This window comes from Humulus lupulus, chromosome 1 (assembly GCF_963169125.1).
Source record: "Humulus lupulus chromosome 1, drHumLupu1.1, whole genome shotgun sequence".
Classification (NCBI taxonomy): Eukaryota; Viridiplantae; Streptophyta; class Magnoliopsida; order Rosales; family Cannabaceae; genus Humulus; species Humulus lupulus.
The window spans coordinates 286,334,262-286,406,350 of NC_084793.1; the positions used below are offsets into that span (position 1 = coordinate 286,334,262).

General features: G+C 33.5%; 2 protein-coding genes across 3 annotated transcripts; one reads left to right on the forward strand and one right to left on the reverse strand.

The window, feature by feature from the left end:
- The first annotated feature begins 14,156 nt into the window (after positions 1-14,156).
- Positions 14,157-17,190, forward strand: LOC133808238 (uncharacterized). 2 transcript variants are annotated; one of them, XM_062245858.1, is made up of 3 exons: positions 14,157-14,638; positions 15,882-16,146; positions 16,275-17,190. In XM_062245858.1, the coding sequence occupies exons 2-3, from the start codon at positions 16,066-16,068 to the stop codon at positions 16,905-16,907; spliced, it is 714 nt and encodes a 237-aa protein (XP_062101842.1). In that variant the 5' UTR covers positions 14,157-14,638; positions 15,882-16,065; the 3' UTR covers positions 16,908-17,190. The 2 variants fall into 2 exon arrangements, with proteins under 2 accessions (XP_062101842.1, XP_062101843.1); XM_062245859.1 differs by lacking the exon at positions 14,157-14,638 and having other exon boundaries at positions 15,614-16,146.
- Positions 17,191-18,558: 1,368 nt separating this feature from the next.
- On the reverse strand, positions 18,559-21,696 carry LOC133808265 (BTB/POZ domain-containing protein SR1IP1). Its single transcript, XM_062245860.1, has 5 exons — positions 21,292-21,696; positions 21,051-21,120; positions 20,212-20,817; positions 19,580-20,119; positions 18,559-19,372 (listed from the first exon to the last, which is right to left on the reverse strand). Exons 1-5 carry the CDS (start codon positions 21,423-21,425, stop codon positions 18,827-18,829), a joined length of 1,896 nt encoding a protein of 631 aa, XP_062101844.1. The 5' UTR covers positions 21,426-21,696; the 3' UTR covers positions 18,559-18,826.
- Positions 21,697-72,089: the final 50,393 nt, after the last annotated feature.

Sequence of the window (72,089 nt, forward strand, 5' to 3'; positions counted from 1 at the left end):
TTAGATCTAATCTTTTCAGCTCTGCGTTCATTACGCTTATGTCGCTCTTGACTCATAGGTCAATTCCATACGACCAGCGCTCATTACTACTGCCGAACTTGACTAATGAGTCACAGCTTAACAGTCAATATTAACACCATTTCTGATTCTGACTATGGATTCAGTTCCACTCACAAGTAAGCAATGCAACCATGCATATATCATATGTCAAATATCCAAATACAGGGCATTCAACATGCTTACTCAACATTCACTAGCATAATTATGATCATGCACATTTACAGAGACTCAAGCTCTGATCAATCTCATATTCATCATTCATGTCATGCCCTAATCACATGTATCTTATGCATCACATGCATCACATACTGGGTGCAATTTTCTTACCTTTGGTCCAAGCACAGATTACCAATAAACAAGCCACAAGCACGATCATGTTTTCCAAGCCCCTAATGATAACCTAGTCACAACCATAATATAAATACTCATCAAAATGAATAAATAAATACTTCCAGACCCAACCCAAGCCTCTGGGACGTCGAATCCTACTTAACTGGGTAGTATAATTGATCCCAGGCCCTTAGAGCTAAGTTCCCATGACTAAAAACCAATTCTGGGCAAAATTTCCCTTAAGCGTCGTGGCCCCCAAACCCTAAGCCGCGGCCCGCCTCCAAACGGAGGGCGAGCCTCTTCTCTGTTTGCACCTTACACTGCGGTCCTCCAACCTTGTGTCACATCCCTACTTGCAAATCAGCCAGCCTCCTCCTTCTTCAAGCCTGGGTCGCGGCCCAACCAAGAACCCAACCAAAATCCTCATTTTCTTCATTTTAAAACCTTCCAAAAACATATCCAAACATCTCCAAATCCCAAAATCAAAGTTCCCAAACATCCCAATTATCCAATACCACGAAACCCAAGTTTCAATTCATTCAAAAACTCATCGAAACACAAAATCCAATCCAAGCTTAAAAACTTTAAAAACTTAGAACTCAAAACTTGGATTACCTCTGATTAAGTTGTTTCCCAGCTAAATCCTCCGACTAATAAGCTTCTAATCTTCCCTAGAATCACTATGCCTCAATCCTTGCGTGAATACAAGTCCTAAAACTCAAGTTTCCTTCGAAAATGTGATCGGGTGTCGAAAAGGGAACGGGAGGGAGAGAGAGAACGTTCTGAACATTCTTTTATAATTCCAACAAGTTACTTCAACCTTAAGTAACCTCAAGCAAATCCTAATGCTTGGGGTCCCGAAAACGCCCTCGGGGGTAAAATAGTCAAAATTCCCAGAATTTCCCCCTGATCTCACTAACTCCCAATTTATCAACAAATATTTATTCCCATTACCCAATATCTAGGTGACTTTCCCACTAGCTTGCCTCCTAGGATCGTCTCATGCTAAGTAACCCTAGCATAATCAAATAATAATGAAGCACCACACATATACCACATATATGCCAAATATGCCCAAAATGGGCCAAAATATGAAACTTGCCCATTAATCAGAAATGGGCCCACGTGCATATTTAATACACCTAAACATGCATATCAAGTTATATTATAATGTTATTCACATAATGATACACACACACATATATATATATCATATAATCATATAATTCCATAATTTGTCATTCTGGCCCCCTAATCAAGGCCCTAAGCTTTATTAGGAAATTTGGGTCGTTACACTCTAACTTTTGGAAAGAGGCAATATATGATGAGATGGATTCAATTATGTTCAACCACACTTGGGAGATTTTTGGTCTAACACAAGGATCAAAGCCAATAGGTTGCAAGTGGGTATTTCGAAGAAAATACAACACTAATGGGAAGGGTTTAGATAAAATGGGGACATAGAGTATTTTGATATCTATGCACTGGTAGAAAGGACAATATCTATAATATTTTTGTTTGTCTTATCATCAATAAACAACCTATATGTTTATCAAATTGAAGTCAAAACTACATTCCTAAATGGTAACCTCGACGAGGAGGTGTACATGGAACAACCGGAAGGGTTTGTTCTAGGGGAAATGAACATAAAGTGTGTAAGCTTGTCAAACCATTATATGGTGTAAAACAAGCACCTAAACAATGGCATGAGAAGTTTGATGAAGCCATTGTTTCAGATGGGTTTAGACACAATAGTGGAGACAACTGCTTATACTCTAAGACTTGTGGTGACTATGTCATTCTAGTGTGTCTATATGTTGATAATATATTGATATTAAGTAATGACATGAAAGGCATAGTAGAAACGAAGAGGTTTCTATCATCTAATTTCAAGATGAAGGACCTTGGAGAGGTTGATACCTTTCTAGGTATCAAAGTTAGAAGAAATATGGATGGGTATGCCTTAGGTCAAGCTCATCATGTTGAGAAAATGTTTGACAAGTTTGGTCATCTTAATATTAAAGATGCAAACACACTATTTCGACTCAATTCTAAAGCTTGAAAAGAATGAAGGGAGAACAATGGCTCAACTAGAGTATGCAAGTGCAATTGGGAATTTGATGTATGCCGCTCATTGTACTAGAGTGGACATTGCATTTGCGGTTAGTAAACTAAGTAGGTTTTCTAGCAAAACAAGTATCTTACATTGGAAGGTCGTGGAAAGAGTATTTGGATACCTTAAAAGGACCAAAGAGTTATGCCTCCAATATTCTAAGTTTCTTAAGATACTTGAGGGATATTCTGACACAAGTGGATATCCGGTGTAGGAGATTATCTCTCCACAATCGGTTGGGTGTTCACCCTTGGTGGGGGTGTTATTTCTCAGGGATCTAAGAAACAAACATGTATATGTCACTGAACCATGGAGTCTGGTTTTGTAGATCTAGTGGCAACCAATAAAGAGGCCGAGTGGATAAGATATCTCATGTTGGAGATACCAAAAACCATGGTTGATGTATCAACGATTTTGATACATTGTGATAATCAAGCCACTTTGATTAGAGCTTACAACAAGATATATACTGGGAAGTCTAGACATATAAGTCTAAAACATGACTATGTGAGGGAATTTATTGATAAGAGTATTATATCAATTTCATAAGTGAAATCTTGTGAGAACTTAGCGAATCTGTTTACTAAACCTCTTGGGAGAGATTTGGTAAGTTCCACAAATAGAGGGATGGGGCTAAAACACCTTGACCAATAGATTCCCCAATGATGGAAACCCAACTCAAAACTTGTATGCATCAATTGTAGAGTTTAATGGATAAGAACAAGTCATTGATAATGGAATAGTTTCAACCTCAACAACTTAAAGGTCCCATCAAGGATGAGTTAATATTGGTTGCTACCGGACATGAGGGTTACACCATGAGGCTTTTAATGAAATTTAGTTGAAGATCAACAAGCATCTCTAAAGGTAGCAAAGATGTTGTAAGAATTTCACCTATGTGAACCTAGAGATGGTGCCGCCTCTCAAGAGAGTAGGAATTTTCTCTCTCGATGGTTCATGAATGGATCAAGTACATGGCCATAACAGTGCTAAGCATGAAAAGTGGAAAATACATGAGTAATCAAATAGAGACGTGTGAGGCATTTCCTATTTTTATCACTAGGAATGTTGGGTTCGATATTTTAAGAATACGTACCTTAGCATTTTGATAGAAGCTTTGTAGTGTTTTCACTAAGATAAAGTTCAAACCCTAAAGGTACTTTATTTTATGCACTAAAATCGTTTGGCTAGAGGATTTAAGATGTATTTAACCAAGTGGGGGGAATGTTATTATTAGTTAAATACATGGTAAAATCGGTTAGGCACGAATAGGTGAAAAAACCATAACGATTTCACGAAATTCAACATGTGAGAGTTGAATTTTGATGTAGGCATTTATAAATCATATTTTTGGGTAAAAAGTATTTCTTTGGAGTATATGAGAGTACCCAAAAAGTTTGGGAGCATTTGGGGATATTTTGAGACAATTTTTAGAGCACCAAGTTGGTGGCATCAACGACGCGTCGCTCATTTGTGAAATAAGCACCTAGGTGACGTGTCACCTGGTACTAGACGACGCATTGACTGGGTCGTATGTACGAAACCGTAAACTGACATGTTTTGGCTCCAAAATTAAAATTAAAATGCTTTAATTCTATTGGTTGAGTCTAATGAGGTTCCTATACTGTTTAAATGGTTCATTTGAGCTTATTGGTGGCTTGATCACTCAGCTCTCTCTAAAAAAAACTCTCGCTCTCTCTCTCTCTCTCTCTCTCTCTCTCTCTCTCTTTCTCTCTCTCTCTAGCTTTCAAGATTACTAGTTTTCTCCAAGATCTTCATCAAGAAATCTTGACTTGTATGAAGATTCATGACTTGTGAATCTCAATCTCATTCCATTGTTGTAGCTACGAACAATTCCAAGGGGAAGGCTAGGAATAGGGATTTTTGGACAATAAATCTTCATTTTTGTCAAGCCTTGTAACATTTGTGGTTCACATAAAATCATAGTCTTGTGATTTTATGTATGAAGGTTCTTCTTCAAGAAAGGTTTTCTCTACACTTGCTTATTGGTGTTTATGTACTTTATAATTATCTTCCATTAGAGTTTAGATTACTTATGATTATTACTTTAAGTTGTAATATAAAACCAAGGTTATAAGCCTCTAACCCCCAACATAAAGTAGTTGGACAGGGTAAGAAAGTTTGCAAGCTTAATATGTCAATTTATGGACCTAAGAAAGCTTCACATTCTTGGAACCTAAGGTTTAGTGAGATCATTAAAACCTATGGTTTTGAGCAAAATGTCAATGAGCCTTGCGTTTACCAACTAAAGGAAAATGACACGGTGGTATTCATAATCCTTTATGTAGATGGTATCCTGCTCATTAGAAACAATGTCAAGAAATTGTCAAATATAAAGAATTGGTGGGGAACTCAATTCCAGATGAAGGATTTGGGTGAAGCGAGTTATATTCTTGTATCCAGAACATTCGGGATAGAAAGAACAAACTCGTGGCTCTATCTCAAACAGTCTACGTAGATAAGGTGCTTGAGCATTTCTCTTTGACAAATTACAAGAAAGGATGTTTTCCATTCCGACATAAAATTCATCTTTCAAATAAGCAATCTCCACAGACTCCTGAAGAGGAATATGAGATGAGACAAATTCCTTATGCATTCGTAGTTGGATGTCTAATGTATGCAATGTTGTGCACTAGATCGAACTTCTGCCATGCAATGGGGGTTGTGAGCAGGTACAAGTCAAACCCTAGAAGGGAACATTGGGTATTTGTCAAACACATTCTGAAATATCTTTGACGAACTAGAGACTATATGCTAGTCTATTCGGGTGCATCTTTGAACCCGTTAGGCTACACCAATTTCAATTTTCAGACTGATGTCGATGATAGGAAATCTACTTCTGGAATGGTGTTTACTCTTGGGGGTGGAGCTGTAACATGGAGAAGCATTAAGCAATCCGCGATTGCAGATTCTACCATGGAGGCTGAGCACATAGCTATGTCTAAGGCAGCTAAGGAAATACTCTAGCTGATATTGATCATGGTGTTATTCCAAAAATGGATAAAACCCTCATTTTGTATTGTGACAATAATTGGGCGATGGCCAATTCGAAAGAGACTCAAAGCCACAAGAGGGGTAAGCATATAAAGAGGAAATGCCACATTATCATCTAGGAATATGTGGCAAGGGGCGATATAAAGGTAATGAAGATAGCACAGAAGACAATCTAGCGGATCTTTTTATAAAGACATTGGCAAAGAGCACATTTGTGAAGTATATAGAGGGAGTGGTTTTAAGAGACATGTCTCATTTGTTTTAAAAGTGCAAGTGTGAGTTTGTTGAGTTGTATACCCTAGTAAAACCATATTTCTTATGTAACACATTTTATTATCAATAAAAAATAGAAATCATTTTGTTTATCAATGCATTTCTCACGTGTTTTATTACATGTTTTTTTATTTAATACAAACGTCTATAAAATCCTGAACGTGTATAACTAGTTACAATTATAGTGACTAGGTCACTATGGATTATAATTGTAATTACATGTTCAAAAGAATTAATCCTAAGATTCAATCAGTTCACATGATTTTCATTGATTTAATTATCTACGATATGTTCTATTTGCACAATGGTGTGGTGTCTTATCCAAGACATTGACCAAGTAGATAAGATCGGATGTATCTAGTTACATCGGACTAGGACCGATATTGATTATTGATAGATAAATAAATATCGTTATTATCAAATATAATCAGTGTCACAATGTTGACCATAGATCAAGTCAATCTCAATTATGAGTGATAATATTTCTATTAATTATATTATCTTAATCTTTTGACTTGTTCGTTAAAAGCTTATCCAGCAACATAGCTTATACTTACATCTTGGAGATTTAGTGGTGTAATTGAATGAGAGTATTTATAATAGATATGAAATCTATAGCTTCCGTCATAGAAGTGAAAAGATGATTTCCTTAATAACTTAGTTCAGATGGTTATATAATTGAGCACTTATTCTGTAATTACGTTTACGAAATTATCTTTTATAAGGAACTTAGTGTAAGTTAAGGATAAAATACTAATGAGGGGTAAAACAGTAAAATTCACCCGACTCATTAGTAGGTCATCGATAGAGGATTGACTAATGTTAATGTTTATAACAATGGATAACGTATTTACATTAGTGGAAATACGTTCTATGAATTCAAGAGTCCAATTCCGAGTCTATAATGGAGTCGCGAGGAATTAATAAGTTGTGAGATAATTTAGTCTATAAATAAACTCACGAGAAGTTATTATAGCTTGTATTCATGGATCCATGGTCCCCACTTCGTCTTTGATTGATTTTCATTTTTTTTATGTGAACTCGTGTTTGCTATACACTAAGAGTTCATTTACTAATTATTTTAAGATCTTTGTATTTGTGTAGACTTCAAGAGTAGTGTTTCACACTATTACTTCAATAAGTTTCCACTCATAATCTCTAGATGGGAGAGTGAAGCCTATTGAAGCTAAAGCATTTAGGATGAAAGAAGCATTGAGTTGGATAAAGAGACATTCATGGCAATCAATGGTTGTAGAGACTAACTGCTTGAATGTCGTTCAGGTCATTCGAAGTGCAACTGCTATGGTGCCTTCTTTTGGTTTAATAATTAAAGACTGTAAAAGGATGTTAAGTAGCTTATGTAATATTGATGTCTTTTTTATTAAGCAACATGCCAATAAAGTTGTTCATTATCTTGTTCTCAAGTTGATTATGTTATTAGGGTTGACGTTGCCTCTGATTTAATGCCTCTATTGTTGGAGGATATTTCTAGTTAATGAAGCTCACGATTTATTTCCAAAAAAAGAGAGTAGTATTTCCATATTAGGAAATTTGTTAGTTTTATGAGGACTGGTGTTTTTGGAGAAATAGCACGATAATTTTGGAAAAATTTAATATACGAGATCGAATATGGGATTTTGCACAATGTTCATTAGACCATTTCCATTGGATGGTATAAATTTTGTGCTAAATTTAGCCCAAAATATCAGCTAATTATATTATATTAGGATCAATTTTTGTAATTAAATGCAAATTTACTCAAAAAGTTAATAAAGTAATTAATTTTTATTAAAAATGTATAAAAAAATTATTTAAATAAATAAATAAAACGTTAAAAAAAACTTTTAATTAATGAATGGTATTAATTAGTGGCACAAAGGTGAATAAAAAAAAGTAAAATTTATTAATTAGTGACAAAAAAGTAAATAAAAAAGATAAAATTTACTGTATATTTTGCAATACCAATAGAGTCACATGTTTTAAAAATATGATATTGCTATTATAGCACTCCATTATAATTGTTATTAAGAGAAGAGAATATATTCATTTGGTACCTTATGTTTTTGCAAAGTATCATTTTGGTACCATCTGTTTTCAATAATGCTCATATGATACCCTGTATTTTAAAATCGTACATATTTGGTACCCTAAACTCAGATTTGATAGATAAAATTTTGTCAATATGATCAAACTGTCATCAGTTATATGTAATTATGTAATTAAATTTAAATTTGTACCTTACATAATTGACAACAGTTTGATTAAATTGATAAAATTTTATCTATCAAATCTGAGTTTAGGGTACCAAATATGTACGGTTTTAAAATACAGGATATCATATAAGCATTATTGAAAACAGAGAGTACTAAAATGATACTTTGCAAAAACATAGGATACCAAATGAGTATATTCCCTTAAGAGAAACTACTTTACATTTTCTTTTTTAATGCAAGAGATAGATGAGCTGTGAATAATATAGTGTTCATCGTTCGCTAAGACAAAATTAGTACGTAGAGAGTAATACATCACATTAGAACAATTTAAAAAAGTGATTTTTTTTTTTTGATAAATTGGTGATGGCGATTGTGTATTTATTTTTAAGACTAGTAATAAGTTAATTTAGTTCCATCATATAAATTGAAAACGTTGTGTCTTATCTTTTTGTTTTATTTTCTTTTCCGTTTTTTCAATTTGCAACACATTTTCTTATGTAACATTTACTCAACTTATTACAAAAATATTTTATCCATCAATTTATTAATTAATTAAATATTTAAGTAATCCTTACATAGAGAATAAGAAGGACGGATTACAAATAAAAGCACTAACAAAACTTGCTACTAAAAATAACTGGCAACTACAAAGAAAATAAATAAATTAAATTGATCCACTATATAAATTAAAGTGACTTTTGAGACTAATTAATTTCCTTAATTATATACTAACGTCATCTTCTATCTTTTTCAGTATACATATAGGTGAATTATGCATGCTAATTATTAAATAAATATAAACATAGCTTTATTTGATTTTGACAAAGTTAATAATATTTCTATTATAAGAGTGCCTCGTTGTCTCTTATACTACTAGTTGGTAATAAACATACCTATTAGAATCTAGGTACACAGGACAAGATCAGACCGAACGTAGTTCATCTCAAAGTGCTTGTATCAGAAGTCTTGATCCCTTTATATATACTTATATACATAATTTATATATATATGTATATAAAACCTGAATACATACACCACTCAAAGATCTCGATTCCTCAAGAACCGAATATAAAACAAGGATACAATGAATATAAATCAACACGCTTTTTCGTTTCTTGTTTTCATGTTATTGTTTTTCTTTGTTTAATAAAATTATAATAATTACTTTTTTTTTTTGGGAAAGAGAAGTTCTTGTTTTTGGATATTGTAAGTTTTTTTTTTTAAATTTTAGCCCGTGCCACAAAGTGTGCTTTGTAGGGACAGAGAAAACCATGTTAGACTTCATAGTCCACATATAATATACTGTCTTATTAAAAAAGTAGAATATATAATGTTATCACCGAAATTTTATAAACGATAAATAAATAAATATCCGAAGGTGCCATCTGATGGAGGGGCAAGCACCACGTGTCCCACCACTTACTATAGATCTCACATTAATTAATCTTATTATTAATTTATTAATCTCACAGCTCAAAAATGAGAAAACTACAGATTAGCTATCTAACATTTGGTTAAATTAATAAAGATTCCACCATTGATCATCATTACCATGCTTATTAATAAAAGAGAGAGAGATTAGTACTGGTTAATGGCTGACACAGAGTTTTGTTTTTATAATTAATAATAAGCTCGAAATAATTAAAGAAAAATTAAAACCAATAATAGTAGGCGCAGTCAGATGGTCGTGCCTCTTTGATAGTCTCAAGAGTTAAACCCTACATTAAAAATTAAGAAAATCATCATGTCATACATATACTACATATAATATATATAGCACATCTCATACAAGAATAATCTTTATTAATTCTATGTAATCCTTAAATCTCTAAATGATAGAAAGAAAAATGTTATCAACATGTGGTTTGGCCATATTAATGGTTCCTCTTTGTTACAACTTTATGAGGATGTTGGCATTTGGCATGGGAAAGGAGGAAGTATCACGAGTAGCTCTCTTCGATCGAATCTTTGTATTATTAAAAGTAAAACACAAATAAAGTAGTTTTGGATTATTGTTTTTGCCTGCATAATTAATTAAGTCAACACGTACGAATTTCTAATTTCATTAATTCTTACTTTTTACATTTTCTTATTTCTCTACTCTACTACCAGTTATATTATTTTTGTATGAAAAAGTTTCAAGGGAAATTAATAATAAGTGCACTTTTTCTTATCCAAATTAATCTTACCTATTATTCCTCCCAAAAATTACTATTTGTTCTCTTATAATAGGCTAAAGAGTTTTCACTTCTACTTTACACAATACAAAACTAATTAAAAACTGATTAAGAAGAGTTTTTTTTACTATTTTATAAATAAAATCCTAGACCGAACTTGAATATTAATTATTTCCAGCAAAGTATTAAATTGCGTAGGGTTGTTTTTTTCAGTACGTACTTACCGTAATATATGGCATTAATTATTAGGAGAGTACGTATAATACTATATATTACAAGATTATATATATAGTAACATGTATATTAGTTGGCCCTAATAAATTTTATTCTGTTCAGACACGTTGATTACTTATCACCTTAATCGTTCATTCCAAGTAATAATTATCTTATATAAAACACTGAGGTTAAATAATAATTAACAGTTTTATCTTAAAATAAATAATTTTGAACATATTCCCACTAACTATCGTTTAGATTTAATTTTACACATTCGAAGATCTATTACGAAAATTTCAGGATCAAAACATGTGTAGATGCAATTAAAAAAAGACTAATACGATCTCAATCAATATGAATAATATATCGTGACGAAATTTTGCAAGAGGTAGGTGACGTTGCCAAGTATATATATATAGTATACACACATTATTATTAATATACATATTTATATATTAGTTAGATCACACCGACATTATGGAAGCAAATCAGATTCCCACTCTGATTCATGTATTCAAATCCTGAAACACTTGTTCAGACTCAGAGCTATCTATAGCTAAACAAAAAAATTGGATTACAATTACCGATTTCTCTATCATATATAGAATAATAACTTGAATTTTAAATATTCTTTGTGGGGATTCAATGCCTTAATTTTTTTTTTTTAAAAATGTGTTTATGATGACAATCGCTAATGCCTGTATAATTATTTCATCAAATTCCACACATATTTTGACACCTACCGTTGGGTAGATCATTAAAAATATATTAGTCTGTGTCACTCAAAAACTTACATTATTATCTCTCTATATACAAGATTAATTTCCACCTCTGTTGTTATATATAATAATCATTTTTTTTTTTAAATTGTGTGTTGAGATAAGCTTGGGAATCGAGGTGGGACCAAAAAACAGCGCAAGGCCATGGCTCAGGCTTTTCAGCAAACTCGATATCGGACCCACCGCCCCATACGACTGCATCTCCCCACACCGGCAACGCGTGCTTCTATGTCCATTTCTCCCGCTCTATTCTCTCTCTCTCCAATCAATCAAAGTTAATGGCTTTCAATAAAGTAGAGAAATACCTCGACGTAGAAAAGTCTTCTTACTAGCTATGATCATCATCCTCAGCAAGTCCACCAAGTTAATTACACTTCTACCCCTTCTATTCAGATTCAATTATTCAATGTTTCATTAAATGCAAAAATAATCAAGACTTTGTTAAAAAAAAAGTCAGCCAAAATACGAAACTGAAAATTCTGAAAAACGTAGTACTTGGTCAAATAATATCAAAATTATTAAAATTAAGTAGTTTCTAAGTTCATAAAGTATATATTCTCAATTTTTGGAGCACTATTATATGAAGAATATTTCACAAGAGTTTCTCGTATATATGTAATATTGAATCATCAACATTTATAATTTATGGACCGATTTATGTGGTAGTATGGCATGACTTAAAAAATTATAATGATTTGTTTCCAAATAAATTATTTATTTAAGGTTACTTAATATTGGACCATTTCGTTCTCCAAAGTTGGTGCTATCTAATTGACCTCAAATTAGCATATATAGGAAGTGAAAATATCACAAGTCTCACATATCACATCAACGTTTAATAAGATGTCATTATAGTTTGCTAAGAATGTGTTTTACTTGAGACAATTTTTTTATTCTATGATTTTGAACCAAAACGTTGCTTTCTTATATAATTAATGGAAGACTTAAGTTAGATTTAGATAGAAGTTAGATGACATGTGGATCCAAATCCATTTGTTTTATATATGTTATTGTACATATTTATAACAGAGATATATATATATATATATAAAGATATATATATAGCTAGCTTTAATGATTTAAGTTTGTAGCAAAATCCGGTACTATTGTCTAATTCTGACCTCAAATATTTCTCTATTCCTATTATTTTTTCTAAATCCATCTATCTGTACAGCTACCACTCAACAAGGACGAAACCCACCTAAGCTCTTTAAAAAGAAAAGAGAGAAAAAAAAAAAGGGATGTTTATCCACCTGTCATACAATTGCAGTAGTTTCCATTCATAGTCTAGTCGTGCACAATTTTTATGAATGAAAAATGTGTTGAGACGGGTCCCCTTGAATCAGGACCGTCTGATTCGATATATATATGGGCTCTTTGATTCTTTTGACACCTCTACACACCCACATGGCCAATTAACGGTTACAATCATTGTGCTGGGTCTTCCTTGTGGGTTGTGATAAAGTATAACAACTCAGCCCCCACCAATCTCATCATAATCTCTACTCTACTACATTATATATATATATATATAATATTTTCTAATTCTGCTACTGCTGCTGAACTAATATTACAACATGCTAATGTGGTTTTTCGTCAACATACCGAATTATGAAAATAGTTAGGTTGGATTAGTGTTTAATGATAAACTGCAATAAGAAAATGGTGCTTAAAAACACTAGAAAATAAATATTAAGAACACTTACTTTTTTACGTGGTTCGGAAGTTAAAATTCACTTAGTCTACGAGTCTGTATTATTACTTTTTTTCTCTAAATTTTGATAGAGTTTTTGCATTACAGAAACACAATACCCATTTCCCTATCCAAGATCTTAGTATTTATAGAGAAAATTCATAGATAGACATTGGGGTCATCACGTGAACCAAACCTCTCGTGTGACCTGTCTCACACTAATTATAAATATTACAATTTATCTTAAGGTATGGTCTAATCATTAGGTAAAACTGATCATAAATCCTCAAGGATAATCAGACATGCGATATCTGATCATGTACGATTATATTACGTGTGTCGGGACTCCAGGGATTTGCGGACATGGTATGTCTGACCATGCACGTCTATATAACGTATCCAGATTTATAAAGATCCGAGGATGCGGCAGATCTCTAGCGTACCCCGAGCTGAGTGCAGCGTCAACTCGTGTCTCGGATGCTATGCTTTATAAACGTTTCCAGTTCGTGCCTATCGCTTTGTATTCACCAGCTCGTGCTATTGACCTGGGGAATCGTGCTGCCTTTACAGAAGAAATATGAATTTGTGGATCATCTATTACAGTACTTGGCTAGCCAACTATATCCGAGCTGACTAAAATACTGGTGCTGAATTTTTGGATGTACACTACACAACCTTCCTTATATTTTAGCTGAACTATTATATATGATCTACCCTAAACTATATTGAAAATTAAGAAAATATCACTTTGTGTTTTTCAAATTATCACTAAATTCATTCCCAAATTATAGTAACAAAACTATAATATACATTTGTTGAATAAAATAATAAAAAAATAGCAATAATTATGAGTTTATATATATGCTTAATAATGCTGGATCATTTGAGATCCTGTGGCCAGTGTCAAGCTTTTGTACTATTCAAAAGGGTACCTAGTTATCGTACGGTCGTGATCTAATTGTCGGCGGGCCAGGACATGCCAACTTATATAATAAATCTTTTTTATTTCATATAAATGTGCCTTTGAATTGGACAAATAACACAATAAATAGATTAATTCGATAGAGAGAGAAATATAAATATATATTATTATTAGTGGTTATCGGAGACAGACATATAATATTCTCGGGTGCATGTGATTCACCCTTGGCAGGCTTGCTAAGCTGTTATTTTGATGATTAATGTCTTAGTGTTTAGCTAAATAAAAAGCCTTGTGATCCTCAACAAATTTTAATATAGAATTAATTGTAAGCTAATTATTAATAATAATTATATTATCTCTCTTTTGTTATTATTATTATTATATTTAATTTAATATTTATTGCGTTGCTGGACTTGTCTGGGGCATCTCTTTCACAAAACTTGAATCAGATTGGCTAAGGCACTGGGATTTGTTTGGCATGCCTCAAAACCCAAGTGCAACAAACACTTTGGGTTCTGCGTGAGAGAGAGAATCTTAAATTCTTCATCTCTTTAATTATTATATATATATTATATATATAGTTATATATATATATATGTGTGTGGGTGTTGCAGTGTATACTGATGGGGAATATGAGAGCAAGATAAGTTCTTCTCTGTATCAAACAAAGACACACATGTAGCTGTTTTTCAAGTTGGTGTTTGCAAGAAAAGTGCTCTCTCTTCTACGTTGTCGTTCTTCTTCTGATCTCTTTGTTTCTTGTCAATATCTTCAGTCAACCAATAAGACTAAAAAAAAAAAAGCTTTCTAGCTAGTCTTATCTCAGCTCCTTAAACAAAAATAACAGGTTAGAATTACTCTTACTATACACACACACACACATATATATATATATATATATATCTTCTGTTTGAATTCTTAATCTGGTAGGAGATCAAATGACTAATTAGCTACCGAATTTGCAGGCTTTAATATTGTCTATTTATGTATATAATAAGCTCTAAATAAATACTCTCTCCCTCTCTTCACACAAGTACAGTGCCGGTCTATAGTTAAGTTACTTTTGCTTTCAGAAACATTAATTCGACTGCTAATTGTAATCTGATCGATCAGCCAAAAATATTTTTAGTTCCATGCGAAGATAATGAAGCTTTAACTAATATAAATAATCTTAGTATAATATATGAATTATTAGGCTGTTTGGGGTGGTGCTAATTAATAAACTACTATATTCCATTCTTGTGATTTGTTTTTGGCTGTACTAAATTAATAACTTGTACACAGCATGACCAACATTTTGTATACCTCATAAATAATTAAGTGTACATACGTACGTATGTGTGTATATATAGCCATATTAAGAACCTTATTATAATCGATATTCACAAGTTTTCTTATATAAGACAGATTGTAGCTGTTCTTTGATGTGTACAACTAACCAAATATAATTGGTATATATCCCAACCCTTAATATTAGCAAGCGCACAATATAGCTTTTGTCATATATAGTTAGCTATATATATATCTAGGAAAAAAGTAGTATAATTTACGTCATAAAAAAAAGGCTTTGAAAATTTGATTTTTAAGAAGAAATTTAAAATACATCTAGGCCAGTAGGTATATTAATCTGCAAAGAATGCGGACTACAGAAATCAAGATAAGAGAACATGTAAAAATTATAAATATAAGTAATATTCAAATAATATTTTTCTACGTATATATCACAAATTAAGAAGCTGCACATGATAGCTAGTTAGCTAGGTATTAATACTATTCTGATGATGGAGATGGTGTCCCACTTTTTTGTAACTGTATATGGGGAGATATTTTTTGTATCAAACTATTATTGTGGCCCAAAATGGCTTAATATGAAGGAGAACAATCAAAACAAACCGACAAATTGTGCTAAAAGTAGTACCAGAGTACTGTTTTTGTTATCTCTATATTGATTTAGGTATTTGAAAACCTCACTACTCTTCTTTCTTTGGCTAGAGCTCTTCTTAAAAAGAAGTATTACAAATGAATGAGGAGGTCCTGATATATATTATTCAGCCTACTTTAAATGTTTACTACTTTTCCTCGCTTGACAGGTATAGAAGCGTGAGAAGGTGAAAAGGGCATTAATACCAGATCCGGATATATGCATTTCTGAGCCCAGTACTTTTTTTCTTCATAGAAGAAATAATATATATATATACACACATATATACTGGTCAACCTGCTCCATATATAAAGAGTACAGTACTATAGTACTAGCAGAAATTTAAAGCGTCAATGGAGAAGCTCTTTAAACCATACGACAAGGAATTCATGAAGATGGCCATGATAAAGCATGAAGAAACATTCAAAGAACAGGTAATATTTTATATATTGTAGTCATATATATTCACATTATTTTATATCATGGTTTAATTCTTTCTTTTATTTATTTTTTAAATGGGCTCGAAACTAATAGTGCTATATGTTATTAAAAATATCTTTAGGTGTATGAACTTCATCGTCTATACCAAATCCAGAAGATTTTGATGAAAAACATCGGACGGAGCAGAATGAAAGAAACCCATTTCAGTAATCAGCTTGAATCGCAAAACAGACGACAGTTTATGATACTGGATTTGGAGCAGCCTTCAGTAACCGAAGACCAGTTCAATAAAATTAATATAGCAGAAGACTCAGACGACGGTGATAATAACAACAATACTGACAGTAATAATAACAACAACAACAACAACAATGGTGTTCTGGAAATTATCGACGAGACTGAGATCGAGCTGACTTTGGGCTTGGGCCTGGGGCCCACCAGTTACAGTCGAAGTCGAAGCCGGAAAACTTCAGATTCCGGCCCAAGTTTCTCGTCCTCTTCAACTGGATCCAGCCAGATGAACTCTCGACACCATTACGGCAGAACGAGAGAAACAACAAGAGTAGAGTTAAACGACAGCAGTGGTAGGGGGCATGGCCAGGTCCTTGATGCGACGTCGTCCGGATACCACTACTCAAGTCCGAGTAAAAACAACATCGATGATGTCGCTGAAGGGGAATTGAGACGGGAGAGACTAAAACACCACCCACCTTGGCTTTTCCAAGTTTTGAGCTTGAATATGACTTGTGAATGAGAATATATTATAATATTGTAATTGTTGGTCAATATGATGATTCCGAGATTGTTAGATTTTTTTTCCTTCCTGTTTATTGTCTAATTTTCTGATTATGATTTTTTTAGGGGTGGAATTTTCTAATTAGTTTTATTTTAAAAAGTTAATATTGTAATAGCCTAATAGGTGATGGAAAGTCTTGTATGTAAAGAACTTAGAGCTTGTCTTTCCCTGGCTTGCTATTATTATGCAAAGTCCCATCTAATCTAATAACGTGACTCTTGATTATTATTGTCTAGCACAACCGTTTTTGGAATAATACTATTCTTGAATATAATTTTTGAAATTATTCATTATAAGAATAAAATCCAATGAAATCTAACAACTGGACATTCACTGTATTTGACATTAATCTAGCGACTGTCAGCTCATGAAGTTACATTTGCTTTATTTATGCACAATATAAATATATATATAAGAAAAAAAAAGATTCCATATATTAATTATTTTGTGGGAATGTTCAATATGTACAGAAAATTACATTTACAGAGATTAAAATATTATACTCTGAATAGAAGTATTTCCAAATGGGTTTTCTTATAATAAAATTTCTTGTATTTCTCTGTGTACATTAGCCTGATTCTTGGAAAATTTCTAGTGTACTGAAAATTTGACCAATTTCTAGTCTGGCTGTCTGAGGCAGGCTGCTTCATCGGTTAGTGTCATCCTCAGAAACAAAGCTGAGGCTAAGCTAAAAGCCAATTTGATCTGGGATTCCATTTGACTGTACTTGTAACATTATCATATTAAAGCTGAGTTGAGAGTTGAGACATTGGTTCTTAGCCACAAGTTCAAATATATTCCTCATGTGTGTGTTGTTTTCTTACTACTACTTCAATGTTCCTAATTGTGAGTGTGTGTGTTTTTGCATCCATTGATTTAACTTCATCATCAACAAAGAAGCACAAGAAGAACATATCAATACCATTTATAACAGAAAAAGACCTCTGAAAAGCTTTGAACAAAGCCCATCAAGAAACAATTATGCTCAAGTAAGAGAATTTTTCATTCTTTTTAATATTCAGAATCATTTGAAAGAGTCTCATAATTTAAGGAACCATCTTTTAGATTCCGTGATGATATGCCCCGACATTAACATGCTCTACTGCTAGCCTGTCTCGCAAGCGAGTCTTACTTTTGTAAAAGCTCTTTATGTTAAAGGATTCAATAATTCATTTACAGACCCCACAACACAGCCCCCTCCCAAAAAAATAGTACTAAACTCTATCAGCTTAGAACAGGTTCTTCTCAACCCCCCAAGAAGTAAATCTGATTTGAATTTAATCATTTTACTTGTTAAGTTTCAACCTGAACTGATCAAGATGGAGGGTGTTTTAAAACCATCCTCCTGTTTCTTTAAGGGGCAAAATATTTGGATTTAAAAAAAAAAAAAAAGATTCCAAAAGTAATGATTTCATCAATGTTGGATCTATCATTACAACTGTCTTGAGAGAGGTATACATAAGCCACTGAAAATTACCAATTCAAAAGTGATTCCAAGCATTGGATTCTGTTTTTCTTACCTTGATTATAATGCTATTTCATGTAATTAATTGAAGGGCGCTAAGAACAAGGAGTCCACATTTTTTGTCTAGTATGTTAGAAACATCAGTCACAAAAATCAAAATACTTTGAATGATTCCACTCCCTTTACATTCTTCCACCCATTATTAAAATATTCATCTTACACAAAAACATAGTTATTATTTACAACAATCTTCCATACAGAGCAGGACAAGACACAGTAGTAAAATTAAAACCCCCCAAAAAAAACATATTCTTAGCTAGTAATCATTCTCAAGAGTTGGAGACAAAGCAACAAGAAAAACTGAACTCCTTACAGTGTATGACATGACATAGCTCAGAAAATAAACTATGGCTCAGGATATAGAATGCCGCCGATCTTTGGCGGGTTTCGCTCGAGCTTTGTATGAAGGTGTCATTCCATCTGAGCGGACAAAAGGGTAAAGCCTCCCAAGTTTCTTTGACACTGAGTTCATGAATGATCTTCTAGGCTGAGGCGGCTTATCGGCAGGTGATGACATGATTGTCCTTGGACTACTCGCAGTTGACTTTGTTGCGTTTGATCTTTCAATTTCTTTTAGCATCATTTTCATTTTCACTAGCTCTAATTTGAGGCCATCATTTTCCCTGCGCAGGCTGGAGAGCTCGTCCGAAACGGGGTGCATGTCATTGGAATATAAGTTCATCTTGGCCGAAGGAATAGCGGGCGACTCGCTGCCTGATAGACTACCATTCATCGCGTCTCTGAGCCTTTGTTGTTCGTAGTAAAGCACTTGGACGACGGTTTGTACCGGCAGCCTATCGTTTTGCGCCGCGTGGGCGCAGGCCTCCCGGGAGAGCTTCTGGCAGTCCATCAAGCTGCAAACCTTCTTCCTCTCCATGTCACTTAGAGCAGGATGAGCCTATCGTTTGTGAGTTTAAGAGAAGAAAAAAAATTGTTGAGTACTAAAGATAGTGCTAATAGCTTAAATGAACATAACTGTTGTTGATCATAAATGTTAAACTTTTCCAAAGTTGCAGAAATGCTGCGTTTGTTAATAATGTGTTAAGAATGTTAAACTGAAGAAAGCCGAGTTAAATGTTAAAGAAATATGCGTGCGTGTGTTCACCTTTAGATAAATATCAATGGCTCTATACATCCCATCTTCGGTTACCCTTGATTGTTCTGGAATAAGTTCAGCAAGACTGTTGAATTTCGAAATGGATAAGTTTCTATCAGAGGCTATTTCAGCTAGGTAGTTTTCCATTAGCTTCCCAACTCGTTCGAGCTCACTTTGTGGAGGGGAGACATAGTCATCATCTCCACTAAACACATAACGAGTACCACTCAATTCGTAATCTAGGAAATTCATCATGATCCGCTGAACACTGCCCACATCAAATAATGTGTCTCCAGTGAATGAATATGAAGGAATTAAGAGATCATCCAAAACAGCTTGCCCCAACTGCATTCCCATCCTTTTCTCCAAATCTAGGCGGCAAGCGACTGTTGTCTCAAGAAATAGCGCTGCTCGGAGCAGCATTGAAAGAAAGCTAACTGACATAGCATTTTTCTCCTTTGGTAGAAGACTCACTAATGTTTCTAGCACAACCCGCTTTTCGTGTTCTTGTCGTGGCTCAATTTTCTTCCTTCCCTTACCAAATATTTCCTGCACCAGAAAAGAGGACGTTAGTTTAGTTTCTTTCCTTTCATTGAAATACTGAAAACAGCATAGTTCTTGTTTTTGGAGTGAGATCTCACCAAACCTCTCAGTGATTTTTGAGCATAAAGCATGATAATTGGCCCAAGAGCATATTGCTTGAATCCCCTAGCCATCATTGCAACTAGAACTCTTTGGAACATATCAATTCGAAGAACGGTCAGATCTTCAGCCCACCAATCAACAACTGGTTTTGATTCAGAAATCACACCCTCACTCCCACTTTCAGTACTCCTTCCTGACATACAGAATTGGCTATCTTTGCAGGCAATATAGGCTATTGCATCTATGCACTTGCCGACCAATTTGACTTTCTCTGCTATGGGGAGAAAACTTTCTGAAATATGTAAAATGGAGGCTGCGCCTGCAAGACTTTTGAGTGCCACTTCATTCAAGAAAGCTTCAGTTCTTCCCACTAAGTTTCCAACCGCATACTCCTCAGTCATCCCAAGATACTCTGCCACACATCTGAGCATGACAATATTTTCTGTGCTTATCTCAAAGTTTATTCCATAGCAGAACTTGGCAGCAAGTTCAAACGCTTCTGCCCCACCAGGAACATCAGCAAGCTCGATGACACAAAGATCAGAATCACTAGATTCCGATGCCAGTTTTCGTATATGTCCACTCTTCGAAACTAAAGGAAACTGCCAATGAAGTTTGCAATAGATACTGAATTAAGTTATAGTTGTCATATAATTGATAACTGAGTAAAATTTTGTTGATACTCAATGCTTTTTTTTTTTTGGGCTATTCCAATCGTAAAAGAAAAACAGTTCATGAGCAATAATCTAGCCATATAAGTTCTATATGAATTGTTATTGTATAATTCTATCATACAAATTCATAAATTAATGTTTGAAATTGAGATGAAATATACCTTGTGTAATGAGAATGAAACTTCTCCAACTTGAATAGTAACATCGCTAGGAATCTCTTGAGAAAAAATCCTGCAAAAATTTTAAGTCAGTCTTGGTAAACAAAGGTCACCAATATAGTAGCATGGGAGTGGTATAACATAATAACTATAGGGAAGCTTAAAACTTAAAAGAGAGTAGGATAAATAAACAAAAAAGACTTCGGAAACTAAATAGGTATAAGAATATTAAAGGAAATAAGACCATTCACTGGTTCTCTTCAAAGCAGTGGAAAGAAGTTCCTTCTTTTTGGTGTTCATATTAACAGCAGTAGGTGCTGTTTGCTCCTGATCAAGATCTACCATGGCAGTGACAGAAGACCCCTTTGTCATGATCATTTTTCCATCATATATAGTAAACTACAGAGTGAAATAATGAGAGAGAGCTTCAGATGCTGCTGTCCCAAAAGGTAGTGATGAGGCAACACTAATTATATGTCTAATCCAGGGTACTCTTTTGTTTCTTATGGACCTTTTTTTCAAAAGTTTTCAGTGAGAAACAGAAACTAAAACATTATGCAATAATGGCAAGTTTTGGGAAAAGAAAGGAAAAAAGAAGAGAAAAAAAAGAGTGAAGCTCAAAACTTTTTGGTCACTCTTTTAGTAACTAAATTATCCATCTTTCTTCAGCCTCATTAAACAACACCTCACGTATAACGGTTGATGAATTATCCAAAATGACCTCTCTTTCTTTTCTCCTGCTGTGGGACAATGGAATAAGAAATAAAGGGTACAAATGGAAATAGTGGATTTCACAGGGGCAATAAAGGAACTTATGGGGTGCACAGTGTGTGGTGATGGCTTGGGGATTTTGTGAAAGGATCAGATAGTTGAATGTTGATTGGCGGCTAATGATGTAAAGTTCCCACTTGAGAACTAATCCCAACCACAAAAGTTCCCATCTTGCCAATTTTTTCCTCGACTCTTCCATTATTCAAGCTAATGTGATTCAGTCCAGAGAAAAATGACCAATATTAGATTGAGGAAAACCTTAGCCTGAGAAATTATATATACACAAATTCTTATGATTTTGACAGAAACCAAGAATCTAAGTAGGAAATAATAAATTTTCGGAGAAAATGTTGTTTCCAAACAGTACACACGGATATTACAAAAGAATATCACCAAGGTCACAAGTTACTTTTTAAGAAAACCAGGGGCCAGACCCTAATAAACTTCCCAAGAACTTCATAAAGCCATTGCAAGAAGAAACACTCTGGTCTTTCGAAAATCATAACCACATAATTCATAAAGCCATTGCTCACTTTTTTTTTTATTAACCAAATAAAAATTCTTCTTGCCAGTGTGATCAAATCGGCAATAATATTAATATTCTCACACAGAAACAGACAAGCATTAAAAAGTTATAATGCACAAGTTCAAACTAGCTATCTACCACTTCCCTTCTATTATTCCTTTTCTTTTTGTGTTCTACAATGTACATATATATATTTCAACTTGGTAACAAATTCCAACCAAGAATTTTCCAAATATTTCTGCGTGATTTCATTCATGAAGGGAATTTATTTATTTTACTTCATTTTCCTGAAAAATAAATGCAGTAGTAATGGGAAATGGGCCACTGTTAGTCTCTCACCTACCTTTTATGGTCACAAATATGATGATTTAAAGAATCGTTTTTTATTAGATAACACCACACAGCTATTAACTTATTACAAACGACAAGGAATGTGATCAACTTAATCCATAATAAAAAGATGGGCATACATGAAAACAACTACTCCATTCAGATCAAGGCATTTCCCACCATGCAAATTTGTACAAGGGCCCCATTATGGATGATGAGTTAACATTATACATTAATAAATCCTTCAATTATCCATGGTGTGATTTGTCCTGAAATTTAAGGGCCTCTTTGGAACGAACTACACAAAGTAATACAATTAACAATGCGATCTTATTCTATTTTTTTGTTTAAAGTAATGATTGAAACACATTAACTATAATTCAGTGTCTAACATCACTGGTTAAATTTAGTTATATTAATATTTTAAATTATAAGACGAGAGACTTGATTTTGAATTCAACCACTCATATTATGCTATCGGAAGTGGTGTTCAGCAAATTACATTATTATTAATAGCTCATTAAAAATCACATGTTCCCCCTCTAAATAAATTATATGGTTAAATATTAGTGAATTTTGGCACCCCATTTTTTCACTAATAGTTACTCTTAATCATTTAATTATTAAGAAATATATAAATATTGATGAATTGATATAAACATCCTTATATAATATGAAATCAAATTAAATTATTTAATACTTTCAAAATATATAATATATCACTTATATATATTAATTATTTTATCATATTAAGAAATAATTTTTTTTAATATTATAACTATTGTAATTTTACAAATAATTTTGATTCTAATTTGATAAAAGCACACTATAACTATTAGATTAAGTTGATATAAATGTTGAAATTGATTATTAATAATTGGGATACTTGCGGTGAAAGTACCTAATTTATTATGTTTGTAACACTTAAATACCCAAGTTAATTATTTAGCGGCGAAAGTATCTTCTGTTCATATTTTGGTGCAGTTTAGTACAACTGTCAATTCACAACGTTAAGTTCGATTATGACACGTAGGCAAAAGTGCCCAATTAAATTGATATTTGCAGTAAAAATACCTAATTTAAGATATATTTGTGGCGAAAAAACTCAATTTAAGAGATATATGCAGCAAAAATGTTATAAGTAAATTTCACGTTATTGTAAAAGACTTAAGTGTGAAACAAATAAATGTTCTAAACTGCAAAATAACTAAAACAGACTAATTTAGTTACTTTCGCCGCAAATATTCCTTAATAATTTACATCAAACTAAACAATGGTCCTAGGTAAAATATACTAAACAAAATGAGAATAATCTAATCTGGGTCTGAGATTATATCTATCATCGTCTACATTGAACTTGGCAGAAATGTTGACTTTAGATTTTAATTAATAGCTATTGAGGATGATTAGAAAGTTAGAAACAGCTCACCATTTTCCAACTAAAAAGAAAAACAGCTCACCGCCAATCAAATTCAATAGCTAGTACGTACATGTAGTTAGAGCTAGTGAAACAAGCACAGTCTTTGGGGACTAGCATGATTGCCACACCACAAGATGAACTTTTATTTCTTGGTTAAATGGTACCAATTTTTCTATAATAATCGAGTACATATACAAAAAAAAATATATGTATATATATTTATATATTTTTTTTTGTAAGGGGATAAATTACCTAATAAGGCTTAAGGTTTGGATTAGAGAGTCAGGATAGCAAACTATGGAAAATTATTTGATTTAATTATGAAATATATGTTTATGTGATGTATATGTGTATTATTATATGATTACGTGAGTTATATTGTAATATGACTTAATATGCATGTTTAGATGTATTAAATATGCATGTGCACCCGTTTCTTATCAGAATGGTAATTTTCGTAATTTGGCTTATTATGGGTATATTTGGAATATATGTGCATATATGTATAGGACCACATTATTATGTTGATATATTTGGGTTACTCAGCACGAGGCGATCCTAAGAAGCATGTTAGCGGGAAAGTCACAACGGGACCAATACTTGACTCGGGGTGAGTCAATGGGTATTTTGGGTACTTAGTACATTACCGGAATATTGGGTAACGGGAATAAATATTTGAGGATATATTTAGAGTTAGTGAGACCAGAAGGGAATTCTGGGGATTTTGACCATATTACCCTTGAGGACGTTTTTGGTACCCCAAGCCTTAGGATTTGCTTAAGTTTACTTGAGCCCTAAGTGTTAGGAATAGTTCCTAGTGCGCAGCGGAAATTGCGGTAATGGTAGTATTGTATACAATAAAAACTTTTCATATAAACAACTTTATATAAGGATAATTTAATATGCAATATGTTAATCAATATAATATGTATATGTAAAAATAATACGAAATGATTTAACTCTTGTAGCCTATCAAAAATCATTGAATCTTTTTGTATACATTTCGATCTTCCTATCCTTGCAAAAGTACTCACACCTAGATCTTCTAAGATGTTCTATACACCTCAAGATGTGGGTGGGCTCATAGAGAACAAGAATCAATATTTGTGAATCAAAAAGTATTCTCAACACATGAGACTCTTGATTATAGGCTAGAGAGAAAGGTTTTTATTTTGTATGAAAAAAATGATGGTTTTTCTTCTATGCGTAAAACTTGTTGTCATATAGAATATATAGACATTATCATAATAATAATAATAATAATAATAATTAAAGACAAAGTCTTACATTCCATTTTAAAACTCTATTCAAAATGTTTTAATAATTAATTAAATAAAAATAAAAACTAATAATTGATCACCATCAGTAGTGCTACAAGTATAGGGTAGTCCAAGAAGCCCTATGCATGTGAAACTCTCCCTAAAAAATAAGATTTGATTTTTTCATGCATTTTTATTTTAATTAATTAAGAATTAGAAATTCAAATAAGGTATTATCTCTTTAAGGAAAAGATAACAATTTAAATTTCAAAATTCAAAATTTGAATTTTCATTATCATCTTATTATTAATTAAATAAATATAATAATCAAAACAAATTTTGACTATACATATTTATCATTTCACACTTAAATAAAATAATTGATTAAAATCAATTTATTTTATTTTTACACAATTTCGAAAATTGCACAAATACAATAATAAATTGTGCAACTTTAATTATCACATAATTGCACATTTATCCCAAAAAATAAATATTCTCTCAAATAGTTCATTCACAGTTTGACCCTTGTATCAACTTTTACCTATTGATTAGTGTTGATAGAGCTGCCACAAGGACCTATGGACCAATAATTCCAAGCTCCAATAAATAAAATATTATTAACCAAAACACTTTGATTCAATAATCATATTTATTAATCGCATGATTATTCCACTATAAATACGAGATTGCACTATTGAGAATTAAAGACATATATTTATTGAGTACTTTATTGTAACCATAAAGTGTCCATTGATATAATCATTACATATAAATTAATCATCTATTAGTGATTCATAATTAAGTGGGAATAAAATTACCGTTTTACCATTTTAATTATATCTTGATTCCTAGTGTACCATTGACATTACTAGTGAAGGTTAATTCATAATCTGATTATTAATTTGACGTTAATAATCTTCTCAGTTCCAAAAGCCAACCCAATAGGGAACCATTATTTAATCTATAAGAAGGTATAGGTTCCATATCTGTTAAGCTATGTCCCCAGCCATATACATCATTGAGTCATCAAAACAATAGTTCTTAGCATGATCATTCTGACAAACCATAATGCATGAATTAAATAATCAAATGACATATATAGGAGTTCATAGTAACTTCAGGATTAAGATAGTTTGTATATGATCATCAGTTGATGTGTTTTATAATACTACGAAACAGTATTTAAACAAGTATTATTAAATCACATCTGGTCTAATTCTACATGCTCTCAGCATGCAAAGTACCTCCACTAAAGTGTCCTACTACACTAGTAACTCAGATCTAGGTCACATGTATTCATAATACTAGTGGACCGTACTAGCAGTAATTAATCTAAAGATTCCATAACTTTATTTTACTGCGAACTATTTAAGTTCATTATCTCAATCTCGATCCTCTCATACCAATATGAGATTGAGACCACATAGTTGAACTTGAGAATTTTCAGATATTTACTTTATACTATTAACAATAATATAGTACATAAGCTACATATATACAATAATTCAATTCATTTATTTATTTCATTAAAACCATTGCCAACTAAAATTACTTTAAGGGAACAACTCTCAACACTAAGTAACCTGTCATAAACAGAAATACGTTCAAATACTCTTGTTCTCTCACTTGACGCTCGTTAGTGTTTTCAAAGGAAACTCGAGTTTTAGAGCTCGGATTGAAGCAAGGTTAGAGTTGTTACACCCAGATTTCGAGCTATGTTAAATATGACCTCGAAATTTGGATTCGCAAACAAGTGGACTCACAAGGTTGGAAATATGCTCCAGGATTAAATACCGAGCCTGCAGGACATAGACGACCTCGAATATGGTGACCTCGGAGTGTTCATGATCTCGAAAGGCAGCTCCGGGGAAGCACTCGTCTTCAGGGATGACCTCGGATCAGGGGTCCCGATCTCGACGCACATACGATCTCGAAAGCCATGTGACCTCGGGAGATATCTCTAACTCGAAAGATGACGGGAAACCTGGGAGGCTAAAACCTTAGAGATACGTGATAACCACCTTGAATATCTATAAGTGTCGTAAATACGAGATGTAATCCTCATTTATTACTGTAAATCCCCTAGAATCATGGGATATTATTTGGTCAGTTATACGTCCCCTGGTCTTCAGGGGACGTTTCCTTTTATATCTGATTATAGGCATTCAAAGCCATTAATTGTATTCACAAAAAGAGTAACTACCCAAAATATGTGGGATAGTATTCTTCGGTCTTCTCTATAAATAGAGAGGCGATCCACCATTGTAAAGGACCGAAATTCTAAACCTTGAGAGAAAACTCTGAAGAATTCATTCCTTTAGAATTTTCAGAGATAATCTTGAGTTTAATAACAGAGACTCGTGGACTAGGCAGATTTAACTGCTGAACCACGTAAAAATCGTGTGTTTGTATTGTCTTATTTCAATTGGCCATTATCAGTTATTGTTTATGTGCTCTTCTTTCATTGTTTGACGAAAAACGGCGTCAACAAGAGTCATAACGATTATAGGGAAGATTAGAAGCTTGATATCCAGAGGATTTAGCTGGAAAACAACTTAATCAGAGGTAATTTAAGCATTGAATTTCTAAGTTTCTGTTTCCTTATGTTTCTTGAATATCAATTTGGATTTTATGGCTCAACGAGATTTTGACCCATTTGAATGGCGGGTTTTATTGCCTGGGACACTCTAGGGATATTGTGAGATTGAATTGTGGATTTAGGGTTAGTTTTGAGAGGATTTGGATCAGAGAAATATGGGTTCGCAAGGTCGCACTGCCCTCATGAACCATATGTCTGGGAAGTTTCCTTATGAGGGGTTGAACCGTGGTGCCTGCTAGGTTGCGCCGCAGCCCATGTTCAGTGAAAGGAGAGGTTAGGCTCCCTGACTTGGGCAGGTCACAACTCAAATGTTTGGAGCCGCAGCGCTTAAGGGGTTTTTGGGCCTTGGGGAGGTTTTGAGTGCGGGAACTCAAACCTAAGGGCTCAAGATCGATCCTACTACCTGGTTTAGTAGGATTCGACGTCCTAGAGGCTAGGACTCGGTTCGAAAGACTTTATTTACTCATTATTGGTTGGATTCTATACTTGGTTGTGACTAGGTAATCGCTAGTGGCTCGGGATCAGCATCGTGCTCGAGGGTCGTTCTTACTTTACATTACACTTGGACCTGAGGTAAGAAAAATACACCTAATACGTGATGTACATGATTAGGGTTTGGCCTGAATGTTGAATATAGATTGATTAGGGCTTGGACCCTTGTAAATGCACATGATTATGATTATTTTTGTGATTGTTAATTAAGCATGATGAATGCTCTGTATCTAGATATTTGGCATATGATATATGCTTGTCCTCATTATCTGATTGAGAAAGGCATTGACATTTGAGTCAAGGACGGTAATAGCGCTGAGAGTAGTAATAGCGTTGGTCGAAAAGCATTAACTTATGAGTCAAGGACAGTAATAGCGCTGAGAGTAGGTCGAAAAGCATTGACGTATAAGTCAAGGGTGGCAATAGCGCGCTGAACGCTGGTCGATATGGTTAGACCTAATTAGGAGCGCACCATACGCTTGTCCGACCCAATGGTCATGGAAAACTAAGCACCAGGTATGCTAAGCCAGCCCTAAGGCTGGTTATACAGAGGATATGGCAATGGGCCCCAGGGTGACTTATTAGTCCCCTATCCTAGGGTGTTGAGCCCTAGTATTATTATATTTTAATATAATGTTTTGATTGATTAAATAAGTGTTACAAAAAGTGATTACTTAATCTAAGTGGGTGAATGTTATATTATTTTAAATAATATAATGTTAGATTAAATAATGTGACATAATGTGATTTGTCACACAAATGTGATTTGTCACGCCTTGTAACATATTATTGAGAGTCACAAAAATTGGACACATGTGTGTGGCAAATGTGACAAATTTTGGAGTTAAAAAAACAAACTTGTCACTCTCAAATATTACCAAATAATGTGTAGATTTGATATTACACATTTTGATTTGAATTTCTCAAAAGCCATAAGAGATATGGCTGTTAGAGATGTGATTTTAACTCCCATAATGTGTATGGAAGTTACAAAATCAAGTGGGAATGAATTTGGAATGTTTTGGAAAATTTGGCAAATTGGTTGCTGAAAAAACGACTTGGGTCGCTGCCTATGTTTTTCAGGCCGCGGCCCAAGAGGCAGAAAACACCGTGGGTCGCGGCTCATGTTTTTCAGGCTGCGGCCTGAGCGATTGACAACATTTTCCAAACTTCGGTTTTATCCAATTTTGAACGTTTCCAACAGCCAAGTAACTCCCAAATCTCTATTTTAATTCCATAAACATCCAATTAATCATTGGTAACAGTCATGGGGGTTGGTGGAATTTGAAATTCAAAGGGTATCTCAAAACTCTATAAATAGGAGCCTAATGCTCACTTGTAAGACGCACCATTTTCCATCCACAAAGCACTTGGCTGGAAAATACACCATAGAGGCTTGATAATTCCAGAGAGTTATTTCCTAGAGAGATCCCTTAATTCTTAGAGAATAGGGGGAAATAAGCTTTTGGACAAAGGTTTTGAACCTTGTTCAAGTTGGTGATCCTCACTACTCTACACTTTGGTTGTGTGAGAGTTTGTTCTTTTTATTGGTTTTATTTTCATTCTTTTGATCTTGTTGTTCTTATTTACTTGTATTATTATTGTTTTGAATTTGTAATCTTCTTCTTCTACATCTTTCTATTTACTTGTATTTTGAGCAATTGAGTAGTAATATTTCTTTAATCAATATTATCTTGCTATTGTATTTTTGCATAGAGTTGTATTTTGGTTTTTCCATATTTCCATTGAGTATAAAAATATATTCTCTAACAATCAAAAGCTTAATTTCTTTTTCAATGGAAGGAGAAACCATAGAGATCTTGTGAGGATCCAACTTTGAAAAGATAGTAAGATAAGGCAATGTTCTTCTTTTGTTTTCTTAGAAGATCTAATGGTTTTCATATAGTGATAGAAATGAGAAGAAGAAAATTTTATAAATGATGTTCATTGTTTTCTAATCTCCTTTGTTTTTTCAAATATAGTGGTTAGATTAGAAGATAATTTAATATCTTGAGTTTTTGTTATATGTGACTAATGTGTAAATAATCTAGTAGTTTATTGGGTAATATGCTAGCATGTCATAGAATTGTCTTATTTTGTGTTAATGGGAAATTATTAGAATGACAACTATATGAGTTTTATATGACATGTATAAATATATTGATTTTGTGAATCAATAGAAATGTGAAATCATATGAGTATGATATTTGTAATTCATGTCTTCATATTAATAAAAAGCCATATTAGTATGATATTAGTCATATATGTTGACAACTATGTGAAATTATATTGAAATATAATCATGCAAACATTTGTAAGATGTTAATATGTTTATCCTATATTATTGCAATGTGATGAGTTACCATTTATTTGGTAAATAAAAGGAATTATTTGAGAAATGAAATTTCCCATTTAAGTGTTTACCATCTCATGAGATAAGAAAAGATGAACCTAAGGGGGTTACATCTTTTAATGACAAGTGTCTTGTCATTGCAAGAAAAATGGATCAAAGTGGATTCAAAAATTGTAGGATGACATATTGACTCAATAGACTTTAAGTCTAGAGTGTGGTCAAATGAAATATATTTGAGAATTATTTAGTGACAATAATTCTTAAATATTGAATGTCTCAATGAGTAGACATTACAAATTTGGAGAAGGAATTTTGAATCTTTACACCAATGGTGAATAAAAGAGAACTTTATTCATTTTGGTTAAAGATGGTGATATGTTTAAATTAATCTCAATGAGAAGATAATTTTAAACTAATACATAAATTAAAGTGTTTAAATAAATCAATGAGGGTTTATTTTCTTTGATTTAAAGTGTTTAAAAAAAATTTACATTTTCATTTTGATTTTGATGAGAAAATCAATGGATGTCAAATTGATGTTTTCAAAAGAATCTCAAAGAGACTCTTAAGAAATACACAAAAGTTGTTTAAGTGATTTTGAGATTATTTAGACAGCTAAAAATGAAAATTTTTGATTATTTGTTTGAGAAATTCTCACATTACATTTGTGTTCACATTTATTTTGTGAAATACATAAAAGAAAGAAACTAAGTAAAAGTTTCTTTGAAAGGAGTGTGTCTTGCTTTAGCAAGTAAATAAATCAAGATAAACATTGAGGTTTTATCATGAGAGTTTATCATGTGGCATAGAGGACTCATGATGAACTTTGAGAAACATAGGTCTAGATTTATCTTGGAGGATAAATAACTTAATAGAAATGAAGAGATTTCTATTTTAAAGTGATATTTTATTATCACTATGTGAGAAATGTGGGGGTGATGCTCCAAATTTAATCAATTTATTTTGTTGTTAATCAATTGATTAATTTGGTCATCCTATCAAATAGATGATTTGGAATTCACATTGGCTATATGTGTATAGAATGTACAAATCTAGACACGCTTGGTGTCTAAAGTTGTTGTTTTGTAATATTTTGATTCAAGAAGGAATCAATTTAAAACATAAATGAGAATTCTAGAAACAAAATAGGTTTCTAGAATTAATATTCAAATTTTTATCTTGGATATTAAACTATAAAATAGTGGGGGTGTTGACTGTGATCAAAATCACTATTTTAAAAGGGTAACTATTTTAATCAAACTATGGCTAGCAACAAAGTTTGAATAAAATAATGAGAGTGTTTAAGTATGCATACATGAGAAAAGAAATGATTCAAATATAATAATTTCAACATCTCAAGGGGTGGGACTTAGACTCCCTAAAGAGATTCACGATTGATGGTAACCTATCTTAATACTAGTCACCAAACTAGTATTAGGTTCAATAAGTAATAGCAAGTCAATAAAGTGAATAAGTAGTAGTACTCAAATTTTGTCCCATCTGAGATATGAGTACTAGTGTGTTACCAAAATGAGGGTTAAAACCGAAAGGTTTTTTTAATAGAACTCGGTCTTGAAAAGACAAGTATTTTAGGGTAACAAAATATTGTAAGAGTTCTACCTATATAGACCTAGGGGTGGTGCCGCCACTCATGAGAATTGGGAGTCATTCTCAAGAAAATTATATGAATGGAATGTGCACATGACCATTAAATATGCAAAAGCGAGACAATGAGGTCTCAAGTGAACATAGCAAAGGTGTGTGTGTTATCACCGGTTTGTTATCAAGGGATAGTGGTTCAATGCTTCGACAACCAAAATTTCAACAAACTTTGTGATAATTACACTAAGGTAAAGTTCAAGTCGAAAGACATTTTACTTTATGCATCAATGCAAAGGTTTCTATAGAGAGTCATTATTTAATCAAGTGGGGGAATATTATATTTTAATATAATGTTTTGATTAATTAAATAAGTGTTACAAAAAGTGATTATTTAATCTAAGTGTGGGAATGTTATATTATTTTAAATAATATAATGTTAGATTAAATAATGTGATTTGTCACACAAATGTGATTTGTCACGCCTTGTAACATATTATTGAGAGTCGCAAAAATTGGACACATGTGTGTGGCAAATGTGACAAATTTTGGAGTTAAAAAAAAAACAAACTTGTCACTCCCAAATATTACCCAATAATGTGTAGATTTGATATTACACATTTTGATTTGAATTTCTCAAAAGCAATAAGAGATATGGCTGTTAGAGATGTGATTTTAACTCCCATAATGTGTATGGAAGTTACAAAATCAAGTGGGAATGAATTTGGAACGTTTTGGCAAATTTGGAAAATTGGTTGCTGAAAAAACGACTTGGGCTGCTGCCTATGTTTTTCAGGCCGCGGCCCAAGAGGCAGAAAACATCGTGGGTCGCGGCTCATGTTTTTCAGGCTGCGGCCTGAGCGATTGACAACATTTTCCAAACTTCGGTTTTATCCAATTTTGAATGTTTCCAACAGCCAAGTAACTCCCAAATCTCTATTTTAATTCCATAAACATTCAATTAATCATTGGTAATAGCCATGGGAGTTGGTGGAATTTGAAATTCAAAGGGTGTCTCAAAACTCTATAAATAGGAGCCTAATGCTTATTTTTAAGACACGCAATTTTCCATCCACAAAGCACTTGGCTGGAAAATACACCATAGAGGCTTAATAATTCCAAAGAGTTATTTTCTAGAGAGATCCCTTAATGCTTAGAGAATAGGGGGAAATAAGCTTTTGGACAAAGGTTTTGAACATTGTTCAAGTTGGTGATCCTCACTACTCTACACTTTGGTTGTGTGAGAGTTTGTTCTTTTTATTGGTTTTATTTTCATTCTTTTGATCTTGTTGTTCTTATTTACTTGTATTATTATTGTTTTGAATTTGTAATCTTCTTCTTCTACATCTTTCTATTTACTTGTATTTTGAGTAATTGAGTTGTAATATTTCTTTAATCAATATTATCTTGCTATTGTATTTTTGCATAGAGTTGTATTTTGGTTTTTCCATATTTCCATTGAGTATAAAAAGTTATTCTCTAACAAGTATGACTCATTAGTCATGTATTTTGGGCAACGGGCCCTGGTATGATTCTTTAATAATTTAATTAGGGCATTTGGCCTCGTATGACGTTGTAGTCATTTATATGAATGGTATGCATGCATGCATGAGTATGATTATTTCTGCTAGGCACGTTTATTATGATTTGGTAACGTGTTATTAACTGTTTAAAAGCATGTTTAAGTTTTCTTGTTGGGTCTTGGCTCACGGGTGCTATGCAGTGCAGGTAAGGAGAAAGGGAAGTTAGACCAGCTGTGAGTTAGAGAGCTTCGGTGGCAATGTGTACATATGCGACCGCTTAACCACCACGGCCAAGGTTTCTCAGAGGAACTAGGGCTAAACCCTATTTTTGCCACTTAGGACGACGGGTTGTAACTTTTGAGTTGTAATTACCCTTTTGGAACTGTAAACAACTTTGTAAACGTTTATTATGGGATCCCATATACAAGTTAATGTTTTAACATTATTTAAAATACACAGTGTAACAGTCTTGGCTAACCAGGGCATTACATGTTTTTACTTGAAATTTGTTACAAAGACTGTTATATATTGGTAAATTATTGTTATATTATTTTATATAATATAATCTTAGATTAAATAATGTGACAAAATGTGATTTGTCACATTTGTCACACCTTGTAATATAATATTGAGAGTTAAAAAATTGGACTTATGTGTGTCCAAGTGTAACATATTTAGAGTTACAAAATTAGTTACAAATTTGTAACTCTCAAATATTACCCAATAAGGTGTAGAGTGAGAGGTACACATTTGTGTTTGAATTTCATCGAGTCATTATGTGATATGGCTTTTGAAGACATATTTTTAACTCTCATTAGGTGTATGGAGGTTACAAAATCATGTGGGAAGAGAATAGGACATTTTTGGAAAAACAAAAATTTGGAGGCTGAAACAGCCTGGTGGTCGTGGCCACAAGCTTCCCAGGCCGTAGCCTGGGAGTCAGAGCTAGCGACTGCAGCCAGGCATGTCTCGGGCGACGACCTAGGGTGCTGGCAGCTAATTCCAATTTTCAGTTTTCTCCAAATGAATGGTTTTAACATCCAAAGTAACTCACAAATCTTTATTTTAATTTCATAAACATCCAATTAAACATTGGTAATAGCCATGGGGTTTGGTGGAATTTGAAATTCATAGGGTGTCTTAAAACTTTATAAATAGGAGTCTAATGCTCACTTGTAAGACACATCATTTTCTTTCCACAAAGCACTTGGCTAGAAAATACACCAAAGAGGCTTGATAATTCCATAGAGTTATTTCCTTGTGAGATTCCTTAGTTCTTAGAGAATAAGGGAGAAATAAGCTTTTGGAGAAAGGTCTTGAACCTTGTTCAAGTTGGTGATCCCCAGTACTCTACACTTTGGTTGTGCTACTCTACACTTTGGTTGTGTGAGAGTTTGTGTTCTTATTATTATTCTTTTCATTCTTTTGTTCTTCTTGTTCTTATTTTACTTGTATTATTATTGTTTTGAATTTGCATTCTTCTTCTTCTACATCTTTCTATTTATTGTATTTTTAGCAATTGAGTTTGTAACATCTATTTTAGTAAACACATTGTCTATTGTATTTCTTGCTTGGAATTGTATCTTGATTTCTATTTATTCCATTTAATATTATATTCTTTAACAATCAAAATCTTATCTTCTCTTATTTCAATGGAAGGAGAAACCATCAAGATAATGAACCAAGACCTAGTAAGGTTGGATAGGTTTGATGGATCCAATTTCACTAGGTGGCAAGACAAGGTGAAATTTCTCTTGACCACACTCAAGATTGCCTACATTCTTGACTCATCATTGGCACCTCTAGCCGAGCCATCCAACAAAGATACTGCCGAGGTGGTGGAGAAAATAAGGAAAAGAGAAGAGGACAACCTTCTTTGTATGGGTCATATCCTTAATGCCCTATCCAATAGACTCTATGACATATATACCAATACCAAATCCGCGAATGAGATTTGGGATGCCTTGGAGAGTAAGTACAAGGCCAAGGAAGAAGGTACAAGAAAGTTCTTAATTTCTCAATATTTTGAATTTTCTTTCATTAATGGAAAAACTCTTCTACCTCAAATCCATGAGTTGCAAGTGATAGTAAACAGATTGAAAGTTTCAAGATTGAACTTCCCGAGGCCTTTCAAGTTGGTGCAATAGTGGAAAAATTACCACCAACATGGAGGAGCTATAGGAAAAGAATCCTTCATAAAAATGAGTTGGAAGAAATCCAAAAACACGTTATAATTGAAGAGGAATCAAGAATAAGAGACAAGGGTGTGAATGAGTCTAAAGATGAGACTTCCAAGGCCAATGCGGTCTCACACAAGCATCCCAAAGGCAACAAAAATAATGGTAGTGTGAACCCTTTAGGACCAAAGAAAGATCATGGATAATTAAAAAACGTGAGGTCATTGTTTTGTTTGTGGAAAATTCGGGCACTATGCTAGAGTGTTTAGGTACCGAAATGACCCACATGAGAATGAGGTAAATGCTATTGAAAAGGAATAAGAGATCTTAGCATTTACCTCATTCAATAGCATTTACCTCATTCTCAAGTAAATATAGAGAGAATAATTATTTAATCAAGTGGAAGAATATTATATTTTAATATAATGTTTGTGTTATCCCCAAAAATGGAGATTGATGACGTGGCAATAAAGGTGACAAGTGGCAGTGCATGATCAGTAAAAGACACATTAAATAGTCAATAAATACATTGACTCCTCAGAGTTGTGATAAAGTGACCCAGTAGACTAACGAAGAATTTGGACTGCTTGAAAGATGTCATAATCAAGCCAAGTGCATCTTGGTCCGAGGAAAGCTAAGAAGAGTGCATTCTAGGAGGCTAAGGAGAATGCATCCTAGGAGAGCTAAGAAGAATGCATCCGAGGAGAACTCAAGAGAGTGGTCCTAGGAGACCCCAAGGATGTGGTCCTAGGAGACCCCAAGAGAGTGATCCTAGGAGACCCCAAGGATGAGGTCCGAGGAGGAGAGCCCAAGAGACCTTGGTCCGAGGAGAACTCATGAGAGTGGACCTAGGAGACCCCAAGGATGAGGAGAGAAGTGCATGTCCTACCACCATGCACGTCCGACCAACAAGTGCATGTCCTACGACCATGCACTTGTCCGACCCACAAAAACATGTCCTACCACCTTGCACATGTCCGACCAGCACTTGCATCGGTGGTCAGTAGGAGGTGGATCAACTAGCAAGAGGAGGACTAAGTCAAGATTCCCAGAAACAACTTCAACAAGATATGCGGGAATCTATCATTCTTCCCATAAATGGGGGGTTTGTTACATTTTGAATTTTGAATGTTTCCTTGTAATTTAAATGTAATAAATATAATAAAATATCCCAGTTCTAAGGGATACCGTATGTATGACCCTAAGCCTATAAATAGAGGGCTTATGGGATGAGAGAGGGGCTTCTTCTGCTTCTTCTTTCTAGAGAGAGAAAATTTGGGTCTGAGTATTCTAGAGAGAGAAAGTGCTGGCATTTGAGAGAATTCCTGTATTTTTGCAATCTGTACTGAAGAAACTCAGTTGGCTCAGTCCATCTGATCTTGAGTACGGATCTATAAATCACAACTCTAAGTGGATTAGGCTATTACCGACAATCGGGGCTGAACCACTATAAAATCTCTTGTGTTATTTACTTTTCTTGATTAAAACTGTTTGTGTTATTTAAATTCTCTTGAAGGTTTGTCGTATTTGACGTTCTCATGTCGTTGGCTAAAAACACAGTCAACAGTTTGATTGATTAAATAAGTGTTACAAAAGGTGATTATTTAATCTAAGTGGGGGAATGTTATATTATTTTATATAATATAATGTTAGATTAAATAATGTGATAAAATGTGATTTGTCACACCTTGTAATATAATATTGAGAGTTACAAAATTGGACTTATGTGTGTGTCAAAGTTTAACATATTTAGAGTTACAAAATCAGTTACAAATTTGTAACTCCAAAATATTACCCAATAATGCGTAGATTGAGAGTTACTGTAATGCCCCAAATTTCCTAATAAGGTTTAGGACCTTGATTAGGAGGCCGGGAGGGCCATAATTGATCTATTATGTTATTAAATGATAATATGCATGTTTAGGTGTATTAAATATGCATGTGAACCCATTTCTGATTAATTGGGTGATTTTCATATTTTGTCCATTTCGGGCATATATGTGATATGTGTGTGGTGTTTTATTATTATTTGGTTATGCTAGGGTTACTTAGCACGAGACGATCCTAGGAGGTAAGCTAGTAGGAAAGTCACAACAGGATTTATTCTTGACTCGGAGTGAGTCAAGGGGTATTTAGCACATTACCGGGTTATTGAGTAATGGGAATAAGAATTTGATGATAAATTGGGAGTTAGTAAGATCAAGGGGAAATTCTGGAGGTTTTGACTATTTTTCCCCCGGTGACATTTTCGGGACCCCGAGCATTAGGATTTTTTTTAGGCTACTTAAGCTTGAAGTAACCTGTTAAGAAATAAAAAGAACGTTCAGTAAGTTCTCTCTCCCTCAAAGTTCCATTTTTGTCTCCCGGTCGCATTTTCGAAGGAAACTTAAGTTCTAGTACTCGGATTCAAGGGAGGATCGAGGCATAGCGATTCAAGGGAAGATTATAAGCCAGAGGGTTTAGTTGGAAACAACTCAATCGGAGGTAATTCAAGTTTTAAGTTTTAATTTTTAAAATTTTTAAGCCTGAATTGGATTTTGTGTTTTGATGAGTTTTTTATTGATTTGAGACTTGGGTTTTGTTGGTTTTGGATCATGGAGATGTTTGGGAACTTTCATTTTTGAGTTTGGAGATGTTTGGATAGGTTTTTGGAAGGTTTTAAAATGGAGAAATCAGGGGGAAATGGCTGGTTCGAGGATGGGTCGCAACCTTGTTCTTGGGCGCCGCGGCCCATGCTCGATGAAGCAGGTGAAGGTTACTGAAGGGGTCTGGGGGCTGCGGTGCTTGAATAGTGGGGTCGCGGCGCTTGGTACTGATGCCTGATGTTGGCACCTCTGTTTTGGATGGGAGTCGGGGTTCAGTGAGATGGGGTTGTGACGCTTGAGGGCATTTGTGGCCGAAGCGATGTTTTGATCATGGGAATTCAAACCTTAGGCCTCGGGATCATTCATACTACCTGGTTTAGTGGGTGTTGACGCGGTTCTTCGGCAACAGATAATTACAAGAATAAGGAGAGGGATTAGTGCTAGATAATGAACCGTAATAGATAAATGATCTCAAAGTAAAATGATAACAGGGATACTTTTTTAGGTGGTTCAAAGGTTAAAATCCTTCTAATCCACCAGCCAATATTATTAATATTTCTCTGATATTCTTTACAAGGTATTTCTTTACAAAATAGAATCCAACCCTTTGCAACTCCCAGGGTCTCCATATTTATAGGGAGAGGGCACCTGGGAGTTGGCAAGGGAGGTCATCCCGTGACCTTCTCACCCATCATGTCACTTCTGTGACATTCATGATTAATTCCTAAAAACTGACAATGAAGTGTGGTCTAATCAATAGGTAAGGGGGATAATGGGCCGCATGGCCCAACCCAGTCGTGGGTGCTTGAACACGCACGTTTAGGCTGCGTGTCCGAGAATTCAGGAATGGAGTATACACATGATGTCTGATATATGCACGTTTATATTGTGTGGTTGACTTTATAAAAGGTCAGAGGTGCCAACTCAAGCTCGTACCCCGAGCTTGATGTAGCCTTAGCCCGTGGTGCCCATACTGCTGACCCGGTGCCTTAGTAATCGCAATAAACCTTTGGTTACCTCGAGCTAAAGAGGTAGAACCTCTCAATGGCAGCTCCGGGTAGGTGGCTTCCACGTGGCTAATATAATTATGCCCTCTCTCAGCTCACTAATAGTCCGTGGATATTTAGGGCGTACAGTGGGAATCGATGTTCCGAAGGCTAGGTCTTGGTTCCGGAATTGGGTTTTAGAATTGAGCTCATTGGATCACCATTTATGGTTGTGACTAGGTTATCACTAGAGGCTTGGAATCAGGATCGTGCTTGTGGCTCGTTTATTGGTAACCTGTGCTTAGACCAAAGGTAAGAAAACTGCACCCTATATATATGACATGCGTGGTTATTATTGAGGCATGTAGGGTGTTTAAATGTGATGCATGTGATGCACGAGAAACATGTGGTTAGGGCATGCCATGAATGTTAATTGTGAGATTGATCAGGGCTTGAGTCTCTGTGTTTGTGCATGATCCTAATTATGCTAGCAATTGTTAAGTAAGCATGCTAAATGTCCTGTATTCAGATATTTGATATATGATATATGCCTGGTAGCATTTCTTACTTGTGCGTGGCACTGACTAACTAGTCAGAATTGGCAATGGTGTCAGTATTAACTGTGAAGTTGTGACCTACTTGTCAAGTTCGGCAGTAGTACTGAGCATTGGTCACCTGGTATTGACTAAAAAGTCAAGAACAGACTTAGCGTGTTTAACGCAAGCCGATAAATATTAGATCTAATCAACATCTGCATTGAATGACTCAAGTGTGCATTAATGCCGGACCGACCTCAAGTTCGATGAAAATTATAAGCGCCTGTCTAGCCAAAGGCTAGTTACTTAGAGCCAGGGCCAGAGAGCCCCAGTGACTGTTAGTCACATGGCTATGGGTGTTGAGCCCAAAGTGACTTACCTAGCAGTCACTCATCTGATTAGAGCCATTTCCAGAAAGCCCAGGTGACTGCTTCGTCACATGGCTATGGGTGCCGAGCCCCGTAGTGACTTGCTCGCCAGTCACTCATTATGGTTTAACAAAACCTTAAAGTTATATTCACTCATCTGTTCAGGGCTATAAGCTTTGTATGATTATAATGATCATCATTTGCGTGGCTGTGGATGCTGAGCCCCGTGGTGACTTGCTTTTCAGTCACTCATTATGGTTAACGGAACGACCAGTGTTAAATCACTCATCTGATTATGATTGACTTGATAGTCATCTAATCATGAGGGCATGATTTCTTATCCTAGATTCCCCAACATTATCTGAGTTTATTTGCATGCCTGAATAGAGCTATATTTGCTAGGCATGCCAGATATGATTTGATGACATGTTATTACTGTTCATGAGCATATTGAGTTTTCTTGCTGGGCTTCGGCTCACGGGTGCTATGTGGTGTAGGTAAAGGCAAAAGAAAGCTGGACCATCCTTGAGTTGGAGAGCTTAGGTGACGATGTGTACATATGCGGCTGCTCGACCGCCACGGCCGAGGGTTGAAAGAGGAACTAGGGTTAAACCTTGTTTTGCCGCTTAGATCGGCTGGTTGTAAATATTTTCCTGTAAATAACCTTTAAATTATATTTTTGGGATCCCAATGTATATAGTAACATTTTTAGTGAAACGTTATATCTTAACCAAAAATTTTAATCCCTAAACCGCTAATTATACTTAGTTACACGATTATGGCCAAATGACTCGATTAGCGAGTTTAGCACTGTTTAAATGCACACTGTAATGGTCCCTGGAGTTTAGGGCGTTACAGTTACACATTTGTGTTTGAATTTCATAGAGTCATTATGTGATATGGTTGTTGAAGACATATTTTCAACTCTCATTAGGTGTATGGAGATTACAAAATCATGTGAGAAGAGAAAGAGACATTTTAAAAAAAAACTGGAATTTGGAGGCCGAAACAGCCTGGTGGCCGCAGCCACAAGCTTCCCAGGCCACGGTCCGGGAGTCAGAAGCCAGCGGCCGTGGCCAGGCATGTCCCAAGCTATGGCCTAGGGTGCTGGCAGCCAATTTTCAATTTTCTCCAAATTGAACGGTTGTAACATCTCAAGTAACTCACAAATCTTCATTTTAATTCCATAAACATCCAATTAAACATTGGTAACATCCATGGGGGTTGATGGAATTCGAAATTCAAATGGTGTCTCAAAACTCTATAAATAGGAGTCTAATGCTCCCTTGTAAGACACACCATTTTCTATCCACAAAACACTTGGCTGAAAAATACCCTAAAGAGACTTGATAATTCTAAAGAGTTATTTCCTTGTGAGATACCTTAGTGTTTAGAGAATATAAGGAAATAAGCTTTTGGATAAAAGTCTTGAACCTTGTTCAAGTTAGTCATCCACACTACTCTACACTTTGGTTGTATGAGAGTTTGCATTTTTATTATTGTTCTTTTCATTCTTTTTTTCTTATTTTACTTGTATTATTATTGTTTTGAATTTGTATTATTCTTCTTCCACAACTTTCTATTTATTTGTATTTTTAGCAATTGAGTTTGTAACATCTATTTTAGTAAAAACCTTGTCTATTGTATTTGTTGCTTAGATTTGTATGTTGATTTCTATTTATTCTATTGAATATTATAATCTCTAACGATTATAGAGTAAATTGCATATTTACTCTTGCACTACTACAAAAAATGACAATTGTGTCAGTCAATGCAGTTAACTGACATTGTTGACCAAAAATTAGCATTTGTGACAGTTGGGCACTGCCACAGATGATGGGGCAATTGCGTTATAACATACACTGATGTTGTTTAATGGGGTCGTTTGCGTCAGTGGCCCATTGACGGTAACGGGGTGTTTGCGTTAGTGCCCCACTGACACAAATGCCCGTTACCATCAGTGGGCCACTGACGCAACTGGCCCACATATTCAGCAAAACCCTCCATCGTCCCTAACAGACCCATTTCCCCTAAAAATTTCAGAAACGCTCCTTCAAAAACCAGCGGCGCCCCAACCGAGTTTTACTCATTTAGGTACGTTTTTATCCATTTTTTTTTTCAATTTTAATGTAAAAATAATGATTTATATATGTTTATGAAACTTATATATAGTTTTTTTTTTTAATTTTGTATAGATTTTGTATTTTTGAAAATTATAGTTTGAAAACCCATAAACTTTCTTGATTTTTTGGGGTTTTCTACTTCAAGAACTCACATTGCTCAATTAACACAAGCAAGTGTAATTTTATTAATTTTTATGATTTAAATTTAATTTTTGTGATTTTTTTTTATAAATTGACTATATTTCGGATTTTTAATGTTTAGATAGTTTTATATTAATGATTATGAAATTGTTTTAGGTTTAAACTTTGCATTTTAATATTTTATTTTTTAAGAATTTTTTTATAATAATTTATTTATTTTTTATTAACTTTTTTTAAATTAAATTTAATTTCGAATTTACTTATGTAAATGAGTATATATATATTAATGTATATATTTTGTATAAGTTTCATTTTATTAATTGTTTAGTTTGATTATTATTAGTAAATTTTTGTTTATATTTTGTTAACTTTTTAAATTTTGGGTTTAATTGGTTAAATATGTATATATATTAAAATTGTTTGTTTTTTTAAGTTATATTTTATTATTGATTTAGTTATGATATTTATAGTCGATTTTTATTTATGTGATTTGTTAACTTTTTTTTTTTAAATAAATTTATTTCGGGTTTAAGTATATAAATGAGTACATATAACAAATTATTTGTTTTCTTTAAGCACTTTATTGTTTATTTAGTTACAATATAGCTTTAATATATTTTTCTTTATATTTTGTCAACTTTTTTTTTTTTGTTTATTGTTATATTTGAGTAGGTATTTTGTTGACAACTTTGTTGGTGAGATCAAGCTTTGGAGGATTTTATATTATATGTAATATTTTAAACCTTAATGTATAATTAAGATATTGAACTTAGTGGAATGTATGACTTATAAAATAGTGGAGATAGATTATGGGACTGTGTGCTGCGGTGATATAATGCTGTAATTATGCATGTTTGATTGATTAATTGGTTTGTTGTATTTATGTGATGAATATAAGTTTATTTAAATTTTGGGAAATATGATAGAAATAAGGGAAATGCTGCCCAATTTTTTTTTAAGATTTAATAATTTGAGAATTATGCATGTTTGATTGATTAATTTGTTTGTTGTATTTATGTGATGAATATATGTTTATTTAAATTTTGGGAAGTATGATAGAAATAGGGGAAATGCTGCCCAATTTTTTTTAAGATTTAGTAATTTGAGAATTATGCATGTTTAATTGATTAATTGGTTTGTTGTATTTATGTGATAAATATATGTTTATTTAAATTTTGGGAAATATGATAGAAATAGGGGAAATGTTATCCAATTTTTTTTAAGATTTAGTAATTTGGAATTATTCATGTTTGATTGATTAATTGGTTTGTTGTATTTATGTGATGAATATAGGTTTATTTAAATTTTGAGAAATATGATAGAAATAGGGGAAATGCTGCCCAATTTTTTTTAAGATTTAGTAATTTGATAATTATGATTGTTTGATTGATTAGTTGGATATTTTTGTGTATACCATGTGCTATATAAATGCACATTTTAAATTTGGGAAATGTGATAGAAATAGGGGAAATGCTGTCCAATTTTTTTTGGGCATATTGTTTCCTTTATTTACTTGTCAATTAAGTAATCCACGAACTTAATTGTTAATGTTTGTTACTTTGTTTGTTTTTTTTTTTTTTTTTTGTGTGTGAAGTTTGACAATGGATAGAGATTGGATGTCAGCAGATAGGTTATCTGTGAAATATAGGAATGGAGTTGAGTTTTTCTTGGAATTTTGTGCAAGAAATACTCAATCTTCTAATAGTATTCCTTGTCCATGTGTTAAGTATGGTAACGTTGTGAGGATGCCAGTTTTTAAAATAAAAGACCACTTATTTAGGAATGTAATAGACAAAAGTTATAAAGTATGGTTTTTGCACAGAGAAAGAATGAAAGTCACTGATGAGGGACCATCTAAGAATAATAAGTATTTTGATGTGGATTACGAAGTTGATGAAATTGCAGAAATGATTGACGATGCACAATATGAATCACATGTGGATCCAATTAAATTTCAGTCAATCTTAGAAGATATTGAGAAACCTATTTTCCCTAATTGTATAAGGTTCACTAAATTATCAGTATTGCTTAGGTTGTATAACTTAAAAGCCAAACATGGGTGGAGTGATAAGGGAATGACAGAGTTGTTAACATTTTTAGGAGAATTATTACTCGAAGGTAATGAAATGTCGTCTTCATTTTATGAAGCAAAGAAGACATTGTGTTCGTTAGGCATGCAATATGAAAAAATACATGCTTGTCCTAACGATTGCATCTTATATCGAAAGAGATTTGTTGATGCAATTGCATGTCCGACATGTGGTGAGTCTAGATGGCAAAAGAAAAAAAATTCAGATGCAATTAGAAAAGGTGTCCCTGCAAAGGTTTTATGGTATCTACCACCGATACCTTGGTTGGTTAGTTTGTACCGAAATGATGATCATGCTAAAAATTTAATTTGGCTTGCTAAAGACAGAGTAAAGGATGGCAAGCTAAGACATCCAGCTGACTCACCAGTTTGGAAAACAGTAGATTTTAAATGGCCAGAATTTGGCAATGAACCGAGGAATATTCGCTTGGGTCTTTCTGCTGATGGAATTAATCCACATAATTCCCTTAGTAGTAAATATAGTTGTTGGCCTGTAATGTTAGTCATCTATAATCTACCGCCATGGTTGTGTATGAAGAGGAAGTTTACCATGTTGACATTGTTGATATCTGGTCCTAAACAACCTGGAAATGATATTGATGTATACCTAGCTCCTTTAATTGATGATTTGAGCACATTGTGGTATGACGGGGTTAATGCTTACGATGCTTATAAAAAAGAAAATTTTAATCTTAAAGCAGTGTTATTGTGGACTATTAATGATTTTCCAGCCTTAGGTAATCTTTCTAGATTTAGTGTGAAAGGGTACAAGGCATGTCCCATTTGTGAAGAAGCGACTCATTCTGAATATTTAAAACATTCTAGAAAGATTTGTTATATGGGACACCGAAAGTTCTTATCGAAAAACATAAATTTCGAAGTTTGACAGATGCCTTTAATGGTAAACCTGAATTTGGAAAGACTCCACCACCTTTACTTGGAGGACAATTGCTAACAAAGTTGAACAAAGTCCAATGCAAGTTTGGTAAACCTAGAAATTATACAAATAAGAGAAAAAATGTTAGACGTGAAAAAACAAAGGAGGTTGTAAATGGTGCGACAGGTTGTCGGAAAAAGAAATCTATTTGTTTAGCTTGAGTATTGGGAGCATTTGGTTTTGTGACACAACTTGGATGTAATGCACATTGAGAAAAACGTGTCGGATATCTTAATTAATACATCGTTGAATATTCCTGGTCGGAGTAAAGATGGAATTAAAGTTCGGTTGGATTTAAAAGTAATGGGTATACGCAGTAAGTTACAACCAGAGGTTGGTGAGAGACGAACATATTTACCACCTGTGTGTTATACCCTGTCTAAAGAAGAAAAACGAATTATATGTCATTCTTTGTCGAATATGAAAGTAGCGGAAGGTTATTCTTCAAATATTTCTTCTCTGGTAAATATGAAAATTTTGAATTTAGTTGAAATGAAGTCTCATGATCATCATACACTACTTGAACATCTTCTACCGGTAGCTATTCGCTCTGTGTTACCCAAAAAAGTTCGATATGAAATTACCAAACTATGTTTTTTCTTTAAATCTATTTGTTGTAAAGTGGTAGATGTGTCGAAGTTGGACAATCTTCAAACAAATATCGTGATAACTATGTGTGAGTTGGAACAGTATTTCCCACCTTCATTTTTTGATATAATGGTTCATTTGGTAAGAGAAGTAAAATTGTGTGGACCAGTATACTTGAGATAGATGTACCCATTTGAACGGTATATGAAGGTTTTAAAAGGTTATGTTATAAATAGAAGTAGACCTGAGGGTTGCATAGTTGAATCCTACATTGTTGAAGAAGTAATGGAGTTCTGCTCAAAATACTTATCAGGTATTGCGAGCATGGAACTATGTTTTTCTAAAATTGAGTTTGAAATAAGTAAAGGTGGTAGAGGTGGTGTTGTTTCTGAAGTAAATAAATCTAATAGAGATGAAGCACATCGCCTAGTCTTACAGAATATTGATGATGTTCAACCATACGTCGAGTAAGTTCCCATACATATGCATGGTCAATCTTATTTTTCTCTTTCATTATATTGGCAATGAATTTTGTTTGTTGATATAAATGATATTTCTTGAAGAGAACATTTCAATTGGATCAAGACTACTTATCCTAATAAGTCTCGGAATAAAAAATGGGTACCAGATGAACATTATCGAAATTTCAGCACTTGGTTCGAGAATGAGGTAAAATACTTGTGTTGTTCTTGTTTGAGTGTTATTGTATTTTAGCTTGTTAGAATTTAATATACTTTGTTTTATTTTATTGTATTCTAGGTTCTGATTAACACCACAAACAAAGTGTCTGAAACACTAAAATGGATAGCACGAGATCCTTCAATGAGTGTAATTAAGTATCAATGCTATTATATTCACGGTATTCAATTCAACACCATAGAACGTGATAATATTAGAAAGACACAAAATAGTGGTGTTACTATTATCGCCCAGACTTTTCAAATATCTAGTTCCAAAGATAAAAATTACATAAATTGTGATATGACATTTTATGGGGTGATCAAAGAAATTTGGGAACTAGATTATGTGACTATTCGAATTCATGTCTTCTTGTGTGATTGGGTGAAAAGTGATAATGGGGTTAAAACAGATGAATTAGGATTCACACTGGTTGACTTAAACCGAATAGGACATAAAGTTGACCACTTTATAATGGCGTCATAAGCCAAGCAAGTATTTTATGTGAGTGATCCAGTACATGCTCAATGGTCAGTTGTCCTAACAAGTCAACCGAAAGATTATCTGATCAAAGAGTCTGAGAGCGATGACATTATACTTGAACAAGAAACATTTACCATTGATTCACTGCTTATTGATGTCACCATTGATAATGCTGATGACTATATACGCTAGAATGGTGAAGGGTTGTGGGTAGATAATTAAAGGTATATATATTAATTTTATGATTTTGTTTTTATGTATTTTGTGAAGATTATACCAGTTAATATTTGTGTTTACTTAATTGCAGATTTATTGATTATGGATCCATCATATGATGAAGAGGGCGATCCATTTGTTGATGATCATGGTAATGGTCTGGAGGGGATTAATCCTACCGCACCAACAAATACACAAGATAAGAAGTATAGGGGTAAATTGAACTGTAGTGATGTATTCAAAGCAAGAAGTGAGGGTCGCAATTATGAAGTCGAGTACAATCGTTTTGGTCGAGCGATGGGAAAAGGGGGATCAAGATGAACAGCACCATCGGTCTTCTATCACGCACAACCCTTCCTTTAGATATCAACAATTGGGAAAAAATGCCGAAGGATAAAAAAGAGACTTTATGGGGTCAAATACAGGTAAGCTATAATATTAACTATTAAATTTATCATAACGAATTAATATATTGAAAAAGTTTAATACTTTTGGGTTCATTTGTGCAGGAAATGTTCAAACTTCCAAATTCTTCTAAAACAGACGTCCTCAAAGAAGCAGGAAAAACATGGAGAAACTGGAAAACAAGACTAACAAAAGATCTTATATATGTATATAAGAATGTAACTCCTGAGCTTCTTGCCAAGCCGCTATCAGACTACATCGAGTATTACAAACCTGAAGATTGGAAAAAATTTGTTACAAAAAGACTAACCCCAGATTAGGAAGAGATGAGAAAACAAAAACAAGATGCTCAGGCTCAGAACAAGTATCCACATCACTCAGGGTGTGGTGGTTATGCACTAGTAGAGCAACAAATGGAAGAGGAATTGGGTCATGAGTTGACCGAATATGACAGAGCTAAGATGTGGACACGGGCACGGATGAACAAGAAAGGAGAAGTTATTGGTGAAGAAGCTCGAGATGTGGTGAAGAAGATTGTAAGTGTTCTTTGATTTTATAAAATAACTGTAATGATTAATGTGTGTGTTAAATTCTAATTAATTTATTTACTATGTATATAGGCGGAATACAGGCAAAAAGTAGCAGAAGGCGAGTTGGTGGAGGAAGGTTCAAACGATATATTAACAATGGCATTAGGCACTCCAGAGCATGGGGGACGTGTTAGGGGGGTCGGTGCACATGTCGCTCCCCGTCAATTTTTTCATGTCCCACCGCCAAAAAGATTCAATCACAAACAAAAAGGTGTGGAAGATGCTTGTTATAAAGACCTTGAAGAGAAATGGCGCCAATCTGAAGAAAGGACACGTCAACAGGAGGAAAAGTTAAACCAGTTGATGGTGCATATTGCATCTCCACAGAGCGGTGCATTTGGATCATCAAATGCATCTGGTTCGGGTGTAGGAGGAGCCTCAAACACACCACATGCCCCATATGCCCCTCCACCACTGACACAGGCACAACATGCTCCACCACCACCGACATGGACATCATATGCTCACAGACCACCCTCACAGCTACCAATTGCTGCTCCACCACCGACACAGGCACCATGTGCTCCCCCACCACAACAGTCAAATTTTTCTGATGAGGTAATAGTTTCTTATTAATTCATTATTGCATATATTTGATACAGTAAAAATAAACTAGTTTATCGAAAAGTTTAACATATTAATTGGAATGTAACAGATTAATTGTAAGTTGTGTCTTGGTTCGATACAAAATATAGTTGCAGAGGGGAAACTTTTAAGTACCTGTTGCACAGAAATACATAGCGTTCAACTGCCTCCTAGAAATTATCGTGTGAGAGTTGAGGTAGCCATTCAAGAGAACGCTAGTTTACCATATCCGCTTCCAATGGAAGGTTATACATTAGTTGGACAAGCAGTCGGGTATTGTAGAGTCCAAGAACTTTACTTAGCTAGTTAGATAGTAATATAATAGTAATAGTAGTAGTATTTTTATAACTGTAGATTTTGGTTCAAACCGGGATTGAATTGGACACTCATAGTAACACTTGTAGATTTTCTAAGTTTAACCTATAGTTTAAGAATATTAATTTTAACCTAAGGTTTGATTAATATGACTGATATTGATGGTGATATTTATTATATTATAAGGTATAGATAGACCCAATAAGATAGTAACACTTGTCTTATGTATGTTTAATGAAAATTAAGTATTTTTGAGGAATAAGTTTATTAAGATAAATATTTGAATATCCTAGGGTCTATCAGCAGCTTTGAAATCGTTAAAGGACTTAGTCAAGGCTGTTTACTCAATTCAAATTAGACTGAAAATATGCAATTTTGTGTTTAAATATTCAGCTTATGCCGATATATCGCAACTATAAGGGGCGATATATCGCAGTACGGGGATACAAAAAACACGTAACTTCGCACGATCACCTCGACGAGCCTCGGGCATGCTGGCCCAGGCGATATATCGCCTACAAGGGGCGATATATCGGCTCCTTTGGTATATTTTTGAATGTTTTTTAAAACGTTCTCATTTTAATCTTTAAACTCTTGATAAGTCCAGCATCTTTCTAACCGAGTCTTCAGCCTCTGCTGAACGATAATTCAAATATTTTTCACTTAAAAAGCCATTATTTTATTCAAGTTAAATGAATATATTTTCCTTCTTGAACTCTATAAATAGGACCTAGTATCCAGCCATTTATTCATTCATCAAGCTAAGTTCAGAGGCTACAAGCTGCTAGGTTATTTTTTAGAGTGTAAACACTTGGGTTGGTGATTATAAGCTTAATCATTATAAGCTTACCAAACACTTGGGATGTAAGGTTTATAGCACATTTCGGTTCAAGGTTTTGATCGGTCATAGAAGCATTCAAGGTATTCCAAACTCTAGTTCATTTTGGTATTGTTTTCCTTAAGTTCTTATAGTTTTCTACTCAGCACCCTAACTTTATTCTTTATTCTTGGATAGGAAATCTAAGATCTTGAACATAAGGTTTTTGGTAAGTATATTCTTGATGGTATAGTTCGTCCATTCTTTTCATTCCTCTTTCTTCAGTATACTCACTATTTCATTTATAGTTTTTAGGAGTGTTCCAAAGTCTCAAACCTGTTCTCATATCCCGATAGTTTTGGTAAGGAAAATAGGATAAGATATTATGTGTTATGACATATGTTATCTTATGATTTATGTGTTATGTTAACTTATGATTTTTGTGTTATCTATGTTTGTAGACTTGGGCATATGACCTGTATAACTAACAAGCCCCAATAAATTTATGGACATATGACTTGCTTAGCTAGCAAGCCCCACAAATCTAATGGGCATATGACTTGTTTAGTTTATAGGACCCCAAGTAATAATGGCCATTATAGTATATGTGACATATGTTATGATATGTTTTACTATATGTTGATATGAATTTATATGATTTATGTGTTAGATTTTCCTTGCTGGGCATTAGGCTCACTCCTTTATGTTTATATGTGCAGAAAAATAGCTTTGGTGGCGGGAAAGGTTCTTGGAAGCTTGGGGATGTGTATTGAGGCGGGATGGAATCGATGGAGTGAGCGTTCAATTTGAGGATGAAGTCTCTTTAAATTTTATATGTATTTTCCGCACTTTATTATGTAATCCATTTATTTAAAATTATGTTATGTTCTTATTTTAAAAACAATGGGATCCCATATCCTATTTTAAATTTTATGTAGTTTAACATTTTTTTTTACAAGTTTTTAATGAAGTTATGATTATTTCACTTGTAAGTTTTATTAAAAATTAGTGTCTATGTATAGTAGTCATTAATGGTCCAAAGTATAGAGTAGTTGGGTCATTACAGGTATGATTTTGGATGGCCACAACATTGGGTTCTTACTAATCAACAAACGAAAGAGCCACTTGCGCCCTCTACTCAACAACCAAGACAATCAAAGAAAAGAATAGAGGCATTGACATTTGAGCCTACAGAAGTGCCTATCACAAGAATATTGAAGTGTTTGGTGAAGTTTATTGATAAATGGAAAGCTGACCGCGTGGTAGAAATTCCTATTATTGAAAGGGTATTTGGATTCCAAACTATTGCTCTATTAGGGAAATATGATATCCTCCATCTTTGCAACTATGAGATGATTGGACAGACTGAGCTAACAATATATATGAGGTACAATGGTGTTTATAATCTTTTAGTTTATTTAGTTTAACTTGAAATTTAATTGTTTATTAACTTTTTTAATTATATGTAGCTTCCTCGATGATTTGGTGCAAATGAAGGGATTGAACCACATGTACACTTTCATGCATCCCGCTTTAGTGTCCACTAATGCAGGAACCAATGAAGTATGTGCTAAAAGTCTCTTCGATCAGTTTCTACAGATGGAGCTAGAGACACAGTTTCTAATTTGTCCTTGGAACAACAAGTAAGTCAACTTAATTTTATATTCATATATTTTGTTTATTGATAAATATCTTACACAAGTTTTTTTTATTGTAGCTTTCATTGGATGTTAGTATTAATTCAGTCACACAATCATTCGGTGGCTTTTTTGGATCCTGTAAACTCACATTTTCGTCCGGAAATCAAGGAGATAATTATCATGTAAGTTTTTCATATTACTTAATTAATTTATGATTTTATTTCAAACTCATATATGAGTAAATATTAATATTGTGTGCAAGGCATTGGATCAATATGATACACACCGAAGACTAAAAGAGTCAATCAATCTAAAAGTTTGTGTTCCTAAGGTACTTATCGTATTCAACTTTTTGACATATTTCTATTATAATAACTTACTAAATATAATATTTAAATTTGGATAACTATGTTGTAATAGTGTCGAAACTATACTAGGCCAACCGAGTGTGGCTTTTACATTATGAAATTTGCTAGAGACTTGATTTCACAGCCTAGACCGAAGGTCTACTTGAAAAATGAGGTATTGTTTTACTTTTTAATTTTCATTTAAACTATCGTTCATAATTTTATTTTGATGATTTCTAACTTATTAATTTAAATATTTTCTAATTAGTTTACGAATACGAGTCCAAATTCGGCTGACGAAATGAACGAGATACGGGATGAGTGGACTGAATCAATTATGGCGTATCTCAATTAGCAAATGAGCAAGTTTGTGAGGAAATTTTAGTTTAAGTAAGTTTAACACTTAGAAATTTAGAATACAAGAGTACATATATTAACTTTGATATCTGAATTACTTTTATAGTTTTGATCACAAATGTTAACTCTAAATAAATGCTTAAAAAAATTTATACTGTTATTTTTCTGTTTATATTGCTGTTTTTCTGTTTCTGGTGTTGTTTTTCTGTTTCTGGTGCTGATTTTTTTTTTTTATCAAAATAGGCCAGAGAATTTGGCATAAACATTTGCAATTTCCTTTATTAATATTTTATGTGACAGTGCCTAACTGACGCAAAAAATACTTATTTTTAACATTTGTGGCAGTGCTCCACTAACGCAAATGACACTCTGGTTTGCGTCATGGGCAATTGCGTTACATATTAAACTGACGCAAAAACTCAATTGTGACAGTTATAAACTGACGCAAATAACATTTTTTGTTGTAACGCTGAACTATTGCATTTGTCTAATTTTATATTATGAATTTTTGTGTGGTGAAAATCTTTGCTGAACTATTATAAACGTTTGAAAATGCCCAATCCGTTAACTTATATCCAAATTCTAATAATCTTTAAAGTTGAGGAGACATAAGTATAAACATATAATAGTACAGGTGTAAATATACATTCTGTCTCCGCTCTATAATAATCTGGATTATACCATTATAGTACCCGTCGGAACTAACGGAAGAATAAATAAATATTATATAAATTAGTGGGTAAAAATACAAAAAAAAAATCCATTTAGGTATGCTAATGTCTCTAATTTAGTTAACATAAAAAATATTTGACAAATCAATATTATCAAAATATGTTTATTTTAGTAACACAATATATCTAATAGTTTAATATTAACAAAATTAATAAACATTAAAATCAAAACTTAAAAATATATAAATGATTTTAATTAATTAAAATGTAAACTTAAAAAAATTGTTTCTTGTTTCCTTAAGGTTTTTTATTAATTAAAATAATAATAATAAAGTTTAATCTTTAAGTAAAAATAAAATAAATCCGACTTTGATCAATGGTGTATCGAGTACATGACCATTGTTAGTTTTCTTCTTCGTATTGATGGTCGCAATTTTAACAGTAGAAGTAGAGGGGTCTTCGTCACTTTCCATGAGAGCAGAGTGAGTTGAGTGTGCTTCTGCACCTTGGGTAATAGCTATTTTCAGACAAAAAAAATTTTGGTTGTCAACAAAAATATGCAAAACCAAAATAAATAAATGTGTTAACTGATATGTATAAAAAATATTAAATACATTCCCAAACAAATTTAAGAAATTAAATATTATAAAAATATATATGGATTTATATGGATTTACGTTATACATTGTAGGGATATTGACGGCGACAATACTTAAAAAAATTTAAAAGTTGCACTTTAATACCAAAATCATCTTTTTTTTTTGCGATAATAATACTTAAATCTACAATTATTGTGTAACCGTTAGTACTCACCATTAACTGTCGTTAAGTATCCATGTGACACATTTTTATACTCGTAAATTTATGTATTAAAATGTAACTTTATAAATGATTTGGGTATTATCGCTGCTAATATCTCTAAATTCTTTAAATACTATAAAAATTGTTTTAAAATTTTAAAAATCTAAAAGATTATTAGAAATTAATTAATAAAAGTAAAATTTACAAATTCGAAACAACCCAAATTAAAATTGGAACTCAAAATCATTCCAAAATCCATATTATTAACTAGCTTTTAATAATGCGTTTTTAAAATTTAAAATTTAAAATTATTTTTATAATATTTAAATAATTTAGTCTAAAATCATTCTAAAATTCATATGTGCCACATGAATACTTAATGGGCAGTTAACGATGAGTACTAACGGTTGCACCAAAATAGTAGATTTAAGTATTACTGCCAAAAAATTGGTATTAAAGTGTAACTTTTGAAAATATTTGAGTATTATTGCTGCCAATTAGACTAATAAAAATGTGTTACGTAGATATTTAACGGGCAGTTAACGATGAGTACTAACGGATGCATCAAAATTATAGATTTATGTGTTATTACCGCAAAAAAAAAAAAAAAATTGGATATTAAAATGAACCTTTTGAAAAAAATTGGGTATTATCGTCACTAATATTCTTAAATTATATGTATAATATAAATAAGTTTTTCCGTATTAATAGTGTATTTTAAAAAAAAAATGTAATGACTAATGTAAAAATCTCTTAAAAAAAAGTTTATGGGCTTCTTCTAGAAAGTGGCTATAGCTACGTTTTACATTATGAAATTTAAGGGCCCCTTATTTAGTGTTGATTGAAAACTACAACTCCTAGAGTTGATCACATTGAATTATATGATTTACCAACATTAATTATTTCATTGAATTCCAACTTCAAATAATGCATCACATGAGTCTAAATTGGCTCCATTTGGATGTGTTTTTCCAATTTGGTTGTCTTTGTTTTTATTATCTGGACACATTCCTATTTATTAAGAAAAAGAATAAATAGCATTTTTGACCCCGAAATATGACTACTGTATGATCGTGCCCCTAAATGATTCACGATGTTAAAAATTATCTCCGAACTATGCACGCTACTAAAATATGAGACTTCTGTTAGATTTCTTCCTATGTGGTTAACAGATTGATGACGTAGCATTTTGTCTGTTAATGTAGTAGTGCCATGTGTAGAATAATTATCAATTTTGCTCCCTGAACTTTGACCACTACCAAATTATATCCCTTTTATAAAAAATATATATATGTTTTTTCTTAAAAATAATAATTAAATCCTTAATAAATAAATAGTTTAATTATCAACAAATAACTCCTTTTACTTTTTATTTTACAATATTAATTAAAAACTATTTTAGAATGAACATTTAAAATAAATACTAAAACAAAGAAAAAACTTTTAATTAAAGAGGTGTACGAAAAACTTAAATAAATAAGTAAAAATTTGAATTTAAGAGGAGGAGGACAACGGGGAAAAACTTTGTTTTAGGATTTTTTTTTTAGTTTTTATATTAGAATATATTTATTTTATATTGTAAAAGAAAAAAAAAATTATTTGCTATTAATTAGATTTTTAATTTTTTAGTATTTTAATTTTATTTAATTAATTTGAAGCTTTTAGTATTGTTTATTTTCTTAATATTTTAAAATGATTGTTTTTTAATTTTTAAGGATTTAATTATCATTTTTAAAAAGAAAAAAATTAAATTAGTCTTAATAAAAAGGGTACAATTTGTTAGTGGTCAAAGTTCGGGGGCAAAATTTCTAATTATTCTACACATGACACTGCCACATCAAGAGTACAATTAGTCTTAATAAAAAGGGTACAATTTGTTAGTAGTCAAAGTTCGGGGGAAAAATTTCAAATTATTCTACACATGACACTGCCACATCAAGAGACAAAATGCTACATCATTAATCCATTAGCCACCTAAGACGAAATTTAACAGAAGTCCTATATTTTTGTAACATGCATAGTTCGAAGGAATTTTTAACATTGTGAATCATTCAATGGGTACGATTATACAATGGTCATAATTCAGGGATCAAAAATACTATTTATTCTAAAAAAAAAGTAAATAAGATAAAAAATACTTAATTTTTAATGGTGAAAATACATAATGTTACTAAAATAGAGCTTCCATCACCACACACTTATTAATATCATTAATAGTGCTTACTTGGCATTAATGAAACGACTGGAAACTAATGAATAATTGCTGCGTAATTATTTTAACTTAAAAAATAAAATAAAAACTAGTTTAGTTTTTTTTTTTTGGAAAAAAATTGATTTAAAATTTAAAAAAATATATATTTTCTTTTAAAAAATTAATAAATTAAAAAAATAAAACTAAAATTAAATTGAAAAGAAAAAACTATGTATCCCCTCCTCTTCTTCTTCTTCTTACAATTACATCCCAATTCCTCCATCGATGAGCTCTGATTATGTCACCTAGCCCTTCCGATTCTAAGCTCGAGCCTGCCCCTCCTCTGACATCCTCGCACAACCCCCTCTGCGTCACCCAGCCCGCCCGAGCCCGCTTTTCTTTCAACGTCCCTGCACAACCATTCTGCATCACTTAGTTGGAGTCCGACCCATGTCCTCATGTCTAATAGAGCTTGCAACACTTCTTTTAATATATATATATATATATATATATAAATAAACGTTTATCAGATTTGGTTGTTGTGGATAATTTGTGTTTGGTGGATAAAATTGTTTTAATGTTTAGTTGGTGAGAAAGTGTGAGAAAAAGAAAGGAAAAATGAAGAGATTTTTTAAATTGTTGAGGACTGTTGAGGCTGTTTGGTTGGTGAGAAAGGGAAATAATTAATGGAAAATTTTATATAATTTTCAATTTAAAATAAATAGATCTCATTGATGTGGTAATGGCACATCAAAATAAGACATGTGTGCCGCATAAACACCATTATCAGTATTAACAATTAGGCAGTGATGGAAACTTTATTTTGGCAACATTCAGTATTTTCAATATAAAATCAAATAAATATATAAAAAAATGTAACTTTTATAGAAAATTAAGTATTCTTGTTGCTATTTACTCTTGAGAAAACAATATATGATCTTATAATCACCCTTACTACTGAGAATATCAATAATAGCAATTAAAAATGAAATTCTGTTTTTTTAAGATTACCAATTGAATTCAACAAACAATTTAATTAATGCGGAATAGTTAAACAATTATTTGAACAGATAAATATTTTGATGTATCAAGACAGATTGTTGATGAATCAGAATATATGAACAGAGAGTAAATAAATTAAAAGTAAGGTGATACAAGAAGTTTTTTACGTGGTTCAAAAAACCTAGTCCATAGGGTCACGCCCAGAGATAAAATCGATTAGTAAAGTCTTAAGAGTACAAAAAGCAATTAATTTATACAAGTTTAGACTCCCTCTAAATTATTGTCGCAACCTTGAAGTACTCCACTGTAAAAATCTGATTTTGATAAACACCAAGAACATGAAATCCCTTCTAAACTTGATTAGTGCTCGCTTCCTTCTGAAGTGAGACTTATGGAAATCTTCTTCCGAAGATTATGTGTCGCGTTCACAAGCTTTATGACATGTTTAAGAATAAACAACACAAAGCAAAACAAACAAACAAACAAAGACTACTCTTTACATATAAAAGAAATCTTCAAAATATAAAATGTTAGAGTGGTGAAGAGATGAGAACGGCTGCTGCTTGGGTCTAGTATTTATAAAGTTTAGAAACCCCTAAGCCAGCCAATCTCGTTAATGGCCCAAATCAGACCAAATCGGGAAATTACTCAAAATAACTTCTCATTTCATTTACTGCAAGAATTTCCAGATGTGATAATCAACCATTCTATAGCATCAAGAAATGGATGAACCTGGTTGTAATGACTCAAATTTCCTAATAAGGCTTAGACCATTTTATTAGGAGGTCGGGAGGACCATAATTGATTTATTATGCAATTGAATAATTATATGCATGATTATGTGAGTTATATTATTATATGATGATAAATGCATGCATATGGGTCCACTTTTCATTATAAGGGCATTTTGGTAATTTGGCCCGTTGATGGCATATTTGTATATTTTCATGCATGTTGGTGAATTATGAATGAGGCCACATTATAATGTAGATTTGTTCGAGCTATTCGGCATGAGACGATCTTTGAATGCAAGTTAGCGGTTTGGTCATAACGGGGTTAATTTTCGGGCTCGGGGTGAGTCTCAGGATGATTTGACGATTAGTACATTACCGGGAATTATAGGGTAATGGGATATGATTTATTAGTATTTGAGAATATTGGGAATAACGGGAATTGGAGGACGTTAATTATAATTAACGAGATAGACGGGAAATGACGATTTTGCCCTTGCTAGCTTTAAAGGAAATTATTTAACCTAGGGGCATTTTGGTCTATTGACCAAAGGATATATTCAAAATAGGATAGTTGTGAATTAAAGGAACAAAAAACAGAGCTTCTCTCCTCTTCCTCCCGACCATCCTTTTTTTCTTCTTCTTCCTTTGAAATTTTGAAGCTCCATTTGAGGATTTAAGCTTGGGAGTTAAAGCTTGAGGCACTACAAGAATTGAACACATTAGCGGCGGAGCCGCTAATAAGGGTGACATCCACTGCTAATGTTTATTAGCGGCGGGGATCCGCTGCTAATGCTCCGCGTCAAATTATTTTTCGCTAATAGCCGCGGAGTCCGCCGCTAATATTATTTTTATAATTTATTTTAAAATCTATTTGAAATAAATTAATATTTATTAAATTTAATAATTTTTAATAATAATTCATAATAAAATTTAACAAAATAATTATTTAATTAATTTAAACATAACTAACATTAAAATTAATGTGAATAGTTTTAATATTTATCAACCTAGCTAATATCACTATTGTCATTAAAAATAAATACAGTATTAATTCAGTCCAAATACATAAACTAATAACTAAATAAAATCATTAAGATTAATATTGAAATTGTCCTCATCTTCAACATTTTGATGTGGCTGTGAGGACGAGGGCTGTGGCTGTGGCGGTGAAGGAATATAAGGTGGCTGTGATGATCGTCCGAGCGTGAGGTCCCCAAACTGATCTCGAGGCTATGGCTGCGACCCGCCCCCAAACTCACCATATCTCACATATGGTTGCTGCGACGAACCTCCAACCTCCCCATACCTAACATTAGGTAGCGGAGGTTGCATCGATCCTCCTTGAAAATCGGTAAAGCTAAAATATAGTGGAGGAGACTGGGAAGAGCGCCCAAAAATGTATTGGTTTTGATATTGAGGAGGTTGTTGCGATGACACATGTGGCAGATACGGTGGATGAGGCTGGTACTGCTGCTATGGCGGATACTGTGAAGGAGGCTGGTACTGCTGCTGTGGCTGTGTATGAAGGTCAGGATTGGCAATGTTACTCTGAGAAGACGAACCACCTTCGGATTGCGGTGGCAAATACCTCTGCAGAAAACTATCAAACCATGGGTCATACAGATTACTGGGTTGCTCAGTACCACAGATTGAAGCATCTCACGAATTGCCTTCATCATCAGAGCCATAGTAGTCATATCTTCATTAGGCGTAGAAGCAGTATTTGCTTGTGACTGACTTTGATCTGTAGAGCTAGAGGTTGTCTTTCTTGCCTTCCCTTTCGCCCTATAACCCACTCCTCTTTGGTAGTCAGATCTCTCCCCGAGTACTTTACTTAGTATCTCGTATTGATCGACCGAGGACGAATCAACGCCAGATACATTAAGAGAAGCCTCACTCTGCTGTTGATTTTGCCTCTCAAGCTGTGACCTCTGAACCTTTGCTGCCATTTTTCCCTGTATAAAGATAAAATTATGAACAAAAATTAGAAACATTAGAAACAAGAAAACAATACTATTCACTTACATAATCTTGTTGAGCTGCCTCATTGACAAAAGATTTTGTCGATTTTTTCATATGAGCATCCCTCCAAGTATCAACAACATGCGCATCTGGGTTCTCCTATACAAATGTAAACAAAATGTTTCAAAATGTGTTATTTTATAAAATTAAATTAACATCTTCGCTTACATATTGGTGATGCTTAGCTGCCAACGACTTTGTGCCTCGTGTTGTTACATACTTCATTTGTTTTTTGTTTGCTTGATTTTTAGCAGAACGAGCCAAAAATATTTCGCTAAAAAACAATTCACAAATATTCTGCCAAGCCTCCTTAGTGCAATGGTCAGGTGGCTTAGAGAGGACATTCTCCAAATCTTCTGGTCCAGCATAATGACTTTTGAAGTGTTTATGTCTATTGTTCTTTCTCTCGCGATATCTTTCGCCCATCTCCTTGTTGACAGTTGCCAGAACTGACTCACGTTGTGGATGACCGTCTATATTATAGTAATACTGCATTAAGAAAAAAAATTAGATAAATTTGTAAATAATGGAAATAAATAATGAAAAGTACAAGATTTGTAATTTTTTTACCCTCGTACGATCAAACACTTGATCCTTAAACTGTTGAGGTACATCAGCAAAATCCAAATAATGTCCCGGACACAAAATGGTAACTAGAGTGCCCAACATGCGAATAAAAGCTTGATCCTCCTGCCCAACCACTTTGTTGGTCACAGGATCAAGCTCTAGATCCAATAGTTTCTCGGCTTTTTTCCTTCGTTCTTCAAGAACATTATTACTAGCAAGGCCACGACCTTTTCTTCTCGTTGGCGGGGCTTTAAAATTTATTAACAATAATCAACATTAGTATTGATGTTATATTTATCTAACAATATAATTTCTAAAAATAATTTTGATATTCCATATTTAACCTGACTCGCAAGATGATGGTACCCTAGAAGGATCTGGTGGGTCTTGACCCCCACCATCTCTGCCGTGATAAGTAGCTATATCAACTGACATTATACTTCAGTTTAAAATTTATTAGTCAGTAATTAGCATTAAAATAGAAGTATATCACATTCAATTCATAATAATAATAATTACAAAAAAAAAGCTTTATTATATTTAAATATATAGTTCTGTTACACAAATAGAAAAACTAAACAGAGTAATCACTATCATTTCCATCAGTAATCAGAGAAACATTTTCATCTTCACAAAGCTCAACTAACAATTCATCCTCTGCATATGCGACTTCCTCATGTTCTGAAATATCAGCTTCGTCGTCACCCTCTTCATCAGCTCCAACATATGCAGCAGGTTGATTAGATTGCATAATCATCTCTCTGAGGTCCACAGTCAACACAAGCTCGTAAAAAATACTTTTTTTCCTCCAATTATCTTCATCTACTCCTCTTTTACGTTTCACACCCCCAAACTGGACATGTTTTCCTGGAACTTGTGCTGCAAGAGCATTAACTTGTTCTAGTATATCCTCACAAGTAAACCATCTCGGAGGACGTCTTCTCTCAACTTCTCCATCGAACTCGGTGTCTCTTCTCATTCGATTAGTACTTGGCAAGAATCTTCTGTGACCAACATAAGATGTTTTAACGATCACTCAGATGGAAGTTGTGTCCTCATTACACGTAGGACAAGCTTTGTATCCCTGACCACTCTATCCAAACAAACTACTGCAAGCTGGAAAATCGTTCACTATCCACAAAAGGGCTGCCCGCATCTTGAACATCCTATTGGTCGTACTATTTCTTGTATTAACTCCGTTAACCCACAGATCCTTCAACTCATCCACCAATGGTCTCAGAAATACATCCATGTCCTTACCGGGTGATTTTGGCCCAGGAATAAGGAGGGTCAACATGAAATAATTGTCTTTCATACATAACCAAGGTGGCAGATTATATTTTGCCAACACCACATGCCACATGTTGTATGCAAGGTTCATTTTGCCAAATGGATTAAATCCATCAGAAGCTAAGCCCAGACGAACATTTTTACGATCCCTTGAAAAATCAAGATGCTTGGCATCAAAGTCCTTCCAAGCAGAGCCGTCCACCGGGTGTCGCATCACCCCTTCATCTTTTGATTTCCCAGTATGATGCCATATCATGTGTTTCGCTGTAATCCTTGAACTGTATAATCTTTTCAACCAAGGGGTCAACGGAAAGTAACGCATCACCTTGTGTGACACTTTTTTTCCTTTCGTCATTTCAGAAGTAATCCATCAACTACTTCCGCATACTGGACATGTCTCTTTAGATGCATGCTCATTGTAAAATAAGCAGCAATCATACTGACACACATGAATGGACTCGTATCCCAACCCTAATTTTTTCAATCTCTTTTTCACCTCGTAGTACGATCCGGGAATTTGTTTTCCTTAGGAAATGCAAGCTTTAACAACTTCAGCAATTCATCAAATATGTTGTTAGGCACCTTCCCTCTAACTTTTAGATGCAATAACTTTGCTAAAAAGTTCAGGGATGAAATCCAATTACATCGAGGATACAACTCCGCTTCAATCTCCTCAAATAACTCATCATAATACTGACTCCCACTGGGATCCCTTTCTACTTTCTCGGTTGTCGGTAAAAGAAAGTCTTCCACAACGTGAATCATCTCATCGTCTTCATTCTCATCAACCACCTCATCGGCAACAATTTCTTCCACCTCACCATGAAAAATCCACTTATCATAAGCTTGATGAAAGCCCCTATCAAATACGTGTGCCCGAACAACATCCAAATATTCAAATCTATTATTATTGCATCTCACACATGGGCACTTTACTCTTCCATCAGAATCTTTATGTTCCGACGCCATCCTCAAAAAAGCTTGCAGACCATTCAAATATTCTTGACAGCCACGATTTCTCAATGTTGTCCAAGTTTTGTCAATCGCCATCTAAAGTGTTATAAGAGAGTATAAGAAAGGGAAGAAAAATGCAACTGTCGTAATCTTATCATTTTAAAAAGTTTTATTATTTTCAATGTTTTATGATGTCTTATGGTAAGTGTTATTCCTAGACAGACTTGAGTTTTATGATATCTTATTACTTAATTAATTATTCTAAAATTAATTTATTTTTCTATTTATAATTACTAATTAATAATTTTAAAGTAAATTAAAATTTCTGTTTATAATTTTTTAATAAATATTAACATTTTTTTATTCTTAATTTTATTACTATAATTAAATCTAGTTTATTTTTCAAATATTAAACTAATTTTTAGTTTAATATAATAAAAATGAATTATTTCAATTCAATTGGTACGTGTTTTAATAGTATTGGAATATATTGTAACGTTACTATTTTTTTAATTTATATAATATATATAACAAAAAATAATAAACAGAAATTAAAAAAAAAACAATCTAACTAAACATATTTTTATCTTTCGTTATCAATTTTTTATTTTAATAAATAGAAAACCATTTAAAAAATGATTGCCGAGGCCCTATATTTTTTAGTTTTTGATATATTTTTAAATATTATTTTGTCAAAAAAATAATTTAAATGTTATTATTCATTTTTTTAATTTAAAATAATTAAAAGTTTAGAATGTGACATTAGTTTAGATGGTAACGTGGTTTCACATTGGCAGATGACAAAAAAATTAGTAATAAAATAGTAAATAGGGGTTAAGTTGTAATAAAATGTAATGATAGTGTAACACTAAAAATGGTAATTTCATTTTTTAAGCAATCTATTGGTTTTCCGATTTTCTCCAAACAACTGGTTCTCTCTTCCTCTCAGCCACTGCAACTTATATCCCTCTCGGCTCCTTGCTAAGGTCTTCTCACATTCTTGTAGCTGGTTCTATTGGGTTTTTCCAAATTTCAAATTTTAAGCATTATACCATTGGAAAATTCTCACCGAACCCCAACGACCTATCTCTGTCTATACCCTTAAAATTATAACAATGACAATGTTGACATTTAATAATACTATATTATTATTATTAATGAATAAAATGGTGACTTTCCATTAAACATTTCTAAACAAAAAAATTCTCATTTACATTTTACTCAAACAAGCATAAACAGAAATACATTACAAGATTTTCTTACTCAAATACAGAAATACATTATATTCAAACGGACTGACCTCTAATGGAGAGAACTCTAATGGAAAATGAGGATGCGCACCGGAGACTTGAAACCATCCAATACAACGTTTTGAGACTTGCGAATTAATATGAAAATGAAAAAAAATTAAATAAACATATACCTCAGATATGTTTGAGATGGAGACCACACTTGCGGTGGAGGAGATAGAGAGGATCGGTTGGTGAAGGAGATGGAGCGGTCGGTGGAGGAGATGGAGAGGATCGGTTTTCAGACTTGCGAAGTAATATGAAAATGTAAAACTGACATTGAGGGATTTGGGAGAGAAGGAGACAGTGCGGGGATCAAGTCGAAAAGTATCAGCGGCGGGACCCGCCGCTATTAAATTTTGTCCGCGGCTAAATAGAAGTGATTACCCGCCGCTAATATCCGCAGCTATTAAAAATTAAAAAACTTCCGGGGCTTTTTATCACGTGTATTAGAGGCGGACTACCCGCCGCTAATAGTGGTGAGTCCGCCGCTAATACATATATTTATTTATTATTAAATACTCGAACATTATTAGTAGCGGACCACCTTGTCTGCCGCTAATAGTCTACACAATACAGGCGGACTGGGCCTGCCACTAATACGCCCGCCGTTATTTTCATTTTAAACATTTCTAAACAAAAAAAATTCTCATTTACATTTTACTCAAACAAGCATAAACATAAAGACATTACAAGATTTTCTTACTCAAATACAGAAATACATTACAAGATTTTCTTACTCAAATACAAAAATACATTATATTCAAACGGATTGACCTCTAATGGAGAGAACTCTAATGGAAAATGAGGATGCGCATCGAAGACCTGAAACCATCCAATACAACGTTTTGAGACTTGCGAATTAATATGAAAATGAAAAAAATAAAAATAAACATATACCTCAGATATGTTTGAGATGGAGACCACACTTGTGGTGGAGGAGATAGAGAGGATCGGTCAGTGAAGGAGATGGAGCGGTCGGTGGAGGAGATGGAGAGGATCGGTTTTCAGACTTGCGAAGTAATATGAAAATGTAAAACTGACATTGAGGGATTTGGGAGAGAAGGAGACGGTGCGGGGATAAAGCCGAAAAGTATCAGCGGCGGGGATCCGCGGCTAAATAAAAGTGATTACCCGCCGCTAATATCCGCAGCTAATAAAAATTAAAAAACTCCCCGGGCTTTTTATCACGTGTATTATAGGCGGACTACCCGCCGCTAATAGTGGTGAGTCCGCCGATAATACATATATTTATTTATTATTAAATACTCAAACATTATTAGCAGCGGACCACCTTGTCCGCCGCTAATAGTCTACACAATACAGGCGGACTGAGCCCGCCACTAGTGCCTGTAATCGTTGTAGTGAGGGTTTAGGATTGTGTTTAGCCATTGAAGAGGGTCTAATCCTGAGTTTGAGGTGAGGTTTTAGCCATGAAATCTCTGGTTTCTTGCTCTGTTTTTAGTTGGTTTTCAGTTGAAATTTTGGTTTGGATAGTTCAGAATTCAATGAGGTTTTTGGGAAAGTTTGATTGAGTTTAGATGCCTAAGACTTGCAGGTTTGGTTTTTTGGTTCATTCGTGGGTTTTATTGAGGTTTGGAAGCAGCTTTTTAAGTTTGGAAATTAGAGATCTCGAAGGGGAAAAACCAGGGCTAGAACACCCTGGTTTTGGCGCTACAGCGCCCAAGGTTGGGCGCTACAGTACTATCCAGGGCTTGGCTGGCTGTCTGTAGCACCATGGCGCCTGGGGGGCAGCGCTGTAGCACTACCCTGTTTTTCTAGGGTATTATTTTGAGTACTTTTTAGGGTTTTTGGCTCCGGGTTTCAATTCTTAAGGATCGGGATCGAATTTATTAACCGTGTTAGTAGGATTCGAGGTCTTGGGAGCGAGGTTTAGATCATGAACCTTTTATTGTTGATTTTATTGATGGAATTCCATATCTGGTTATGACTAGGTGACCGGTAAGGGACCAAAGGATCGATCGTTCTCAAGGGTCGTTCTTTTATTATTTCACACTCGAACCAGAGGTAAGAAAATTACACCCAGTATGTGACATGCTTGGTTTTTGATGAGGCATGTAGAGTTTAACGCAAGACGAAAAGATTAGATCTAATCGACATAAGCATGGAATGTTTGATCGACCTTAAGTTCGATGAAATCAAAAGCGCTTGTCTAGTCTAAAGGCTAGTTACTTAGAGCCAGGGCCAAAAGGCTCAGGTGACTATAACATCACATGGCTGAGGATGCAGAGCCCAAGTTCGTGACTCCATAGTCACTCATCTGATTAGGGTGCGGAGCCCAAGTGTGTGACCCATTAGTCACCTATTTTAAGATGGACACATTAGCCATTTATTCTCATTATGAGTAGATAGTCATCTATACAAAGGGCAGGGCCCATGAGTCATTATTTGGACTTGTGTGCATGCATGAGTAGGATTATTACTACTAGGCATGCCTACTATGATTTAGTAACATGTTATTACTGTTCATGACCATATTGAGTTTTCTTGCTGAGTTTCGGCTCACAGGTGCTATGTGGTGCAGGTAAAGGCAAAAGAAAGCTAGACCATCCTTGAGTTGAAGAGCTTAGGTGACGATGTGTACATATGCGGCTGCTCGACCACCACGGCCGAGGGTTTAAAGAGGAACTAGGGTTAAACCCTATTTTGCCGCTTAGGTTAGCTGGCTGTAAATATTTTATTGTAATTAACCTTTAAATTATATTTTTGGGATCCCAATATATACAGTAAACGTTTTAGTGAAACGTTGTATCTTAACCAAAAATTTTACCCTAAACCGTTAATCATACTTAGTTACACGATTATGGCCAAATGACTCGATTAATGAGTTTAGCATTGTTTAAAATGCACAGCGAAACAGTCCCTGGGTAGTAGGGCGTTACACTGGTAACCCAACCAGCTTCATTTCGAAATTTCCTTCCTTTAGGCACAAGCATCATTCAATTTCTTTATTTTAGACCAGATAAAATCAAGGAAAAATATACAGAGAATAATGCTTATACACATACTCATTATAGACAAGGTTGCCATAAATAATTAAGGAAACTTGACTATATATAAAATGCACTTAATAAAGAATTGATTCTTACCATAATGAGACACAATCACACTTAATTACCCAATATACAATTTCAAAAAAAAAATACCCTTTAAATAATAAAATATATTTATTAAAAAGGTTAGCCAAAATAAGATTTTACGATCTCCCCCTTTGGCAACTTTTTAGACAAAATATATTTTTAGCAATATGAGCTCAAAAAACCTGCAGCAAAAACTTTGTTAGAAAAAAAAGTAAAAGTTCTTAAGAACCCTTCTCCCCCCTTAGTTACCCGTTTTTGACTATGAGAGAAAAATGCAACTTTTGTCTTAATTGTGACCAAACCAAAAAGGAAACAAAATTATATTTTTAAGGAAAATTTTCAAACTATCATTTTTCTTCACACATAACACAATTAATAATTAGACAACCTTAATTTTAGAGAGAAAGATGACAAAAATAACACAAAATCATATTGGACAAAAAAAAATGAACAAGCAACGAAATTCAATATATCCCACAAGATTCAATTGGTTTACTCTTCAAATTTTTTTTTGATATATATTTTTTTATTTAATAATTGATCAAAATATTTCCTTATGCTGTTATCAAAAAATGTGAAACCTGAAAAACAATAATCAACCAAGACAAAAATTAAGTGAGTCGTGATAATGTTAGAAAAATGATTTGATCTATATAACATTCTTGAGAGTGTTGGAACAAAAATAAATTTTTCTAGAGCACAAAGTATTTTTAGGAAAAACATTACCATAGAGGATGAGACTTACAATTTTTTACTTTTTCTTCATACAAAATAGGTATTTGTGTGTGAAGTGTAAAAATAGGGTCATTGCCCATGTTGGCAATTTTGGCATTTTTCTGTAGTACCCAAAGGAGACGCTGTCACACTACACCAGTGGTAGCCATTTTCAATGGTAGCATGTCCTCTACATAGGTCTAATTACATAGCCTCAACTTACTCAAAGTTGGCTTTCACACACTGGTATAAGTATCTCTATTCTCACATAGGAACCTGAAATTGAAGAAAATTTGTTAATAAGCTCAATGCCCTCTTAGTAGGTGTTTTTTCCAAAAATAAATTGCGAATAATTTTTTTATTTTGAAGCCAATAAACTTAGCATGGCATATATTAAAAATAATTAATTTAACAGAATGTACTCACAAATTTTTTGAAATTGTTTGAGAATCGTTAAACAGGAAAACACATCAAAGATAGATAGCTGGGATGGTCATGAGAAAATAAATAATTACATACTGCAAACCCCCAAGGATTTCTTGAAGGAATCAAAACGAATTGAATCCAAGGACTTTGTGAAAATATTAGCAATTTGCTTGTCAGTCTCAATGTATTCCATGATTAATGTCTTATTCTCAACAAGCTCTCTAATGAAATGATGTCTAATATCAATATGCTTTGTGCGTGAGTGTAGAACAGGATTTTTAGAAAAATTTATTGAACTGGTGTTTTCATAAAAAACAATTAAAGTATCCAATTCAAACCCATGGTCAGTCATCATTTGTTTCATCCACAGTAGTTGAGTACAACAATTGCAAGGAGCAATGTACTCGGTCTCAACAGTAGATAACAAAATTAAATTTTGCTTTTTGTTGTGCCACGACACCAAGTTGTTCCCCAAATAGAAACATCCTCCACTTGTGCTTTTCCTGTCACCCTTTTCTTTCATAGCTTTAATCCAAGACCCATCAATTAAAGCTTCTTTCTCATTTTTTGGTTCAAGTGAAGAGGTAAAACACACATATTGTACGACATTTACATACCTGCTCCTTGTGACCATGCTTTCTTCTAAATCTCCCAGAATGAGATCAGTTGGATGATTCTTTTTAACTCTAGTTGAAGGTTCTCTCTGAATTAGATCAGTGATAATTTTAGGCATTTACGTTTTTGTCTGTTCAGATGAGGATGTATCAGATGTGTCGGGTGATGATTCAGTTTCAATTCTTATGGCAACAGATGGAATTATTGATACATCATTATGGACTTTTGATTGATCAGGAGATTCTTCCATAAATTTATTTATCTTGTTTTCTTTTGAAAATTTTGAAAAATCTTTGCAATCATCATCAACTACATTAGTAGACTCCATAATAGTTTGAGTTCTCATGTTGTACACTTGATATGCCCTACTGTTTATGGAGTAACCAAGAAGTACACCTACATCACTTTTAGCATCAAATTTTCCAACATTTTCTTGATCTCTCAATATGTAACACATACACCCAAAAATGTGAAAATAGCATACATTTGGACGCTTACCTTTCCAGATCTCATAAGGAGTTTTGGCAATACTTGGACGTAAAAACACTATATTTATTGTGTAACAAGCAGTGTTAATAGCTTCTGTCCACAATCTTTTGGATAGTTTCTTGCTATTCAACATTACTCTTGCCATTTCCTGAAGAATGTGATTCTTTCTTTCAACAACTCCATTTTGCTCAGGAGTTTTGGGAGCTAAAAATTCATGAGATATTCCACAAGATTTACAGAATTCATCATACACAACATTCTCAAATTCTTTTCCATGATCACTACGAATCCTAACAATCTTGCCAATATTACAATCTTTTTCAACTTTTAATTTTAAACAAAGAGTTTTGAAAGCTTCAAAAGAGTCAGATTTTTCTCTTAAAAAATCAACCCAAGTAAACACAAGAGAAATCATATACACACACAAAAATGTATCTTTTTCCATTTAAGCTTTCAACCTGTATTGGACCTATTAGATCCATGTGAAGCAATTCTAAGACCTTGGTGGTAATCACATTTTTAATACATTTGTGAATGATCTTTAATAGCTTACCAAGTTGGCAAGGTTCACACTTACTGGTAGATTCTCTACCCAGTTTGGGTAAACTACGAACAATACCTGCATTTGACAATTTTTTCAAGTTTTTGAAATTAATGTGACCAAGTTTTTTCATGCCACAGATTAGTAGAATTGCTTGTGGCCGAGTGACATGACATATTTTGAGAGAGAGTATAACAATTATCAACTGATTTGAATCCTTTTAGAACACAATTTCCATTTTGATCAATCATCACAAGAAAAATTAACACTGTATCCTTGATCAAAAATTTGACTTATGCTAATTAGATTAGCTTTCAATCCATCAACCAGCATAACATTTTTCAATTTAGGTAACCCTTCCAAATTTAGGGTTCCCTTTCCAAGAACTTTACCTCCTACACCATCACCAAAAGTGACTGTACCACAATTTACAGTCTTGAAGTTGATGAGAATGTTTTTGTCACCTGTCATATGTCTAGAACATCCACTATAAAAGTACCAAGAATTAGATGTATAAGTTATATGAAAAGTAAATGCAACAAGACAATTATTCTCATCCTTTTGATCCATTTTTGTTTAGGCAAAGATGTTTCTTTTGCACCTTTTTTAAATTTTCATGATGAAAATAATTTGAATTGAAAAAATTCATCATTGTAAAAAACTTTGGTCGAATGTGACCCTTGACCCCACACAAATGGCAAGTGGGAATGAATTTCTTATTCCTTTCATAGGACGTAAGATTCTTACCTATCTGTATCTTTGTTGAAGAGACATTTTGAGATGTTGATGGATCAGAAACCTGCAATGTTAGATCAGAAGAAAAAACAGGTAATGAACAAGCTTGACCAAACATAATTTTTCCCTTTGATTGAGAGAGCCTTTAGATCCCAATCCAACATTATTTTGTTGACCTGCATCCTGGACCTCCTCAAAAATTATAGATCCTGGATTAAGCATCTTAACATTTTTCTTAATAAGATCAAGCTTTTTGTTTAGACGACTAAGTTCAACATTCTTATCAAAAAACTCAGTTTCAAAACTTTAGCATTTGATTCAAGTTCATCATTTCTGCAAGTAAGAGATTTGATAATTTTTTCATTTGACCGATTTACAGCACATAATTTAATCCATTCGTCATACATTTTTTTGTAAGATTCTTCCAGCAAATCGTCATTGACTTCTGATTCATCAGGATCAGTGTCAATAGATCAGTAACTTTATTTACCGGAACAATATTGTTTAGACAAACAAGTTTTTTATTTTCCTTCAAAAAATAAGGAAATGGAGAGGGCTGGGTGGCAGTATCCTCACGGTGGTGGGAGAGAAAAAAAGAGAGAGAAATGGGAAATGGGGGGTAAAAATGGGGGGGGGGGGGGTGTGGAGAAGGGGTTTTCTGAGAAAAAAAGGCAGGGAGGCGGTGGTTCTAGGGATTTTACTCGACTTCCTCAAATGAAGAAGACTATCGGGGCATGGGGTATATATTTGACTATTAGCGGCGACACCGACACATGTCGCTGCTAATATTCTAGGAGAAAAAATTAGTAGGAAAATTCCCACATTTTTTTTTGGTATTTTTGAATTTATTAGGGGCGACATTATCGCCCCAAATATTACCAATGTCGCAGCTAATAATATTCTAAATTAAACAAAAATATCAGACGTGATATCAGCAACAAACATACTTAATCACCGTTAATATTAGCATTATTAGGAGCAACTTGTGGTCGCCGCTAATATTATCGCAGCTAAAAAGTATTTTTTTATAGTGATTAAATTTTTTTTGTTATTTACACAATT

Coding starts and splice junctions, on each gene's coding strand:
- LOC133808238 (XM_062245858.1), top strand. CDS start 16,066: ATGGAGAAGCTCTTTAAACCATACGACAAGGAATTCATGAAGATGGCC. Junction 16,147..16,274: donor AAGAAACATTCAAAGAACAG/GTAATATTTTAT, acceptor AAATATCTTTAG/GTGTATGAACTTCATCGTCT.
- LOC133808265 (XM_062245860.1), bottom strand. CDS start 21,425: ATGATCATGACAAAGGGGTCTTCTGTCACTGCCATGGTAGATCTTGAT. Junction 21,121..21,291: donor TTGAAGAGAACCAGTGAATG/GTCTTATTTCCT, acceptor AAATTTTTGCAG/GATTTTTTCTCAAGAGATTC. Junction 20,818..21,050: donor TTTCATTCTCATTACACAAG/GTATATTTCATC, acceptor CTTCATTGGCAG/TTTCCTTTAGTTTCGAAGAG.